The following is a 72,089-nucleotide window of genomic DNA, read 5'->3' on the forward strand; positions in this document are numbered from 1 at the left end:
TTTACTACATGAGGGAACTGCCTGGAACAACAGACAGTACTGTATGTGATGTGTAGCTGAGCCACTGAGCAGTAAGAGACTTAAGGGAGACAAATGACATGCTTTCATAAAAAAGACTTTTCAACAAATAATCGTTAAAATAGCTAAACCAAACACTAACTAATTCAGTGTCAAGGTTAAGTACCTACACTGATTAGATCAGATTCAGTCACATGACCATCTCCCTCCTTTAAATGGCAGTGAATTGGTTGGTCACCTATTCAATATGTTGGTTCAGAGCAAGGTTACTTGACAACTTTTTTGTTACAGTAAATATGCAGTATTCTCATTTTTAAAATTATTTTTCAAAAAACTCTGTCCAGGGCCTACCCTAAGCAAGTGCATGTTGGGATAGGCTCATGTACCCAGCAATGCTGTACAGATTGAGCAGTTTGAAAAATAGCTGGGTGGATGTTTGTTTTACAGCTATAGCTTTGCTCTATAATCTATGAGCACCTTAATATATGATGGTGCCTGACCACTGAGGTCTTTGTACACAGGACTGTGTACACAAACAAGGTAAGTAATTTCAACATAAAAACAGGAATTAAATGCAGCATTTTAACGGGCATTTGCACTTTGAGCCGTTCGGAGGAGTGGCCAGGGTGTTAATGCATTGCTGACATGTGTACCAACCATTGTGAGCTACTGAGCATCCCAAGCCTCTCAAAAATACAGTTAAGCAGAGAAATATTAACAACAGCAACAACAACAACAATAGTAACACTGTTAATAATAATATCTTATTTCCTGTTTTATTTTGAAATTACTTACCTAGTTTATCTGTTGTCATTTTACTTCCTGTCCGCTGGAATTTTCCAGCTCCCCCACCCCAAAGTGTTCCACATGCTCCCAGTTAACCTCTCGTCTGTTTATTTAAGTCTCTGTGTTTCCTTCATCCTTTGTCAGTTTGTTCTGTAAAAGCACTGTATGAATGTGTGTGTGAAAGCACTTCGAGTGGTTGATAAGTCGAGTAAGGTGCTACATAAATGCGATCCATTACCATTTACCTGCCAACAGGTATTTATACACTTGACACCAGTTGCATATATAGTGGGATCATCTCTCTAATCCCCGCCAGTACGTTCTGCTTCTCCCAGTGGGAGTTAAGTTGTCCCCTGTTCCTGCTGTAACTAATGCTAATAATTGTAAACGTACTGCTTACCTGTGCCTCAGATCTACGTATACCTGGGTAATGGGTGTTCACCACGTTCAGAGCCGTGTCCACCTACAACTATGTTGAGAGAACCCCCTTGGTTTGCTCTGCTCTCCATACCACTCTGGTTCTGGAAGGACCATGCCCAGCTCAGTTCCTTGTCAAATCGCCAGTACATCTGTGTTGCTCCGTTGCTCAGCCCCTCGTCAACTTCAGCTGCAAAGTTTGAGGTTTTTGAATGTGCATTGTGGGAGTTACTGGCCAAATTGTAACAGTCCTGTTACTTTTGTGTCTTATACAAACTGTGGCTTTCATCGATCTTTATCTAATTTTTGCAAACACTGCTCATGGGAGAGTGACTACAAAGAAACTATCTGCCAGCCAAAGCCAGTGTCATGACTAGCCCCTAAGGGGGCTGTTTTCTGAGCCCTTGTTTTGTCTGGAACCCTTTTGTGGACTCTCGGACTCTTGTTTAGTTTGTTAAGTTTTGTTCATAGTTCCTGTTTTATTTTGAAATCATGACCCTTGTGTATCTTGTCTTGTTCTACTTCCTGTCTTTGTCTTGTTTCCCTCCATTTGTGATTGTCTGCCCCACCCTAATTGGTTTCGCCTGTTGCCCCTTGCCTTGTGTATTTAAGTCTCGTCGTTTCCCTGTGTTCTTTTCAGTTTGTTTTGTCTCTTGTCTCAGCTCTTGTCCAGTGATCTAGTGTGTTATCCCAAGTCATCGTGTCTCGAGTCAGGTTGTGTATTATTGTTACTGTGTTTCTTGTCTGGTTTTGGCTTCTCAGGTTGTTCAGTCCTTTTCCTCACTAGAGTGATTTTGTGTTCACGTTTTGTATTTTTGTGCCTTTTTCCACTTTATGGATGATCTTTGTTTGCTACTTTTTTAGAATAAAAACTATTATTTTTGATTTCGTCTGTGGGGTCGTGCGTTTGGGTCCAAGTCCTTGCTCTAGATGTGACAGCCAGTAACTGGTTCAGACCAGTATCATCTGACCATCACCTGACCTTGCCTCTGTTCATGCATGATATGAGCATGTCACATCTCTGTTTGAATAGCTGAAAGAAAAGCCCTGACAAGCTCCCATACCTCCCCCAGTGACACCTTTGTAGATGAGGTCTAGTGGGTGAGAAGTAGAGCACCGGAGGCCTAGGATCAGCACTGAGTCACCAAGGTATTCCTGTGAGAAGGACACAAACGAGATTCCAACTGAGAACTTGCTCTCTGTAATGTATAGTAAATAACAATTCTGTGCAGTGATCTGAGTAGTGATCAGAGTAGTCTGAGCAGCAGTGCAGTGTGAGCATGCGCACATGAAGTAGCGCTATGTGTTTTTTCAGCAAGATAAGAAATCCTTTATTAGTCCCTCAGTGGGGAAATTGCATTTAGCAACAGCAGGGGTACAGTACAGTAAGTAAAAGTAAAATATAAGTAAGAGACCAATATGGCCAGAACAAGATTAAATAAACACTATTCCAACAGTAGAATAACTAATAAAGATACCAAACTAAGAAAATAGCTGCTGTAAAAAATGAAATATACATACATACATACATAAATAAATATGAGATGGAGATTGTTGAGTTGAGTGACTATAGTACACAATAAATACTGCACACTAATAATTTAGTTATTGCACATTGATATTACACTGATAGTTGCATGGAATTGTAATCAAGTTAGCGTGTTATCAACGCTCATTACAGAGTCTGACAGCAGCAGGAAGGAAAGATCTTCTAAATCTCTCCTTCACACACCGAGGGTGGAGCAGTCTGTCACTGAAGCTGCTCTGCAGAGCTGACAGGACGTCCTGCAGGGGGTGGGACTCATGGTCCAGCATAGGTGACAGTTTTGCTAGGACCCTTCTGTCTCCGACCTCTCGCACTGAGTCCAGTAAAATCAATCAGACAGCTGTAGTGGGATCTCAGAAGAGTAATCCGCCAAACAGCCAGTGTATGTTAACAAATTATGGGGCAGACTGAAAGAGGGAAAGAGAGGAAAGAAAAGATAGTGATAGCGAGAAGACTACAACAAAGAAATAGAGTCCTATCTTTCTCTTCCTCCTTTCACCCAGCCCGGGCATCACGGGAGGGTCCCCCATATGAGCCAGGTTCTGCTCAAGGTGTCTTCCTGTTAAAACGGGTCTGGGTCTCTGTAAAGCTCTTTGAGACAATTTTGATTGTGGAAGGCGCTATATAAATAAAATTCAATTCAATTCAATTGAACTGAACAAAATTTTACCCTTTTCAAAGCAGACTGGATGGCCTTTATGTTCTGGCAGAAAGAGACATTTTTCATACAAAAAAAAAACAGGAAAAGAGATGACAGGGAGAGAGGGAAGAAAAATTGTCTAGTGTGTTAAGGCTCTTTCAGAACTCAATCTGGATTCAACCCTGCCTACTACAGCCACCAGACCATGAAGCAGCTGTTGTATCGTTCGACAGTCATTGACACCATTCCACAACAGTCCATACCACAAAGTTGCCACACTTCTGAAAAAACAAAAAACAAAACAAGTCAACAAAACTAACAAGGAACCACATACCAGAGCCTGCCATAAATATGGTGTGCCTGATTATGGAATGAAGGTACAAACTTCCTTGCTAGCCTGCTCCCAGACATACAGAAAAATGTCAAGCAACACTGTGTTGGCTGGGAAATAGACCATAACAGACACTGGTGAGAAGCAGAGGCAAAGAAAGACAAGAAAAAAACTGACACTGCTGAGAAACTCCAGATTACTCAACAGCAGTACTCATTCGAGGCTCCAGATGCAGCGCAGAGCCAGAGGAGGAGGACAAAGAAGTGGAGGTGGATGGCACAGCTGTGCTGAGGACTTTGTGTTACAACTGCAATAAGCAAGGACACATAGCTCGCAACTGACTCAGCAATACAGCACTCATGGGGACTGATGGTGTGCAGGGTCGAAGACAGATTCAGGAACGGGCCTAAGTGCTTAAGATTGAGATATTGTTTTGTCCTCTTTTGAAAATGTTGAATGAATTGTTTCTTGTGTACAAATATATATTGGCATAACCTTGTGTTACTAAAGTAGTGGCTTGAGTGTTTAATATATATCCATTTTCTGTGGTAGATTCTGTGACAGATTGTATGTATCCTAGGCTAGCCATGAAAGCTGTTATTGATCAGGACTTTAATTTATCAAGACTGATGTCTTCTAAAATTACAGTGTTTTCAGACCTGATATTTAGGATATTTGTTCACAGTACAACATTTTTTTAAACACAGACTTGGGGTATGTTGGTGGTTGGTTAATTAGAACGACAATCATTTCCTTTCTTGGAATGAGAGGAAAAGAAAAGCATTCAATGTACATTTGGAATAGCCCAAATGTTATACTTTTTGTGTGCTAAACAATGTATGTTAGGCCTGGGCATGGAGACCTAGTTTCTCCCTGCCACCAATTCTCCTGCTCCTCTGCAAGTCATCAAGTCATCAGTCCACCTCCAAAGCTGCAGTATTTTACAGACTGGCTGTCAGTTCACTGACTGTGGTTTACTTGTTCAATCAACCCTCCTAGTTTGACAAGTGTTATTCCTCATGTTGCTATTCCACTATGCACTTATCATTGCTTGACCTGAGCCCCAGGCCCACCTGCTTCGGTTAACCAGTTTTTCTGCCACGCTCAGTGTCATATCTGTCTCCAGTAACTCCGGAGGAACTCTGCCTGTGTCATGACTAGCCCCTAAGGGGGCTATTTTTGGAACTCTTTGGTGGACTTTTGGACATTTTCAGTTTAGTTTTATTTTGGAAAGTTTAGTTCTTGTGTATCATGCCTCGTTTTACTTACTGTCTTAGTCTGTAGATTATGTTATGTCTGGTGTCTATATTGTCTTGTGGGTTCCTGTTTTATTTTGAATTCACTGCCCTTGTGTATCTGGTCTTGTTTTACTTCCTTTCTTTGTCTTGTTTCCCGCTTTTGTAATTGTTTTCCCCGCCCTAATTGTTTCCACCTGTTTCCCCTTACCTGTTGTGTATATATAGTCTGCGTTTCCCCTTGTCCAGTGTCAGTTTGTTTTTGTCTCATGCTTTCGTCTCATGCTTTCGTCTCATGCTTTCGTCTCATGCCATGTTCCATGCCATGTTCCATGTTTTTGTCTCCTGCCGTGTTCCATGCTGTGTCCCATGCTCTGTGTTATGCCTTTGTCTCTAGTCTCGCTTCTTGTCCAGATCTTGTTTTCCCAAGCCATCATTTCCCAGGTCAGGTTTTGTATTAATTTGTTACTTTGTTTCTTGTTAGGTTTTGTTCATTGCTAAGTCTTTTTCCTCTTAAGAGTGATTTTGTGTTCTCGTTTTGGTAACTTTTGTTTTAGTGCCTTTTTCCCCTTTATGGGTGTTCTTTTGTTTGTTACTTTGTCCAGTTGGTTTGCCTTCCTCCTTCGTGAGTAATTTTCTGTTGATACTTTGTTTGAATAAATAATCAGTGTTTTGGACTACGTCTGAGGGGTCGTGCATTTGGGTCCTAGTCCTTGCCTCCCATAGCTGTGACAGCCTGCCTCACTGGCATACCCACTCAGCTCTGGAACACACAGAAACATACCTATGCCAGCTCTGCTCCAACACCTGCTCCGCCGCTGTTTCCCCTGCCTGCCCCGCTCCGCCATCAAAGACTCTTTTTTTATAATAACCAGACTTTGTTCAAATCCACCCCAGTCTCTGAGTTTGCATTTGAGTCCAATAGAAACCTGCTAAACTGTAACAATATCTGCCAACTCCACCGTGTTGCTGCAAAACGCGGAACAGTGTCAGCTCTGCTGAAAGTAGAGCAACGTGGAGCACAGTGAAAATTATATTTTTCAATATAGGTACTCGCAATTGTAACATTTGCTGACAGCCATGTTTTGTTAAGAGCAGACAGTTTCTCCCTTATCCCTTGTGTCTCTGCTGTTTCCCTTCCCTGTTGTTTCTTGTTTGTCCCCCTGCATGTCTGTTTTTCTGTATGTGAGTCCAGGCCTGGGCATGGTTGACCTAGATTTCTGCTTCCTGCCAGATTTCCTGCTTACCTTTGCCAAACCATCTTATCAACCACACCGTCTGCCAGCAGTATTAAGACACTGGTTCTTCACTCCATTCTTCACAAGATCATTTGCTCACGTCAATTCAGGACGTCAATCAGGACAATTATTATTGTCCTCCACCTTTTAAACCCAACCTCTTTCTTTCTCTCTCTCTGTATGTGTGTGTGTGTATACATACAATTGGGGAAATAATTATTTGATCCCCTGCTCATTTTTGTAAGTTTACAAAGACAGGAACAGTCCACATTTTTTATGGTACATTTATTTTAACAGGGAGGGACAGAATATCAACAAAAAATTCAGAAAAAAAACATAAAATAAAGGTTATGAATTAATTTGTGTTTGATTGAGTGAAATAAGTATTTGATCCCTACCAACCAGCAAATATTCTGACCCCCACAGACCAGTTATGTGCCCATGAGGCACACAAATTAGTCCTGTCCCTTTAGGAAAGTACTCCTAATCTCAACTCGTTAAGTGTATAAAAAACAATGAACAAATGAACCAATGCCAATGAACACCTGAATGATTCAGAGAAGGTCTGATGTGATGTGGTCAGATGAGACCAAAATTGAGCTTTTTGGCGTAAACTCGACTCACTGTGTTTGGAGGCAGAGGAATGCTGAGTACGACCCCAAGAACACCATCCCCACTGTCAAATATGGAGGTGGAAACATTCTGCTGTGGGGCTATTTCTCTGCTAATGGTACAGGAAGACTTCACCGCATTGAGGGGCTGATTAACGAGGCTAAGCACTGTAGAATCTTGGATGAGAACCTCCTGGCCTCAGCAGAACACTAAAGATGGGTCGTGGATGGGTCTTCCAGCATGACAATGACCCAAAACATATGGCCGAGGCAACTAAGGAGTGGCTCAAGAAGAAGCACATTAAGATCCTGGAGTGGCCTAGCAAGTCTCCGGACCTTAATCCCATAGAAAATCTGTGGAGGGAGCTGAAACTTCAAGTTGACAAGTGGCTGCCTCGAAACCTTCAGGATTTGGAGCGTATCTGTTAGAGGAGTGGACCAAAATCAAATTAATTTATAACCATTGTTTTTTCTGGATTTTGTTGATACTCTGTCTCTCTCTTTTAATATAAACCTACCATAAAAATGATGGACTATTCATGTCTTTGTAAGGGGGTAAACTTACAAAATTAGCAGGGGATCAAAAATTTATTTCTCATGGTCTGGGGAAGCATCTCCATGGATGGAAGGACTTCGAAAATGGCAGTCTGACAGGCCAAAGGTATAAGGATGAAATCCTGAGACCAGTTGTGAAACCCTATGCTAATACAATGTGGCCAGATTTCATGCTTATGGATGACAACGCCGGCCCACATCGAGCAAGCTTGCAAGCATGCCAGGTCCCTCCTGGAACCCGTGTGGAGTTGTGAAAAGCTTTGCTGGAGGAATAGCAAGCAGAATATCTGCTGCACTGCAGGCAATAATGTTTAAGAGGCATTTCCAGTCCATTGTGACTTCAAGTGAATTACAGAAGTACTGAACAACCAACAATTTTTGTTTTGTATTCACAAAAGTGTGACAAGCCACAAACATGTCTGAGTGCCATCAAAAGTGATGAGGCATGAAATTCCATAGATGAAAACAGTGATTAGTAGCAAACATACATGTTATACATGAATGAAACACTTGTTCTTGTCTTCTTTGTCTTTTGTGTTCTTTGATGAAATTTTTTGATCCACTTCAAATGTTGACTACTGTAAATAATTTACTTGATAAATTATCAAGTGAATAGAAACAAGTACATATTAACTATTATCCCATAACATTAATAATGAACCAAATGCAAAAGAACTGTTGTGGCAAATTCTCTGATGTCATTTCATTGCTTCACCTGACAAAGCTACAGCCGGTGCTCGAAGGGGGTCACGCCCAGGGAGTAATTCAATGTAGAACCGCCACTGGCTACAGCTTTACATTACAACTAAATAACATTATTTCAGTAGGATTATATTGTTAAATTTTCAGTGAATCTGTTTGAAACTGTATTGATTTTATGGTCAGTTATTGACAGTTTTCATGGTGTTCCTAATACACTGTTGCCCATATAGTTGGAATTATTTTGTGTTCAGGCACATTCCTTTTTATTCCTATTTATACACATCAGTAATGTGTTTGGAAGAGATGTAATGTGATTGATCAATGACGTTCTGAGAAGATATACACTTAATTTAAAAAAAATAATAATTTAAATATTACTGGGAATTGTACTGTATGCACTAAATTGGATTTTCTGTGGACTTTTAAGTTGACCAGTTATCAGTACCAAAAGTCCACTTTTACCAACACAATGCAAATACATTTGGTAATAATATTCAGTGACACAACAACATTGCCAATGAGTTCACATGTTAATGCCAAACATTCCTCTCCTTTTATTCCATGTGTTTGTATTTCACAGTGATGCTGTGATTGCACCAATGTTACTGTAGCACCATCTAGAGGTGACTCTAGATTAAACACTATAATTATGTTTCTTTGCTTCTACATCTCAATCAAAGAATTGTATCCATTAGACTATGGTAGTCTTCACAGAACATGAGAGCTAGCCCAAAATGAGATGATTTAATCAACAACAAATGTATTGTAGATGTCACCACCTGATTCCGCCCATCTAGCTCCTATGACAGCTGCAATCAACAATAACACTGCGATTAAATACCCTACTACATTTTGTTCTATACTTTCATTGAACTGTGACAAATAAAAATGTGTGTCCTACAAGTGTGATGACATAACAATTTAAATGCCATTTTTTCATACCTTTTCTGTACATTAAAACTATGAAAACGTGTCAACTGTGTGAATCCGAATGTTTATGATAAATGGACAAATTAAGTATTCCTTTATGTGAAGAAAACACTCTCTCCTCTTTGATCTAATTAAACTATTCAAACCCCCATTGATTAAAAAAGGGAGAATGAAAAATCCATTATCACGAAACTAATCAGATGGTTTCAAGTGGTCATGCCAAGTGTCTTTTTAGACATACATGGTTCTAATAGAACAACACTACTACAAACATTTGATGGTCTTGTAGAATATAAAGCTCTGTTGTACATTAAAGTACCCAAAAATATAAGAAATATATATATAAAGTTGGACTAACCTAATAGATCTACAAAATTATAATGCAACATTCACATTGTTGCTGCAATAATCCAAACACCCATATAAAAGAGTATGACAGTGACAATTTTCCAATGACTTTTTGTACTTCTAAAATTTCAAGCATGTTTATCTAACATTACTTCCATATTTTTAATTACGTTGTAGTGGAGTATGGCCACAATGTGATACAGCTGCCTTTTTTAAAAGTGAAGAATCTGAACACTTTTCTCCCAACTGAAATGTTTCGAACTTATAGATAACAGCTCAATAGACACATACATCAACAACAAAATCAATCAACAAAAATATGCAATATATTGCATGTGATTTTACACCAAAAATTGTTTTTGTTTGGTCGTTTAAAGTTAGGATAATTGGTGGTATATATGGTGGTACTGGAGGCCAGGGCAATGTCAACTAGAGTAACTATAATCATTAGCTTAAAGTGTTTCTGAGATGCCAAATTCAGGGCCAATTATGATATCTTCATTTTTGTCTCGTCTTGAGATGCAATGACGAGTACAGAAACCAGCGCTTTGTCCCCACAAATTTCACTCTTCACAAATCATTTTTTGCCAGAATGTAGGCAAATTTGTCTTCTTTCATACAATGTAACTATCTAAAACAAACAGACTTACACATTTTGCTCCAAGAGCCTCAGTGACACAAGTATCATCTACCTGCCCCATAAACCACAATGCAAATTAAGAACCAGATTTTCATAAAAAAAACTTGCTCCATTTTCCAAAACTGTTGAATCTGAAAACAAACAATTTACATCACTACATTCGATACAGTCTTTGACTGGCAGGCTTGAGGTCAAGAGGTGTCTCACTCAGTAGAAACTAGGCATTTAAAATCACCTGCATCTGCAAGTGCATCTGGGCTCAAACAGCTGATTCAGAATAGTTGATCAGAGACTTTTCTGATGTCTATGGTGTTTATCAAATACTGACATTTCTGTCAAAGTCCTGCTACACATGGTTTCCACACTACATAAGACACACGGGTTTACTCACAGTTTTCACTGGAATTATGTTTTAGTAAGGAGACATTATATGCTGCACGTCCTTCCTCCCCTCCATTCCCAGCTGTCCTATCTTCCTCCTTTTCCTTTCACCCAGTCCAGCCATCAGCAGGAAGGTCCCCCATATGAGCCAAGTTCTGCTCAAGGTTTCTTCCTGTTAAAAGGGAGTTTTTTCTTGCCACTATTGCCTTAAGTGCTTGCTCTGGGGTCAGGCTCTGGGTCTCTGTAAAGTGCTTTGAGACAATTTTGATTGTGAATATATAAATAAAATTGAATTCAATTCAATTGGGTGGCACGGTGGTGCAGTGGTTAGCACTCACAGCAAGAGAGTTCCAGGTTCTAACCCCAGTCTAGGTCCTTCTGTGTGGAGTTTGCCTGCGTGGGTTCTCTCTGGGTACTCTGGCTTCCTCCCACAATATCAAAAAGGTTAAAGGGTGAGGTTAATTGGCTACTACTCTACTACTCTAAATTGCCTGTAGGTGTGCGTGTGTGGTTGTCTGTCTTTGTGCGTCAGCCCTGCGATTGACTGGCGACCAGTCCAGGGTGTACCCTGCCTCTTGCCCATAGTCAGCTGGGATAGGCTCCAGCTCCCCTGCAACCCTGAATGAGAAAATGAATGAATTGAACATTATAGGCCTTTTAGGACTGTGGTAATCTACTTCAGCCTTTTTAATTCTTGATTTGGCCCCTTAAATTCCCTCTTAAGTATATTTAAATGTATGAAAATCATGACAGTAGCACAATTATTGTGTGTTTGCTTTATTTGCTCTATAACATCTACACTGAATGGACTATTCAAAGCCTTCATTATTTATCGCTGCACCATTTTATTTTATTATATGGATATGTCCATCATTTTATTCATATTTACCAAATATGCAGCCTATGTTATTGGTATTGCTGGGATCTCCTGTAACAGGTTAAATAAAGTTCTGTGGGTTTAAATACAACATAACTACACAACACCAGTTTGTAAAGGTGGTTATTATCACCATGTACTACTCAGCATTCAACAAACTATGCAACACTTTGAAGGTGCTGATGTGACAGTCTCTGCTCTCACTCTCTGAGAGCTACAGGGGGTTAGGCTGGATTACAGTTAAATTACATAAGGCAGCCGCACAGGATTGGTGGTTTGAGTCGAGCATGCGCACAGCGTGGCACCTAAAAAAACATCATAAACCAAAAGCGAGTTTACGCGATTGGAAGTGAATAGTGAGAGTTTTTAAGGACACGGAGAGCTTTCTATGACGAGTTTAGGTGAGTCTGTGTCTCCTTGCTGCTTCGAGCTTTTGGTTCTAAGTGTGTGGTGTGTGATGTGTGCGCGTTAGTTACTGGCTAACGTTTCTGTGCACTAATGGGATTAGGAAGTAGAAACGAGGACGGCTTTGGCATCTGGAGTAGAAAACAGGCAATGCATTAAATAAAGGTTATCGATAGCAGATCGATACTCAGACTAATGCCACACCTACAGGAGGCGATGGTGTTTCTATCGGGAACAAAATGTTCCGGGTCCAAACCTGGAGGTGCTGCTGTCTCGCCACCTCACACCTCCATACCTCCAACACAGAGCGCTGTCTTTAAGCTGTCATGTAACAAATAGCACAAGCCTTTATTTCTGAAACATTTCTCAGTATGGCAACTGACGAAGTGGGCATCTTACTGACGTGGTTCTGAACGCCATCTCAGTCTGAGTGATCCCTGACTCCGAACTGTTCCCATGCCTTAAGCAAAGGGGACAGACTTGAAACACTGCAGGTCTGAAACCTGTTGGAAACTAGTTTAGTTACTCGCGTTCGCTGCTATTGCTTCAGCACTTGGAGCGTAGCTGCTGGAGGACACACACCCTCTCTCTCTCTCTCTCTCTCTCTCTCTCTCTCACACACACACACACACACCCACAAACATCAAACACACACACACTGAAAACCCACTATTCCCAACCAACTCCCGTAACTTTGTGCTCCCTTTTACTTCGGTTTCAGATAGTCCGGTTGTGTGTGTGTGTTTCTGCGTTAATGAAGTGAGAAGTGCACACTCAGCGTTTTGTGCGCTCTCCTGTCGCAGGTGCGTGTCCAGTTTGACAAACTATTTTTTCACTGTTATTTCAAAGTCTTCACTCGCATGGGATTCTCAGCTTTGAGTGTTTATCATGTACATAGTAACTGAAAGCTAATTAGACACAGAGTGCAGCCCCCGCCATGTTTCTACGTAGCTCTTGTTATCAGAACATTATGTACCACACTGCGGCCTTGTTCCATTCAAGAGTCCCTGTCTGTGGGAAAAAACATGTCAAGAGACAGAAAACTTTCAAAATGTTCACCTTTATTTTCTCATAGCATTTTGTTTAAAAGTTCTGTTTAAATTGTTAGTGGATAGTGTCAGTCAGGATGTTAAAGACCAACAGGTTAAAGGTCAAAACTGGTCTGTTGTGGAGTCCTCTCTGTAAACACAGTGTACATGCCTGATTCACAAGCCCAGGTCTCACTGTTGTGGGTGGGCAATATAATGTCAGGAATCAAACTAAAAGTTGTAAGAATTTAGACTGGCATACACCTGGGCAAGATATACACAAAATCACACATAATCATAATCCTTAATCTCTTTCCTACTCAAAAGCACATGCCCTGTAAGAAGCATCTGTGATATCTCTGAAGTTAATGTCTCCATTTTTTCAAGCATCCCCTAACCCAACTCCGTCTTAAAGGGAGGACTTGTCTCTGAGATATGACAATGTTAAGTGAAGAGTTGTGTATTGTATATGCATTGACACTGAAAATAGCATAGCAAGCGAGTGGGAATGTCACTGTCTTTATGAGACAGAATGAGTGTCTAACCTCAAAAGAGCTGAAGATTTTAGAGACATTTGTGTGAGTGAATACCACAAATTCTCTTAACTCACTCATATGTGCCACGTATGTGCCAAATGCAAACCAGTCTGTTTGTTTGAGCAGCATTTGCATGAGGCCCAGTGTTTTGTAAATCTATTTTTACACCTGTTAGGAGACGCTTTTAAATTGTATTTTCTGTGGACTTTTAATTTGACCAGTTATCAGTACCAAAAGTCCACTTTTACCAACACAATGCAATTACATTTGGTAATGATATTCAGTGACACAACAACATTGCCAATGAGTTCGCATGTTAATGCCAAACATTCCTCTCCTTTTATTCCATGTGATTGTATTTCTCTGATGCAGTGATTGCATCAACGTTGCTGTAGCACCATCTAGCGATGACTCTAGATTAAACACTATAATTATGTTTCGTTGCTTCTACATTTCAATCAAAGAGTTGTTTAGAATTAGTCTTCACAGAACAGAGAGCTAGCCCAAAATGAGATGATCTAATCAACAACAAAACATTTCATGTTTTGATGGAGCTAACCTAACACTTTTACCCACCTCCAGTTTTAAACCTGATTTATGCTTTCTGCACCTGGTAGGGTAGCTAGGGTCCATGTGATTAAAATGTTATCTTCTGCCAATGTTAGTGAGGCCGTGCTGAAGCATTCATAATTGCGTGTCACGTGACAAGAGGCTGACAGCCAAAAATTGAAATACTTCAAAATTCTGTCCATCTCAGAATCAGTGGCTCACTAGCCACTGCAAGGATGAATTTGTTGCCAAGTTCAAGCCCCTTTCTTCTGTTGCTAACTGGTATAACAACTAAATACAAAAGGGATGGTGTGCAGTGGAAAACCATGCTTTACAACAAAGAAATTGCGCGCATCAAGTGCTTCACATAAAAAAAGAATTAACATAAAAACCTGTTTAATTTAAAAATGTCAATGTGAAATAATTTGGAAAATCACAGTTGAAGTGCACTGCAACCATCTGCAGCTATTGGCGGCTCTGACAAAGCCCTACAATGGGATTTTGAATGAACTGGTAACGCTGTATGTCGCAGAAAAAATTGGGAAACGTTTAACTGTATCAAAAACTGGATAACCCTATTATAAGCAGACCCATGTTTGTTTTATATCTGGCCCTGTACATTAACAGCAAAACCTCTTGTTAAGGGTTAGGGTATCCCTAAAACAAAATAGGAAATAAAGCCCAAATAAGAAGTTTTCTTCGTAGGGCTTTGTTCAGCGAAACCTGATAAAGAATACTCTATAGCTCCTTTGTAATGTCAGTGTTAATATTGGATTTTATTTAGATGTTGCTGCCTGTGTTGGTGGCTATGCAGCTGTTTTGCCACCTTTTTCTTCTAGCAATCACAGAAATGTTGCACAAGCTTGTTTCTTAACGTTTCATTCCAGACATTCAAAGTGTTAGGACAGTGCCCGATATAGAGCTGAAGCATGTGGTTTATAGATGCATTTGTGGTATTTACTACTCCCTGCCCTAAGGGAGCACTGGGCCTGCTTTCACCAGAGCCATGCATGCATCTACACACACCCACAGCCAGTTGCCAGGTTTGTTTTTTTTTCTCTCTCTCACAAAAAATAGACCAGACTTTCTATTTGGATGGTGATGCTCAGTGTTTGTGTGTAAAGTCGATTTTATTTAAATAGCACCGATTCATAACAAGGCACTTTTCATATATATCAGGTCCAGGCTGTATGTATATTATTTACACAGTCCCAAGATTTTCTCCATGAACAGTGGAGAAGTCCCTTTAACATGAAGAAACCTTGTACAGAATGGCTCATGGTGGATGGCCATGTGTGCCGGGGGGGTGCAAGAGGAAGGAGAACACAGCACAATGCAGGTTCCATATAATAATAATAACAAGACAAATAATCAGACAATAACATGACTAATAATAAGACGTATAAAGCTCCAGTGACATATGTACCCCCAGAAAGCAACAGCAGGAAGAAGAGAGAAGAGAGAGATGAGAATGAAAAAAAATACAGGAAAGCAAAGATGCCAAGTTAGTAACAAGCATTAATGGGCTATGAATGAGTACAACCCAAACTGGTAGATGGTTCCACAGAAGAGGAGCCTGATAGCTGAAGGCTCTGCCTCCCATTCTACTTTTGGAGACTATACCACAGTTGTGTCATCTGCAAACTTGATGAAGAGGTTGGAGCTGTGTGATGGTGTGCAGTCGTGGGTCAGCAGGGTGAAGAGGAGGGGGCTCAGCACGCATCCTTGGGGGGCCCCCGTGTTCAGTGTGATGGTGCTGGAAATGTTGCTGCCGACCCGTACTGCCTGTGGTCTTCCTGTCAGGAAGTCCAGCAGCCAGTTGCACATCGAGGTGTTGATCCCCAGTTGGTCCAGTTTGTGAATAAGTTGCTGAGGGATGATTGTGTTGAATGCTGAACTGAAGTCTATAAACAGCATTCTGACATATGAATTTTTAGTGTCCAGGTGTGTGAGGGCTGAGTGGAGGGCTGTTGAGATTGCATCATCGGTCGAGGGTTTGCACCGATATGCAAACTGAAAAGGGTCCAGGGTGGGGGGGGAGAGAAGACTTGATGTGATGCATGACTAACCGTTCAAAGCACTTCATTAGGATGGGGGTGAGTGCAACAGGACGGTAGTCATTGAAGCAGGAGGGAGATGGCTTCTTCAGCACGGGAATGATGGTGGAGGCTTTGAGGCACGTAGGGACAACAGCCTGGCTCAGTGATGTGAACTCACAGATGTCTGTGAAGACATCTGTGATGTCTGTGAAGACATCTGTGAGTTCCGCAGCACAGTCTCTCAATACTCGACCAGGGATGTTGTCAGGATCCGGGGCTTTGCGTGCATTGACCGTACTGAGGGATCTCCTCATGCTGACCGGGGATAGAGTCAACACCTGGTTGCCAGGAGAGGGTGGTGCCTTCTGTGCAGGGATGCTGTTGTGTGCCTCAAAGCGAGCGAAGAATTCGTTCAGCTCATTCGGCAGAGAGGTGGAGCTGTCGGCTGTCTGCAGTGTGGGCTTGTAGCCCGTGATGGACTGTACCCCCTGCCACAGACTCCGGGTGTCTCTGCTGTCCCTGAAGTGCTGCGCGATCTTCCTGGAATACTGTCTCTTTGCTTCTCTGATGTCACGTTAGTTTCAATAGAATAATGAGCATTCAATGTTTTTTTTCTTCCATAACTTTATTTCAGTACTACTAATTGTGAATTTGAATATTAATATGAATGTTAATGTGGAATATGGAATATGATCCCTCTGTCACCTTTCATTAGAGCCCTCATTGATGACTGTATGTTGAAGCATTCAGCAGTTATACACTTTTTTATCGCCTGGACATACCCACTGAAAAACCTGTGCAAAACAGTCATTTTTTGTAAAATTACAATGAAGTTTTAACATGGAATGGTTAGGACTTCAGTCTACAGAAATATGTTATCATCTAATCCATACCTACAAGCCCAGGTTATTAAAAAGATGCATTTTTACAAAAAAATGGCCGGAATGTTAAGGGGTTAATATTTGATGTTTTTGTAACGGACATGCTTTGTTGTTTAACTTGATTGGCCTCCATACAGACCATCTGAATTGGCTCATGACATCCAACTTTGTAGTTGTGACTAAAAAAATTGTAAAAGTGCTTACACTTTCAGATCAAACTGTTCCACATAAAGCTCCATTTCATTCACTGAGAGCATCTAACAGGCTTTTTCAAGTTCCATTCTTCAGACAATGTAAAAGCGTGTCCTAAGTCTTCCCTGGGGCCTCCTCCCGGTGGGACATGCCCAGAACACCTCCCCAGGGAGGCATCCAGGGGGCATCCTAAATAGATGCCTGAGCCACCTCAGCTGGCTCCTCTCGATGTGGAGGAGCAGCGACTGTATTCCAAGCTCCTCCTGGATGACCAAGCTCCTCACCCTATCTCTAAGGGAGCGCCCGGCCACTCCTCTACTTGAGGCAGGAAATCTCCTCCAACCTGGAGAGGGCAAGCCACCCCTTTCTGGTTGAGAACCATGGCCTCAGACTTGGAGGTGCTGATTCTCATCCCAGCCACTTCACACTCAATCCTCAATCCCACTGTCACGCTTTCCATTAAGGAAACAAAGGCTGGGGGCTCGGGGGTCCACCCCCAAGCTGTAGTCAAACTGACAAGTGGACAAGTCAGTCACAAGACTTAAATACTCTAGAGTGACAAGCAACAGGTGATACCAATTAGGATGGGGCTGACAATCAAAAAAGGAGGGGAACTAGACAAGAAAGACAGGAAGTAAACAAGGATACACAAGGAACCAAGGTTTCAAAATAAAACAGGAAATACAAAAGTAAACTCAAGAGAGCAAAAGACACACAACTACACATAATAGATTATATATACAGAATAAATGTGACTTCAACTCTCATAAATGTGAACTTAAAAGGAAATATAGAAAAAAGTCAAATGAACCAAAGAGAATTTAAAACTCACCAAAGGGTTGATTTATGCCACAGAGTTCAAACAGAGTCCAGAACAGATCAAGAAAAGTTCCACAAAATTCAAACTGTCCAAAAGGAATTTAAAAAAGTCAAACCCCCTGGCTGATCATAACAGAGCCATCAGCTCAGCTCTGCAGCCACAGCACTGAACTGTTGAACAGATAGAAAACATTTACCACTTGATTTTTAAATTGATTAAAGCTTTACATTTAAAATCATTAATTGTTTGACATTCATTTGACATTGACATCATTTTACCAGCAGCCTGTCAAGTACAGCATATTTCAGTTACACCTTCTCCCAATCACTATCTTACAGATGTGAATGGAGTACTGCCTACTGCAAGTAACAGGAAGATGTCTGTGTTTTCTTCTTGTCAATACATCCTTTGTGTAGATGAATGCATTGCACAAACAAGTATCGCATAGTGTATCACAGCCTGATATATCTTCTTCCTTTGAGCAGTAGAGCTCCACTGTTTACAAAAACTATTATAAACACATCAGTGAGACACACTGTTGCACTGGGTGGCACATTCCTTTACACAGAATATAGTGTATTTTGACTTAATCACACACATTGTCCTGCTGCCCCAAATATTTAGTAGAGCACCAGATGTGGATTAGTCCGCCACTGAAAATGCACGGTTCCCTCGCCCCAACCATTTTAGGACATCACTGAACCTTTTTGAAAATCAAACTATATATTTGCTGTTGCTGATTAGTTTTTTCATTGGATTTATTGGCAATAAGAAAAATATTTTTTTTAAAAAAGAACACCAGCCTTCTTCCCTCTAGTGCTGCCAAGGAAATGGGCACTTAAAGTGTGACTTCAATGTGTCCTACTTTATTTTTTACTCATCATTGTTCGTCTTTCATAACAATGTTCGAGATCATATGTGTTTTGCCTGCTTTATTTAAATGTTTTATTCTGTGTGTGGTTTAATCTGCTGCCTTCTATTTCACTAGATCCATTCGTCTTTGTGTTCTTGATCTTTCAACATGACTCCACAGTCACAGCTGTCTTAGTGAGGTGATGGATGACAGTAATGGCTAAGTGAGAGTCTAGACATTGCTCCTTCTCACTGCTGTCTGTTGTTTGTTGTGTAGGGATGAGGTTTCCTGTTGATCTCCTGGCTGATGTTAGCCACGCTGAGCTGGAGAAGTCAGCCCACAACTACATGAACAACCTCCTCTACAGAAGCCCTGATTCTCCTGAGCACCTCACTGTCTCTGAGTCCACCCAGGTAAAACACAATACAGGCTGGACATCTGTGATGACCAGGGCTGTCTTAGCTCACTTCTGACAGGACCAGTGTGCTGTCTTTGCATCCTTCAGGGGCCTTAAGTCAGCAAGAGAAATGTTTAGTGTCTTAAAAATAGTGCCTCAAAATCTTTTATTCTATTTGTGGGTATACTTCCATATATCATATATCATAACAGTATCTTTCTATACTTATCAAAATGCTGTCATGGCAAAGACTGTAGAGCAGCATGGAACTACTATTTGTGTCTGTATAGTAGTGGAATAGCTGCTTAACAAGACCAAGCAGTTGCATTACACCAAAAACATCTAAATTGGCAGGTTTGCAGTGGCACAATGGCCAGTTTGTGACTGTGTCCAGGCTTGATGGCTGAATCTGTGAAATTTTATATTCTCCTGAGTTGGACTAGGAAATGTTGTGATTTCAGTGCATGTTAGAGAATTTAGCTGCTAAAACAAATGCAGCTGTATCAATGTAGTAGATAATCTTTGATTTTTCTTCAGCTTTTATGTTGTTATGAGGCCTAGATTTTTATTTAATTTTTTTAAATATATAAAATGTAGTCTCAGAAGTCCCTTCCTTGAACCTGCCACCTTATCGTGGTGGAGGGGTTTGAGCACCTGAATGATCCTAGGAGCTATGTTGTCGGGGCTAATTGCCCTGGTAGGGTCTCCCAAGGCAAACAGGTCCTGGGGGACGGGTCAGACCAAGAGCAGTTTAGAAGCCTCCTATGACTATGTTTAAAACAAGGTCAGTTACGTCGCCCCGTATGGCGCAGCCAGGGCCTCACCCTGGAGCCAGGCCTGGGGTTGAGGCACGCATGCGAGGGCAATGCCCGAAGGAACGACGTGGGGCCGTCCTCCCGTGGACCCACCACCTGCAGGAGGAATCGTAGGGGGCCGATGCAATGTGAATTGGGCGGTGGTCGAAGGCAGGGGCCTCGGCGACCCGATCTCAGGGCACAGAAACTGGCTCTTGGGACATGGAATGTCACCTCACTGGGGGGGAAGGAGCCTGAGCTTGTGCGGGAGGTTGAGAGGTACCAACTAGAAATAGTTGGGCTCACCTCCACGCACAGTCTGGGCTCTGGAACCCAACTCCTTGAGAGAGGCTGGACTCTTTTCTACTCTGGTATTGCCCATGGTGAGAGGCGGCGGGCTGGTCTGGGCTTGCTTATAGCTCCCCAGCTCAGCCGCCATGTGTTGCAGTTTTCCCTGGTGAATGAGAGGGTCACCTCCCTGCGCCTTCGGGTCGGCGAGAGGTCTCTCACTGTTGTCTCGGCCTATGGGCCGAACAGCAGTGTAGAGTACCAGGCCTTCTTGGAGTCCCTGGGAGGGGTACTGGACGGTGCTCCAACCGGAGACTCTGTCATTCTGCAGGGGGACTTCAACGCCCACGTGGGCAGCGACAGTGACACCTGGAGGGGCGTGATTGGATCCCGAATGGTGTTTTGTTGTTGGATTTCTGTGCTAGTCGCAGTTTGTCCATAACAAACACCAGGGTGTGCTCCAACTATAGGGGGATCACACTTCTCAGCCTCCCTAGGAAAGTCTATGCCAGGGTACTGGAGAGGAGGATTCGGCTGATAGTCGAACCTCGGATCCAGGAGGAACAATTCGGTTTTCGTCCTTGTCGTGGAACACTGGACCAGCTCTATACTCTCTATAGGGTGCTCGAGGGTTCACGGGAGTTCACCCAACCAGTCCACATGTGTTTTGTGGATCTGGAGAAAGCGTTCGACCGTGTACCTCGTGGCATTCTGTCAAGGGTGCTCTGGGAGTATTGAATCCAGGGCCTTCTGCTAAAGGCTTTCAAGTCTCTGTACGACTGGAGCAGGAGCTTGGTTCGCATTGCCGGCAGTAAGTCAAACCTGTTTCCAGCGCATGTTGGACTCCGGCAGGGCTGCCCTTTGTCACCGGTTCTGTTCATAATTTTCTTTTTTTCCGTCAAGCCAGGACCTACAGCATGTACTGGGGCAGTTTGCAGCAGAGTGTGAAGCAGCTGGGATCAGCACCTCCAAGTCTGAGGCCATGGTTCTCAACCGGAGAAGGGTGGCTTGCCCTCTCCGGGTTGGATGAGAGTTCCTTCCTCAAGTGGAGGAGTTTAAGTATCTTGGGGTCTTGTTCACGAGTGGGGGAAGGACGGAGCGTGAGATTGACAGGCGGATCGGTGCAGCTTCTGCAGTAATGCAGTCGATGTACCAGTCCATCATGGTGAAGAAGGAGCTGAGCCAAAAGGCGAGGCTCTCAATTTAGCGGTCGATCTACGTTCCTACTATCACCTATGGACATGAGCTTTTTCAATTCAATTGTATTTATATAGCGCCTTCCACAATCAAAATTGTCTCAAAGCGCTTTACAGAGACCCAGAGCCTGACCCCAGAGCAAGCACTTAAGGCGACAGTGGCAAGGAAAACTCCCTTTTAACAGGAAGAAACCTTGAGCAGAACCTGGCTCAGATGGGGGACCCTCCTGCCGATGGCCGGGCTGGGTGAAAGGAGGAAAAGGAGGAAGATAGGACAGCTAGGAATGGAGGAGAGGGGGAGAATAATAATAATTCCTGATAATATTGCCTACGGGAAGCATGTATAAGGTGAACAGTATCGGTCCAAGCACAGAACCCTGTGGAACTCCATGCCTTACTCTGGTATATATGGAGGGATCATCATTAACATGAACAAACTGTTATCTATCTGATAGATATGATTTAAACCAGCCTAGTGCTGTTCCTTTAATCCCAATAACATGTTCCAATCTTTCCAATAGGATATTATGATCAATGGTGTCAAATGCAGCACTGAGATCTAGCAGGACAAGTATAGAGACGAGCCCATTATCTGATGCTATAAGAAGGTCGTTGGTAACTTTCACCAGTGCTGTCTCTGTGCTATGATGAACTCTAAATCCTGACTGAAAAACTTCAAACAAACCATTCCTATGTAGATGATCACACAACTGAGTTGCAACAGCCTTTTCAAGAATTTTAGAATTAAAGGGGAGATTGGATATAGGTCTATAGTTTGCCAAAATGTCAGAGTCCAGAGAAGGCTTTTTAAGTAAAGGTTTGATAACTGCAACCTTAAAAGCCTGTGGAACATATCCTGTAACCAACGAGAGATTTATCTGATCTAATATGTGAGTGCCAATCAAAGGCAACACATCTTTAAGAAGTCTGGTCGGGATAGGATCCAAAAGACATGTTGATGATTTAGATTTAGAAACTATTGAAGTCAATTCAGCTAGATCTATGGGAGAGAAACAGTCTAACGACAAATCAGGACTGGCAGAAATTTCTAAAGATGGTGTTCTAGACATACCTACATCATTAACAGTTGTAGGCAGGATAAGATGGATTCTGTCTCTAATGTCTACTATTTTGTTGCTAAAGAAGCTCATAAAGTCATTACTAGTGAGAGCTAGAGGGATGGATGGTACAACAGAGCTATGGCTCTTTGTCAGCCTGGCTACAGTGCTGAAAAGAAACCTAGGGTTGTTCTTGTTTTCCTCTATTAATGATGAGTAATAGGCAGTTCTTGCCTTACGAAGGGCTTTTTTATACATTATAAAGCTGTCTTTCCAGGCTAGGCGGAATTCCTCTAAATTAGTGGATAACCATTTCCTTTCCAGCTTTCGTGATATCTGCTTTAAAGTACGTATTTGTGAATTGTACCATGGAGCTAGCTTCCTCTGATTACTGACCTTCTTTTTCAAAGGGGCAACAGAGTCAAGGGTTGAACGCAATGAAGCAGCAGTATTATCAACTAGATAGTCTATATCTGCTGGAGTAACGTTTAGGCCATTGCCCTCTGTAAAACTGGCACATGGCAGCGAAGATAATAAAGATGGAATAGCTTCCTTATATTTGATAACAGCATTATCAGACAGATATCTATAGTAGTTAATTTTTTTTCCCAGATGCTGTGCAGTTCATTATTGTAAATTCAAATGTTACTAAAGAATGATCAGATAAAACAGGGTTCTGAGGGAATACTGTCAAATATTCAGCTTCTATGCCATAGGTCTTTGGGTCATGACCGAAAGGATAAGATCTCGAATACAAGTGGCCGAAATGAGTTTCCTCCACAGGGTGGCTGGGCGCTCCCTTAGAGATATGGTGAGGAGCTCGGTCATCTGGGAGGAGCTTGGAGTACAGTCGCTGCTCTTCCACATCAAGAGGGGCCAGTTGAGGTGGCTCGGGCACCTATTTAGGATGCCCCCTGGATGCCTCCCTAGGGAGGTGTTCCGGGCATGTCTCACCGGGAGAAGGCCCCGGGGAAGACCTAGGACACGCTGGAGGGACTATGTCTCTCGGCTGGCCTGGGAATGCCTCGGGGTTCCCCCGGAAGAGCTGGAAAAAGTGTCCAGGGAGAGGGAAGTCTGGGCATCCATGCTTAGACTGCTGCCCCCGCGACCCGGCTCCAAATAAGTGGATGAAGATGATAATGATGAGTCTCAGAAGTTAGTAGTCTCAGAAGTTAAATGACATTATTAGACCTACAGAATATATTTTATAAACAGTATAAACAGATATTGAGATTTTTTTGTAATGAATATTTTACATTGTTTAATATATATTGAGATTTAATATTTGAGCATGAAGTCAAGGAAACTTTTTAAAAGTGGTTAACACTGTTCGGTAGCGTTTAGGAAGAATGGTCATCAGCATGGATATTCAATACTGCAACATGACTAGTGCTCGGACATCATGTTTGACCTCTTAACAGGATTTGTGCTCATTCATTAGACATCATGAATTTCAGTAAATGCACCATTACTTTGAAAACATGCATCAGCATGCTTCCTAATTTGCTTCCTGATTTGTGACAGGCTGAGTAATTGTGACAGTGTGTCTTTAATCCAAGAGACTTGGAACTTTTTTTTTTTTTACTTTACAGTGATTTCTGATAATGCAGATGTGTGTTCAACAATCTGAAATGACTGAGATTCATCAAAGACGGCAGAATGATTGTGTAAGAGTGCACACTTTCATGAATACTGAGGTTTATAAGTCTTAATAATGCAGGACTATGAATATCTCAGGGTTAGGGTTAGCACAAGTCATGCAAAATCTGTTTCTAATTCTATCCAAATGTGTAGAAGGCAGACACAAGGATAATACCTGTTCATGCTTTTGGTTTTGTCAAGGGATTCTGTTTACACAGGGGGAACACAGTAGAAGCAGCAGTTGTGTAACATGATGCTGATTCCTGTTATACTGCCTGGAGATGAAAATAACAGGAACACCTTACTACTCACTACAATACAAAACATTAAAACGCTACCTCAAGCGTATGGCCTCCTCCTCCTCGCTGAAAGAGTGTAAGCAAAAACAGATCATTCTATTCAATGGTAATTTATGTGCCATCTGTCTGTCCTCAGGTCACCATAGACATTTCCAGTGTGGGCTTCATCCCTCTGTATGGATCCAGTGATAAAGAGAAGATCCTGGCCCTCTTCTCTCCCAGTGACCCATTCACTTCAGTGGCTCTGTACCTGCTGGACCAGTGGTGGGCAGTGGACGATATTCTGAAGACAGCAGATCCTGCTCGAGATGGAGTTGTGGAGGTATGAAGAGATGTTTTGTCAGCAGTCACTATTCATTCATTCATTCTGAGATGTCTGTTGCTGTCAGTCTTGGACTGACTGCAGAGGTTGTTGTAGACCCAAGACTGTAGCAGAGATTGGCTTTTACAGTGCGGAGGCTGAAGCTGAATCCAGGTGGAGTCCAGAAAAGCTATCTAAGGTCTAGACACTGTAAACTCTGGAGTAGTACCATGATGTCACATCAAATGTAAAAGGCACCTGTTCCACCCTTATCCAGAAATGGATAATTGTTGACAATAAACAGCACAACAGCCTGTTAAAGAAGTAGTCCTTTTATTTCAAGTAGCTTAGTGTCGAGTGAACCTCCTTATGCTTCTAACTTGATTAGCTGCAGAGCTTAAAGGACAGGTTTGATTTTTTAAAGTCTGTCTTAACACAATGGTCACATGTCATATGTATGCCATGTGTAATGTAATTGTAATTATTGGCTTCTGTAAATGTTCACCCTGTCCATACTGGTCTTATTATTGTGACTAAACTGGAAAGTTCTCTGTCTGTGGTCCTGGTTCCACAGACCTGCTGCTGTTTATTGTCTACAATTATCCATTTCTAACACATTACTATGCTTAATGTTCCACTCTGCTTCAAATACATTTTGGATTAATATTCTATACCAACAGTAATGTAAATATATACCAATCATGACAGCTTTTTGCTTCTGTGCTATCATAACTGTAATCTGCTGAGCACACAGTATCCACTAACTGTTCTGTAATCTGAATGCTGGCCCTCTAACATTGTTCACTGCCAACCCAGTTTGTATCATGTTTTATAAGCTGCATGTCCTTCTCCTCCTCTCTTTCATTCCCAGCTGTCCTATCTTCTTCCTTTTCCTCCTTTCATCAGCAGGAGGGTCTCCCATATGAGCCAGGTTCTGCTCAAGGTTTCTTCCTGTTAAAAGGGAGTTTTTTCTTGTCACTGTCACCTTAAGTGCTTGCTCTAAGGTCAGGCTCTGGGTCTCTGTAAAGCGCTTTGAGACTATTTTGACTGTGGAAGGAGCTATATAAATAAAATTCAATTAAATTGAAGAGGTGAAGCACAAAATGAATAGTTCTTGTTCTCTCGTTCTTCTCAAAAACACAAAGTCTTCTGAGGAATATCTTTGCTCCCACTGACAGTATTTCTTCGCTCAGCTGCTGGGTGTACTTGGGTGTACTGTGTGTCACATGTGGGTTTATTCTGGGGCAAAACACTGTAGTAAACCTACATTTGACTGCCAGGATCAAGACACACACACATAATATACCTGCTCAACTTAAAATGCATTTTTGCAAAGAGTTTTGTTTTTATTTCTCCGGCAGGAGAAATGATTTCTCTCATCAGAGATATGGCATATGAGGACTGACATAGGCTTGTAGAAATCGAAATACATATCGGAATACATATCTGATCACGACCTGTAATGTCTCCTTTTGATTACAAGGGGTAATTCTGGGGGAGTCTCTGTTCACTGATTACAAATGGCATCTTGTTTTAGCCTGGTAAAACAGAAACACTGTTTGAAAAAAGAAAAGTTTGCACACTTATAAGTTTTGTTTCTAATTCAACTAATTTAAATATATATGTGGTAGGGTTCTTTTATATTAAGAATAACATGCTTTTCTTTGTGTGTGTCCCTCAGGTGGAGACAGTAGGAGAGAGAATAGTTTTATACATCCTTAATCGTGTCATCTATAGAGCTAAGGAGATGAGCTCGGAAGAGCTTCCATTCCTCTGCCATGGAGAAAACGATTCTGCAAAAATCCTCTGGAATGATGGAGAAGCTGTTGGCTTCTATTCAGTCAAGCCCTCAGGTAATTTATCTTATGTTAAGTGCACAAGTGTCAGTAGGGGCTGGTTTCTTGGTCTGTTTTAATCTATCTTGCAGCTTTCTTGAGAACATCATCCAAACAACTTCACACTGCTCTTTCTTAGGTCCTCAGCAGTACACCTGCCATGACATAGTTATGTCATCTAGGTCTACTCTGGAATCTTGCATTCAGATGATTAGGTTTGCGTGTGGAAAGCACAATGTGTGACAGTGCATCGTGTCACACAAATAGCACCATTCATAAACATTCAGAGTAGGCAACTCTGTGTCTCTTGTTACTGCTGGACAGCGGAGAAAGTGCCATTGCAGTTGAGTTCTGCCTCTCTTAAAACCCGGGCCTGTGCATTCTGGAAATGGTTTGGGTGGTGCACTGCCCTCATAGTGTAGTTCCGACTTTGTGATGCACTGTTGTTGTAATTGATGATGTTGGGTACGTGAACGTTTCCCTTTTTATGTTTCTTGAGAAAACCTTCACAGTCGACACTGTACTTTCTTGGGTCCTCAACAGCACATACGTGAAGTTTGAAGTCAATCGGATGTGTGGGGAAACAGATGGACGGATGGGCAGACAGGCAGACATTTGTCCATATACAGTTAGATTTATTTCCAAAGTTTCTCTAAATGATCCTAATGCTAAACCTGCTTACCACTCAGATGTTTCAACTACTATGTAGTGTTTGAGACTAATCAACCCATAAAGCATTTGTAAATACGTTTGAATCCATTCAAGACTTGCTTTAATCCATGGTAAATTAATTTCTCCTGACGGTGTCCTTAAAAGCATGCTTGTCTTTCTTTCTCTTGTAGGCAGCTTATATAAATCTTTTTCTAGCAGAAGCTATCAGCTCCCTGTGATGGACTCCATATTTGTTAGAAAATGTCAGCGTGGTAAAGGCTTTGGTCTTCAGATGCTGGAGGACTTTGTGCTCACTTTCAAAGAGGACTGTCTGGGGTTGAGGTACCCCCTCACAAAATCCATGTATAAAGGTACACAAGTCCACCCTGCAGGTTGTACACCTGACTGATATGCACAGTATGAATTTGCTTTTTTACAGTCAGCAGTGTTTGCTTCGTATAAACAATACATTACTGGAAGTTACTTGAACCCCTCTTTGTTCCTAGTGTGTGAGAAGTACCTGTGTCAGAACCCAGGAGACACAGACCTGCTGTGGGAGGTGGAGAGCATAGGTGGGCCCAACCAGAGGACCAATATCGCCCGCAAGATCCAGGCCATGGATCTGAGTGGTATGAAAGGACAAAAATTGCACTACAGAGCTAGTCCCATAAAACTGGCATTTCAACAGATTTGACGCAATATAGATTGTATGTTCAGTCATCTTAAAATTCTCAGCTGTTCTGTCTAATTGTGTTAACTCAGACAATGTAAACTGCACTGCAAAATGAAGTGATTACATTTCTGTTAGTGTAGTTACCTAAGCATTCAAATACTGCATGTCTAATTCTGTTTCTCAGCAGCATCCAAGAGTCTCTCATTCACAGAAGAATCACTTGTGATTACTGAAGTGACTGAAAAGGATGTGGAGAGAGAGGCAATTACCACACAAATACAAAAAGCTGAATCTATGGAATGCACAGTTGAAATCGTGGTACATTATTTATCCAATATGAAACATTTATTTGAGAAACAATTTCTTTTTTGTTTTTTTTTACAAGTAAAAATAATCCCTGTGATTTAATTTTTTAGGAGGAAGTGACAGTACTGAGAGCTACCAAGGGTGAGCATTTCATCGTTTTACGTCTACATTGTAAACTTTCCCTTAGATTGTACATTAAAATATGCTTCATTTAATGTAATAATCGATATTAACAATTAACAACAATTGTAAGTTTCAGAAGCTGAGGAAGTGCCTGTTGCAGTTCGGGGAAGGAGTAGTAGCTCAAAACGAAGCACCATCGCAGAAAAGACCACAGAATACAAATCAGAAAAAGTTATCAGGTTTGTATGAATTAAAGGATGTCACTTTTGAAAACATCATAAATACTCTTTCCATGTTAGGTGCTCTGAATATGATTCAAAGCCACATTTAAAATATTTTGCTTTATCCTGTGTGCCATGATGTGAAATTTATTAATGAGAACTGCAGCCATTTCACTATTTCAACAGTGATCGCAATGACTAGCAGTGGCTGTGGTGAAGCCGTTTAGGCTTATACGGTTTCATCAACCCAACAATGAATGTTATTTTTGATATTCAGTTGTACTAATTGTATCGTTAGCAGCATGCAATTTCTACTCTTTACTTACCAGTTGCTTCAAGCAGTGGCGTTGCGTGAGTCGACATTGGCACGACGGCACAGAGCATTCACGTTGTTTCACCACCTTCTGCATCTCTCTAACGTCATGCTTCTTCATCTGCACTCCTCTAGTTAAAGGCAGGTCCAACCAGTGTTCTGGCTCACTACCACCCCCACAAATTAAGAATGTACTGCAAACTTAAACCATGCTCAGTTAAAAAAAAAAAAAAGCATTGCTAGAATGAGGAATTTCAGTTTAAAGTCCTGGAGCAATTTAAAATTGTTTGCATATAAAAATAATACATTCAACCACAATGATAAATCAGAAAGTTTAGATTAAACAACCAAACAGTTGTCTATGAAGGCCACGTCGTTTGCTGGACACCACCTAGACAGCCAGCGACGGAATGATGACATGTGGCTAAACATGTCATCACTGGTCAAATTGGGCAGGGGTCCAGAGAAAACTACGCAGTCCAGCATAGTTACACACTGATTCCACATTAATTTTATTCATCTCCTATTGCCGTAATTGGGTGTCATTACTGCTGACGTGAATAATAGTCATACCAAAGCTAAGTACGGCGAGGCAGTATGGCCCCCCGCTCCCAAGCTTGTTTCTCACCAACGCCAGATCTATTACGAACAAGATCGACGAAATAGAGCTGCTTGCCACCACGAACTCCTACGTACGCAACTGCTGTGTCTGTCGTTGTGACAGAGACGTGGCTGTGCCTGCGGATCCCAGACACTGCGGTACAGCTAGCAGACCGCTCCGTTCACCGTGCCGACAGAGATGCTAAGTCCGGCAAGAGCAGAGGAGGAGGTCTGTGTGTCTACGTTCACAACAACTGGTGCACAAACAGTAAGATCCTGAACTCTTATTGCTCCCCGGACTTGGAATATATGTCCGTGATGTGCAGGCATTCTACCTGCCCAGAGAGCTATCAGTTGTTATCATTATTGCTGTTTATATTCCACCTGATGCCAATGTTAGCAGTGCTCTCGCACTTCTCCGGGACATTCTAAACATCAAAGAGTTCATCCCGAAGGAGTGTTTATTGTTGCAGGTGACTTCAATCAGGCTTGCTAAAAAACTGTGTTTCCCAAAATTGTACAGTATGTACAATGTGCCACCAGAGGGAACAAAACACCGGACCGTGTTTATTCCAACATAAAGCAAGCATACAGAGCAGTAGCCTTCCCATATCTGGGACTATCAGATCACACATCACTGCTGTTCTTCCATCACCAAGCCCATCAAAACCTGGCCACAGGGAGCTATTGCTGAGCTACAAGACTTTTGCACGCACCAACTGGAACATTTTTGAACATCAACCCCTGGAGGATATATACAGAGACTGTACTTTTTTATATAAAAAGCTGCACAGATAACGTGACTGTAAACAAGAACATCAAGGTCTATCCAAATCAAAAACCATGGATGACCAAGGAAGTACGGAATCTGTTGAAGGCCCGAAACACAACCTTCAAATCTGGGGACAAAGTCTGGTATAACCAGACAAGAGCGGACCTGAGAAAAGGCATAAAGGTTGCAAAGGCAAAGTATAAGAGGAAAGTGGAGGACTATCTGGCAAATAACAACTCACGGCAAGTCTGGCAAGGAGTACAACACCTCACCAACTACAAAGGTGCTACATCTGGATCAGTCAGCACAGACCTCTCACTGGCAGAGGAATTGAACCATTTCTTTGCCCGCTTTGAAGTTGGGAAACCCCATACTGCCATGAGACACTGCCAGACCTACAACCCCCCAGCCCTCACTCTCCAGGAACATCAAGTTCGCCTCACTCTAGAGAAGATCAACCCGAGGAAAGCAGCCGGCCCGGATGGAGTACTTGGGAAGGTACTAAAAACCTGTGCCCACCAACTGACGGGGGTCCTTACCCATATTTTCAACCTCTCCCTGGCACAGGCAACCATTCCTCCCTGCTTCAAATCAGCTGGACTGGACTAACAACACAGACGCACTGTACAGGAAGGGGCAGAGCAGGCTCTACCTCCTGAGGAGATTGCGGTCTTTTGGTGTGCAGGGGGCACTCTTAAAGACCTTCTATGACTCTGTGGTGGCTTCAGCCATCCTGTACGGTGTAGTCTGCTGGAGCAGCAGCATAACTGAGAAGGAGAGGAAGAAGCTGGACAAAGTCATCAGGAAGTCCAGCTCTGTCCTGGGCTGTCCTCTGGACTCAGTGCGAGAGGTCGGAGACAGAAGGGTCCTAGCAAAACTGTCATCTATGCTGGACCATGAGTCCCACCCCCTGCAGGACGTCCTGTCAGCTCTGCAGAGCAGCTTCAGTGACAGACTGCTCCACCCTCGGTGTGTGAAGGAGAGATTTAGAAGCTCTTTCCTTCCTGCTGCTGTCAGGCTCTGTAATGAGCATTGTTGACACACAAACTTAATAACAACTCCAGGCAACTATCAGTGTAATATCAATGTGCAATAATTCAATTATTAGCTCAATATCAATGTGCAACATTTATTTCCATCTTATATTTCTGTCCGTCTCATATTTATGTATGTATATACTGCAGGTATCTTTCTTAGTGTAGTTCTTAGCTATTCTGTTATTGGAATAGTGCTTATTTAATCTTGTTCTGGTCATATTGGCCTCTTACTTATATTTACTTACTGTACTGTACCCCTGCTGTTGTTGAATGCAATTTCCCCAATGAGGGACTAATAAAGGATTTTCTTATCTTATCTACCATAGTTCCGGTTGGCAAAAAATCTGCAATACACAGCTTGAATGATTACAGACCAATTGCACTAACTTCTGTAGTCATGAAATGCTTTGAAAGGCTTGTGGCCCAGCACATTAAAAGCCTTCTCCCACTCTCTTTTGACCACCATCAGTTCACATACAGAGCAAACAGGTCAACAGATGATGCCATCAGCATTGCCCTCCATACTGCCCTGTGCCACCTTGAGCAGCCGGGGAGCTATGTTAGAATGCTCTTTGTTGACTACAGCTCTGCTTTTAACACAATAGTCCCACAGATACTGGTAGACAAATTGCATGCCCTGGACTTCCCTTCCTCCACTTGTGCCTGGATCAAGGACTTTTTAACAGATCGCCCGCAAAAAACAAGACTTGGCTCTTACTGTTCCTCCACACTCAGCACTGGCTCCCCCAGGGCTGCGTGCTTAGCCCTCTCCTGTATACCCTGTACACCCATGACTGCATAGCCACTCACTCCTCAAACACCATCATTAAATTTGTGGATGACACAACAGTTGTTGGGCTTATCTCAGGAGGAGATGAGTCACGTTACAGAGATGATATACAGAGACTGGCTAAATGGTGTGACAGAAAGAACTTGTTGCTCAACACATCAAAAACCAAGGAGATGGTGATAGATTACCAGAGGAAGAGGATCGAACCATCTCTATATAAATGGTACCGAGGTGGAGAGGGTCCGAACCTTCAAGTTTCTGGAGACCTACATCTCCGAGGACCTCTCCGGGTCAGCCAACACCACACCCCTGGTAAAGAAAGCCCAGCAGCATTTGCACTCTGAGACTGCTCCGGAAATGCAAAATGAATCACACAACAATTGAGACAGTGTTGGTGTATGGCATCACTGTGTGGTATTCTGGCTGCTCTGCTGGTGACAAGAAGAAGCTGCAGAGGGTCATCAGGACTGCAGAAAAAATCATAGGCTGTCCACTGCCGTCTCTGAGGAGATCTCCAGCTCTCGCTGTCTCTCCAGAGCTGAGAGACTCCTCAGAGACCCTCACCATCCCACCCACCAGCCTGCTACCCTCAGGAAAACAGATACGAAGCATCAAGGCCAGAACAAATCGCCTGAAGAACAGTTTTTTCCCTTGGGCAATAAGAATCATAAATTCAGCCCACAAAAAATAGAAATCAGAAACTGTCTTGAATTTATTCATGGGTTATATTTATTGTGTTTTCCTGTTTTTATACAATTATGCTCATACAATTACTTGTCTTAGATTATAATTTTATGGTCTTAATTATCTTTATATATATATATATATATATATATATATATATATATATATATATATATATATATATATATATATATAATTTTTATATGTATATTATTTTTATCTTTACATTTATATTTATTAAATTATTATTATGTCTTGGAATGTTTGACTGGAATGAAGTACCGGTATTAAGCACTTAGATAGCACTTTTAATTTATTGTACTCTCTTTGTGCAATGACAATAAATGGATTCTATTCTATTCTATCTATGCTATTCTATTCTATTCTAGGTTTATCCTTAGCCAGCAGTTTTAAATATGATTCAACGTCGCCCGCTCTGGCCCCAGGAATGCATTTAACTACGGTCGCTGGAGTCTCTAACTTCACATTTTGCAAAATGGAGCTGCCAATAACCAGAGGTGTAGGTATGGTAGGGAGTTGAGGAGCAGAACAGCTCTAGGAATGAAGGTTGTCCTTCTCCTCTGAGTCCTGCATCTGGGGCAGCGGAGCCGGCGACCTGAGGGGAGCCATACGAACGCTGGGAACAAGGCATGTGAGGGGTCCTGCAAGATCCTGTGTGCTGTCCTCAGTGTCTGCTGCTCACACACTGTGCTCACTGATCTAAGTGGAAGACCAATTATTTTAGAGCAGACCTTGACTGTGCTCTGCAGATGGTTCCTGTTCTAAAGAGAGATGGAGTGCAACCAGCAGGTTATAGAGAATGTCATGACACTTTCTATGGAGTCATAGAATGTCCTCAGAATGGTGCTGTTGACCCCAAAGGAGTTAAGTTTCCTCAGTAGGTACTGCCGCTGCTGGCATCTTCTGAGGATCTCCTCGGTGTTAGCAGTGAAAGTGAAGGAGTTGTCAAATATTGTTCCCAGATATTTGTACTCCTCTACTATCTCTACTGGCTTCCCATGGATTGTGCTGACAGATCTTGTAGCCAGCTCCCTCTGCTTCCTAGAGAAGGTCACCACCATCTCCTTTGTCTTCTCCACGTTCAGTTCCAGTGCAGAGTTGTCGCACCAGTCCACAAACTGCTGGAGTGCTGGGCCATGGTGGTGAGAGCGGCCTGAGAGCAAGGACAGGAGAACTGTCATCAGCGTACTTAACCAGATGACACTCTGGGTGGGTGGACCTGCAGTCATCGGTCTACAGAATGAAAAGCAGAGGAGAGAGGACACAGCCCTGAGGGGAACTGGTGGAGGTGAAGATGAGGTCTGAGAGGGTGTTATTGACCAGCACTCTCTGTGATCTGTTGGTCAGGAGGTTTATGACCCAACGGATTAGTTGCTCCGGCAGGTGGAAACGGTGGTGTAGTTTCTCTGCAAGGATGTGTGGCTGCAGGGTGTTGAATGCAGAGGAGAAATCTGCAAAGAGCAGTCGAGCGCTGTTTCTTCCAGGTGTTTGTGAACGGTGTCCATTGTGAAGATTTTAGCATCATGGCTTTTCTGATGGCAGCTTTCACCTCTGTGTTCACCTCCTTTTTTTCAGATTCAGTGCCAGTGAAGAAGATTCTTTTCTTTTTGTTGAGGATTTCCTTGAGCTCTTTGGTTATCCAGGGTTTGTTGTTGGGGAAGATGGTGATGGTTTGGATGGAATGATATTGTCCACACAGAAAGAAATGTATGACGACACGGCATCCACTTGCTCGCTTATGTCATGCCAGAATGTTGTCCCAGGCTGTGGTTTCAAAGCATCCCTGCAGAGTGGTAATGCTGTCATTAGTCCATTGCTTGATGTTTTTGACAGTCCTCTCTATTCTCCTTATGACCGGGATGTAGGCTGGTGCCAACAAGAAGGTGTGGTGGTCTGCGGAGCCCAAAGGAGGAAGAGCAATAGACTTATAGGCATTGGGGATAGATCCATAACATTCATCCAATGTTTTCTTTAGTCGGGTTGTGCAGGTGATATACTGCTGAAATCCTTTCAGGGATTTGTCAACTGTGCAGTGATTGAAGTCACCCAGTATGAATTTAGGAGAGTCTGGTGACATGAGTTCTAGTCTGTTCACAGTGTCCTTTATGTGTTCAGCAGCTGCAGTTGCATTTGCTCTGGGATGAATGTAAACCAGGATGAAGAAGAGCTGGGGGAACTCCCTTGGAAGATAGAAGGGGCGAAGAGAGACAGCCAGAAGCTCAATGTCTGCATTGCCCAGCTCCTCTCTGACGACTACCGTGGAGCACCAGCATGTGTTTACATAGAAACACACACCTCCGCCATGTAGCTTCCCAGTGGAGTCGGATCGGGGGGGCAAAGCCATCGATGTGCAGCGTGTCATCACTGTCATTATTGCTAAGCCAAATTTCCGTGAAAGCCAGCACTGATGCAGTTCTGTATTGGTGCATGTAGTTAGCATTGGCCTGCAGCTCATCCACCTTGTTGCGCAGAGAGCGCACATTCGCCAGGATGATAGATGGGAGTGCACGATATCTGCATTTCTCCCTCTTCAGTCTAGCTCTAATTCCGCCCTTTCTCTTCCCCCTCCTGGTTACCTTCTTTTTCGTGTAGTTTGAGGAAACTCCCGTCGGATTTCCTCAGGGAATGTGTCTTAGTCAGTGGGCCCGTTCCGCAATGGAGGAAGTGCGAGCCGCAGCAGAAAGTCTCTGGAGTAAGTGACTCGTTGTCCAGCTGGGAGATTGGGATGGTTTTGGTTTGCCATTATCTTGTCCACCAATAACCACAAAAATACAAAGGCAGAGTCCATAATAATCCACAGTTGTCCATGTTGCGATCCTTGGTTTACTCAGAGCTCGTTGTAATCCGTGGGTACGGTGAGCAAGGCTCCAGCAGCATAACCAGGCAACGTGTAAACAAGGGCGAAAAACTACTCACTCAATTTGTAGTTAGCAGGTTAAAACAAAGGTATTAGCCAATGTCCACGAAAAAAAGAGAACGATTGGCAATGTTATTAAGCAGTCTGTAGGACTATAAAGCTTATAAGAATCTATATACAAAGTGCAAATATTAGAAAAAAGACTGTGTAAACTGCCTCACGATCTACCGGTCGACTGCACGAGCAGCGGCCGAAAAAAATGGAATGCTGGAATTTAACAAACGATATTGTACATCTTTTAGAATCGAGGATATTGAAGCAGAAACCCCTAAAGAACAACAAGTTTTTGTGCAGGGGAAGACACCATTGCACAATGAATTGGAGCAGACCGAGGTGTGTATATGCAGATATGGGCATGTTTGTCTTAATCACCAGTACAGCAACTTGTTCATGATACAATTTTTGTATTTATTTTTAGGGTATGTTCGGTGTGGCTGCTGAAGAAAAAGGAGAAGATGTAGTTGATTCTGAACCTGAAGATGAAGCAGCTATGATGTTGGACAAACCAGCTGCAGTCCTAGCCTCACAAGACCTAGAAGAAACTGATGTCACAGTTGCACCTATGAATGAGGAACCACAAGAAGAAGATGATGCCACACAGGATATGAAAAACATCTCCCCTGACTCACAGGTAATAGTTGAGAATGTGGCATCTGTAATTGTGGAAGCAGAGGAAGAGTGTCAGAAGGAAGACACTGCAATATTGGTGGTTTCTAAGGAAGAATTAAAGGCACACATGGAAGCAGGAATTCTGATTAAAGAGGGAGGTGAAACTGAAACTGAGGTTTCTCATGAAAAGTTGGAAGAAAGAGTTACACAACATGAGTTGTCACCACATGTAACATCTGAGGATGGTGAAGCTGAATCTAAGCAGCACAGCAATCTACAGAAGGAGCTTTTGGGGGAAACTATAGCCCACGATGGAGGGGGAGTTTTGAGAGGAAGAACTATTAGGAGCACCTCCACACTCAAAATCAAATACACCAGACACATCCATGAAGTATGTGAAGAAGAATTAGAAAAAGAGTATGTGGCAGAGGAGAATGAACTAGAGCAAGAAGAAATTACTTCCATAAAAGAGGATGTAGTTAATGAGGAGGACTTACCAGAGGAAAAAAAGCAACAGCATGAAGATGAGCAATTGACAAATGAAGGGGAGACAGAGAAACAAGTGGAGCCTAGGGTGAAAGACAGCACAGTGAAGAGCAGTTCAACAGAGGTTCCTGAGAAAGCAGTGACTGAACATACAAAGGAAAACGAGGATGAAAAAGTAACAGCTGAGCTGGGAGCAGGAGTTTCTGCTGAAGAGATAGCAGATGAACAAGCAGCAGACAAACAGATGGAGGAACACAACCAGGTGGAACAAAAGGAGACTGTTAACAAACCAGAAAATGAGATATCAAATCACGAATTGACAGTTGTGACAGAAGGTACAGTTCCAAAGGCAGGGGGATCAGCAGAGGATGTTATACCTTCAACTGCTGCTTCAGAAATAGTAATACTTCCAGAGGAGGCTATCGTACCAGTAGCTGATGAGCCCGAGCAAAAGGACATTGTCTCTGACATCCCCAAGCTCCAGAAAGCTACTGTCATTTTAGTGGACCTAAAAACATCTTGCCATTACTTTAGCATGAAAGAGGCAGAAGAAAAAACTATTGATGGAGAGTGTGCTGCTCCAGAAAAGGAACAGATAGAGCTGGTAGAAGCAGAAGGGAAGGGATTTTCTAGCTGTGTTGCAAGGGAACAAACATCAGACCCAGAAATGTTGATGTTGGAAGAGGAAGATGAAGGGAAACAGGAAGACATTACAGAAAAATCTGCTGATGCAATTGCAAAGGCAGATACTGTCAAGATAAAAGAGCTTGAAGAACATAATTCTGAAAAAGAAAAGGAAAAGTCTGTCAGTGTGGATGAGAAAAAAAATGCAGTAGAGGAAGCACCGATCATTGAAGCAAGAGTTCTTAGAAGTGCAAGAAAGACCACTGAAGCAAGCTGCAAATCCAGAGGGAGAAGCAACCAGCAGCAAAAGGAAGACAACATAGGTGAGGGTTTGACTAAAAAAGAGTTGGATGAAGCAGAAACAGGCTCTTTGGGGATTGAAGAAGAGATGGAAACAGTGGCAAAGGATGCACTAGGAGATGATGCTGAAGAGAATCTTCCACCAGCTGAGGTAGATAAGGCAATGAGCTCAGAAGAGGGAGAAGCAGCAGTTGTTGAAACCAGAGCTCTGAGAAATGAAACAAAGACAGTCACAGATCCACTAACACACAAAACAAAAAGAAGCAGAAAGCAAGTTGATGACCAAGAGGCAGAAAACAGTGAAGAAGAAGAACTAACAGTGACAACAAGAGCAATGAGACAGGGGAGGATATCTCCCTCTGCCTCACAAAAAGGGAAATCCAGAAGAACTCATGAACAAATCAGTGAAGAAGAGCAGTCTAAAAGTGCTGAGGAAACAGCAGAAGAAAAAACAGAAGTCAAGGGAGCAGCTGAAGAAAGAACAAATGAAGAGACAGAGGAAAAAATTGAGGAGAGAGGAAGAAAGGTTAAGGAGGAAGCGACTTCTAAAAGAGAGGAAAGTTTAGAGCCAGAAATAGATGTTCAGGAATGGAAAGGTGTGGCAGAGGAAAGACAGACTATAATGGAAGAGCAATCAGAAGTCATGTCCAACACATCTGCAGAAAGAGGGATAGAGGCCTCAGGTGAAGAATACAGTGAAAGGAAGCCAGTCTTTGAGGTTGAGGAAGTGGAACTACCACCAGTTGCAGTAACTATATCTTTGAGAAGTGGTGGAAAGACATCCAAAGCTCCACCAAAAACCAGAGCCAAAACAAGAAAAAATCAGGAAGATGAAGAGGAGAAGGGATGGGCATCTGCAGAAAAGAGAGCTGAAAGACATGAGCCCCCTGGAGAAACAAGAATTCTGAGAAGGGGAAGGAAGTCTGTAAGTAGAAGCTGCAAAAAACTCCCAAAAACAATGGAGGAACCAAAGGAATCAATTGAGCAAGCACAGGTAGAGGAAGAAGAAGGAGCAGCAGGGCTGGGATCACCTGAAGAACTACCAACAGAGGGGGATGAGGGGAAAATCCCAGAGGAGGATAGAAGAGAGGTAGAGAAGGAGGAACATGGAAAAGGAGTGTCAGAAGAAGGAACAATGACAATGACTGAAGAGGAGGAGAACACAGCCATAGTTGCAGCTGATGCAGATGATTTAGTACAAGAAGGAAAGACTGACCCACCATTAGTCAAACCTCACACAGACTCAGGTATACTTACAAGTAGTAACGAGGAGGTAACATATTCAGCTGAGGATCAACAGAGTGAGGAAAAGGCATACCAACTTTCTGATCTCCAAAGAGTGACTGTGGTTTTAGTGGACCTGAAAAAAGCACATCATGAAGTCCAGGAAGAAAGAGCAGCTGTTCCTGTAGAAAGGACTTCTGCTGAGGCAGAAAAGGAGCAAAAGGGAGAAACAAAGGAAGAAGAAACAGTGACAGAGGAGCATGCTCCTGGTTCCCCTCTGGACATAGAACAAGCGGAACAGGTGAAGGTGGTAGTGGAAGAGGAAAGGTTGGAGGACAAAGTGGAAGATGTAGTCACAATACAGAAAGAGACAGGGAACTTGAGTGCTGAGGAGACAGAGGCTAAAAACGATGATGATGAGGAAAAGGCACCTAAAGTCACACAGACCAGAAAATGGAGAAATAGAAATCAAGCAGTCAAACCCACACCAAGACGCAAATCAGCAAAAAGCAGACAGAAAAGGCGCCAAGAAGAAAAGGAGGCAGCCTCAGAAATTAGAGAAGAGGAGCCAGTAGTTCACGTCAGGGGAAAGACGTCTGTCCCTCTAACTAAAAAATGTACAACAAGAACCCAAAAGCAACTCCAAGAAGAAGAGGGAGGAGAAGAATCTACAGGAGTTGAGGAGAGAGAGGCAGAGGAAGAAGAGGAACATACAGAGGAAAAACAGGAGATGATTGATCAGGAGAGGGGAGAGACACTTGAAGAAAAGGATGCATCTCAACGAGTAGAAAATATAGAAACAGAAATGAGTTTAGAGAAAGTGGGTACTGTGGCAGAGGAAGCTGTCACACAACAAGATGCACCAGAGGATGGACAGGCTGACAGTACTGCGACAGTTGCAGATGAGAACACAGAGGCGCCAGCTGGACAAAGCTCTGATGAGAGAAAGACCTCAGATGAAGCTGTCACAATAAAGGATACAGTGGAAATGGTGAAACAGTGGCAACAGTCAGTGTTCATAACTGAGGTGGTGGAAACCACACAAAAGGCACTGCTGACAGCAAAGGACGACAAGGTAAAGGCTATTTCTGAGGAGGAAGAAGCTTCGCCTATTGAAACAAGGATTCTGAGAAGTGGCAAAAAGGCAGTGAGAGACCAACCAAAGGGCAAAAGCACACAAAGACAAGATTATGGGCAAGAAGTGGAGGCAGCTGAAGAGAAAAGCACCGAAGATGAACCATCTGTAGAGACGAGAATTGTGAGGAAGAGAAGGAGGTCTGCTCCTCCCACACCTAGACATAAATCCAAAAGAGCCACACAGTGTCAAGAGGAAGAGGCAGAAGAAGGAACTACTCCAGCTGAAGAAACTGAAGGAGGGGAAACTAAAGCTGGTAAGAAAGAAAATAACAGTGATGAGAAAATAGATAAAGAAGATGATGAGGCTCAGACAGGAAAAAGTACAGAGCCAGAATCTGAGATGGAAAAAGTAGAAACTGTGGCAGAGGAATCATTCCCAGAGCAAGAGACAGTGGAAGGAGAACAGTACACAGTTTCACAGACGTGTGCAGGTGGACAGACCTCTGTTGGGGGAAGTGCTGAAGAGACACCTAATTCAAATAAGGGAACAGCTACTGATGAGGAGGAAGTACCAGTTGTTGAACCAAGGGTTCCTAGAAGTGGTGAGAAGGCAGTGAGAATGACACCAAGATCCAAAACCACAAAAAGCCAACAGGAAGAAAACGAAGAAGATGTTACAGTAGTGGAAAAGAATGCTGATACAGATGAGCCAACAGAAACAAGAGTTGTGAGGAAGGGAAGGAGGTCTCCTCCTTCAACACCTAGACATAACTCCAAAAGAACCCGCACACAGTGTCAGCCAGAGGAAGAGGCAGAAGAAGGAACTACTCCAGCTGAAGAGACTGAAGGGGAGGAAGAGGAGGCAGGGCAGGAATCAGTTGAAGAGAAAGGAAAGAAGGCTGAGGAAGAAGTGAAGAGTATGGAAACAACGGAGAAGAAGAAAATTTTGGAAGAGAATGAAATTGAGAATGAGGCTGAAGGAGAATCTGTCATGGGAGATGCAGATCAGATGAACGATGCCATGACAAAGGAAGAGACCAGTACTGACACAGTCCACATTTCATCAGCTAAAGTGGAAGGGACGAACTCTGCTGAGGAAGAGGACAGTGCACTCATAGAAAAATCTGCTGCTGCTATAGCTGTGGGATCTGACACTGCCATTGCTGATGCTGAGGCACTAGTTGAAGATGCATATTCTATGGTACAGGAAGACGCCTCAGCCATAACATCACGAAGCTCCAGAAGACAGAAAGGCCAAGGAATAGAGGAGGGTCAGCAGCAGAAAGAGGAAAACCCTGAGGATGGGGAAACACAAGACAAAGTGCACCCATTGACTACTGATACAGCTGAAAACAGAGAGCTAAGTGCCCATGAACGCACAGAACCTGAGGAAACATCACCTATTCCACTGGAGGCAGGGCCTCCAACTGAAGATACTGCAGAGAGCCAGGCTAAAGAACAAGGTGACAGCAACAGAGTGCCAAAGCCAGCTGCTGAAGAAGCAGCACCAGAAGAAATGGAATCACCAGAGGAGTCTTACTCTGGTGAAAGTAAGAATACAACTGTGGACCCTCCAGTAGTAGAAGGCAGAAGTCTCAGAAGAAGGATGAAAACTGCAAAGAAAGAAGAGGACAAAGCAGAAGAAACCCAACTTCCAAAGCGAAGATCCATACGAAAAAGACCAAGAGTGGATTATGCAGAAAATGATGAGGATGAAGGGGGTGAGACTAAAGCTCCCACTAACAGAGAGGACAAGGGTGAAGTGGAATCAGATGAGCACAAAGACAGCAAGAAAGCTGAATGTTGTACTGATGAACAGATAGAGAAAGACATGGGAGCTTTTGAGAGTACAAGTCAAAAGGGGGACGTCCTCAATTTATTGGATATAGGTGAAGAGGTAGAAACAGCAGCTATAAGTCAAAAACATGAGGAAGATGAGCAGAATATTTCAGAGGAAGAGGTGGAACTTATTGAGATTGGAGAAAGAGTTTTAAGAGGGAGGTTAATTCCTTCAGTAATAATCACACCCCAGTCTAAACCCAGACGTTGCAGTGCTAAAGGCCAAAAAGCAGAGGAGTCTTTTTCTGATGAAGGGAAGAGCCCTGAGTGTGCTCAGAAGAGAAGTCTCTGCAAGAGAAAAAGTACTGAGGTAACACCAACTCGCAAATCTAAGCATCACAGCAGAGTTTAGGATGTTCTGAATACTATGATTGACATTGACACCAAAATACAGGAAGTGGTGAGCAGTCACAAAACTGGGAGAATGCAATAGAAAAAAATATCATATGCAATATTTCAATGCAAGCTGGCCTTCTTTATTGTGAAGGCTCATAATGTAGACCGACAGTATGTTTTTGTAAGTAAGTGATGCTATGCAACTTTAGAAAGAAGAAATCGCACATTTTTAATGTTAATAATAAAATGTTTTTAAAAAAGCATTATAGCACACCCTACACACAAGGTCTTTGCTGCTATACCTTACTTTGGTATGAACAGTGGCTAATGGTGACTAACGCTGACTAGTACAAAGTTTAGATACTGTCCATATTGCTGTGTAACTGACATTATTGAGTCAGCTCATTGACTTAATGACTTTTCTGTGTTTGTGCTACATTACATTTTAGCATTTACCATTATCTTGCAAACTGTTAGGCGTGTGCAGGTGTACCCTGCCTCCTGCCCAAGGTGAGCTGGTATAGGCCCCAACTCCCAATGACCTTGAAAAGAATAAGTGACTACAGATAAAGATGAGTGGCATTATTCTGTCACTCTTTATCTGTTGTGACCTACTTGTGGCCACAGTGGTGGCTCAGCCAAAGTTACATAGTCTTGCTTTAAAGCCAGCATGCCGACAATTTAAAGTAGAGACCATGTTGATGTTCTGACCCATGAGTACTCTGTAGTCATTACTACATAATTACATGATTTGGACCACAACCATCTTCGAACTTAACCTTCATTTTGATCTCATCTACATACCTGTGAAGTTTTTTTGAGTGTACCTTTCACAGTTGTGATGCTAGTGTGGTGACAATATCAGTCCAGAGACATAAACATCTGCCAAGGCACTCAAATTTGCCTTTTTGGTAGTTGCCGCAACAGTGAATCTCTCCACAACCACATTTTGCCATGATGATACTCCCACACCCAGACTCACAAGGTGAAAACAAAACCAGCTAAGCTGTCTTGACTGATGAGAAATCAGCTGTAAGCTTTGGCCCCCCATGGACCTGATCCAGGGACTCTGTATGTGGCACCAGGATTGGTGAAAACTTATACCATCATAATCATTTGAAAGACATCATAATCACATACAAATTATACACAATAAGTGTGTCTCCAACCATTTTCAATTTGCGCATAAAGAACTTCAGTGGAAACACTGGAGTTTCAAAAAAATCTTGAAATATGGTATGGAAATTTTCACACTTGGCTAAAGTGGAAAAGCTGGTAAAAGCAAAAGGTGACAACATGCAATGGAAACAGACTTAGTAAATTGATAATGACGTATATGAAGCATGTGACACAAACATCCACTGATGAGACGAAAAATAGCAGCAGAAATGCTACATTTCCATCACGTTTCCTACATTTTTATTTTCACTGTTTGAGGTTTGACAGGTGATCTTTTAATTGCATCATCTTGTTGTGCCTTCTTCTGCAGTGGTTTAATGACACCTGACTGGACAATTAGCTCCACCAGATGTTTATCTTCACTCCAAAGAGTCTCAGAACAGCAGTGGATTGAAACGTGAAATCATTCCCATTTTCTTTTGATGAATTTCTCAAAAACTTGGTTAAAATTTGCACTACATTCAGATAGAAATTCACTTATTGTGTCTTTAAAGGGTCTTCCACATACTTGTCGCAGGTGTGTTGTAGAAACTAAATACTTCATCACCATCACTGTCTGTTGTTAATCCTCAGAACAATACAGCCATGTTTCAGACTGCCAACAGCACAATAAGAACTGTCAGAAAATCCAGCCTGTTTCAGTGACATCCATTGACATTCTATGAGAGAATGGAGCCCTTTGGCTGGTGAAGCAGAGACACTGGCAAAAAACACAGGGTCATCCAGCAAAAAAGTTGAATCTGACACAGCTTTCGCTGCAACATACAAGTTTGGCAATACATTACTTTGGTCAACCAAATACTGTATATGTAAGCACACATTCCTGATTCCTTATAATTCTCAGTCATCGAGATACAGGATAAAATTACTGTGAGTTGTAAAATCCTGCCCCATAGTACTATCTGATCATTCTTGCCTATCCTAATCTTAAATAGAACTGGATGTAAGGTTACAGATGTACAGATTTTAAGATATGACTTATATTTTTTACCTGTTCAAGTTCTTTTGACTGTTTCTTAAAAAGCCATACTTTCAATTCTTTCAAGTGGCAAATTAATATTTTTACACAGTAAACATTTTCTTATATTAAAATGTGAATGTCTAGTTGAAGATCTGAAGATTATGTTTTTGTATTTTATACACATACATAACATGTTCTTGCTTTGCAGTTCTCAGCAGAACTCAGGTCTTGATATTAACAGTTTCTCTTTTCATTTTAATTTCTAGTATTTTATTTTAACCAACTCGTATGTTACACTTGTTACACTATGTGAGCATTATACCCGTGTAGGGACGACAGTTTTGTCAAGCCATCATGTACCCAGTGTCATCAGTCTTGTTTTAATAATGTGATATTATTTAGTCAACATTATACTTTGGTTTATCAGTGTCAATTCAAGTGTTGTTCTTGTTATTTGTATCTTCTGGAACTTGGAAGCCAACAATTAATCAAATTGGTCAAATAATTTAGCTACGTGATGTAAAACTGCAGTCTTTCATAAATGTATTCTGTGTTTGCTAGCAGACACGATTTAGGTCAGAAGGTAAAAGTAGTCATTTAATGTCATTAACAACATTTATTTTCTTTTAATTATGTTTTCTGTGTACTAACCTTTCTCTGCAAAGTTATTTTTCCAACATATGAAATTCCTATTTTTGTGGCAAATAAAGATTTCTGAAGATAGTATTTCAGTTGCTGTTTACGTGCTTCTTGGGGGTGGGAGACCAATTTGAATAAGAATAATTCCCCTTTCAGCATCAGCCTAATTTATTTATTTAAGCTTTAGAACACACATAGGAAACTGGACCCTGGGTCTACCTATTGTGGTAGATTTTGTAAAGTGTAAAGTAGGAGTTTCAGCTGCAGTAGTTTCATTTTAGTGCAGGGACTGAACACTTAGAAGAGTAACTGTTGTTGAAAGCTAGTGTTTCATGATCTGTTCACAAATGTATGTTATTAATTAGGAATGGGGCAGGCTTGCCTTATGACTATCACTGTGGCTGCATTTAGAACTTAAGAACTTGCTAAGATCTAAGAACAACAGCCAATAATAAAAAATCTGGGACGCCTGTTATCGAATACCATACCAGCAGCATTACAGGTCTAAGCAGCTGTTGGCTGGGCTTGAATTTTTTCAGTCATCAACTAAACAGATGTTGAGTTAACTTTAGAGTGTAGTGGAAAAACACTTTCTTCCTGATGAGAAGTGAAATAAAATTCTTTAGACAGTAATTGTCTTTTGATGTTTTATTACAAAATAAGGTTTACAGAGAAATCAATTTCTGCAGAAAGGACAGAGCTCAAGCAGCAACGAGTGCTACAGAGATCTGATGCCTGTTATTGTTTTTGATGCCTGTTTCTCACATACCAGGATGGTAGGGATGGTAGGGAGGGAAAATAATCTGAGGATCAAGTGATAAAAATAATGAGCAACTGTGATAAAGTGTAAGTTGCTCAGAGACATCGGACAGCAACAGAGATAAAGAATAGGTAACAATTTGAGGTACAAGACAGTCTTTGTCCGAGACATAAGCAGGTGTCTTCACAAAGCACGATGAACAGCATGCTCAGTACATTAGGTCACTACAGGTCAAGTTGTATGTACTTCACACAGAATTTGAATATACGAGTTTATGAGAATTAACAAGTGTATGACAAGAGAATATATGGCTATATGATAAAGAGACAGACATGTACAGACTGAACTGAGAGTTTCTCTAGAGGAGGAGACTCTCTCTGCTACACTCTACACAGAGACACTGAGGAACCAAACCACCAGAACCCAAACCCAGGATACAGAGGTTCAGTGAATGTGGTGTTTAAGGTGTAGAGGTGGATCAGTGAGTCAGAGGAGACTCTGTAGAAAGACAGCGAGCCAGCAGGACAGTTCACATACACTGCTACTCTGTGAGAGACAGAGGAAGATGATGAAGAGGAGGAGGAGGAGGATCAGGAAGACTGATCAGGATATTACTGATGCTCCTTTCACATGTGTCACCTTCCTGTTGTTGTCAGTTTGATCTTTCTGTTTACTGTGTTTGTGTCGATGGTGAGTTTACAGAAATCTGATGGAGAGAAGAAGACACAACACAGCTGCAGTTATTGATCTATCTCCCGATCATTGATTGACACTTTGAAGATGGTTCAATGTGAGCTGCTTTGTTTTCAGGAATCAAATGAAAACCACACTTACACTTCCTCAGAACTGGTCTCAACCATTGGACTCCACCAGGCTCTACCCTGAAAGGAGCACATCCTGTTTCAGCATGCAAACATGGACATTACATGGCTCTCATACACAGATGGTTTGATTATTCTGTTCATTCAGCAAAGAGACAAAGGACCTAGAGTTCTTATCTTGAAATTAGATGGAGCAGGGAGGTGAGAGGCAGGGAAGAGGAAAGATTTCATCATTTGTCTTCTCCATTTGATATCACTTTTGGTGTCAGACACAACAAAAGATCTCAGAATGACAAGATCAGGATCTCAGAGAGATTCAACTGATTATTGATCATGGATATTTTAGAAGACAGAGACATGATCAGAGACCTGATTTCATTTCCTCCTTGCTTTGAGACACTGGCAGATGAATGTCTCTGAGCAGTGTAGATGGTCTTATTGCTGCTGGGACGTTTTTATTAGTGTGTCAGCGCTGAACAGGTATCTAAAGTCTTTGCAGTTGTTGTGAACGCACTCTGAGTGCTCAAAGTGGCTCTGTTGGTTCAGGAGCAGTTCAACCAGCTGCAGCTCAAATGTTTTCACGCTGACTTTGTGCTGATGCAGCATGAAATCCAATCTGAGAAAGTCCTGCTCAGTCTCACAAAGAGAAAATGATGAATACTTGTCTGAGTCTAGAAAGTTCTGCTGAACTTCAGTAAAATTTACTTTGCACAATCCTACACAAGTTAGCTGTTTATCCACCGATGTAAATCAGATATGAGCAAATCATCAGCTAAACAGGTTGATGGATCCTGACCTGAGAGTCTCCAGGGTACAGTGTGGACTCTTCAGTCCAGCAGACAGAAGCTTCACCCCTAAATCCTGCAGGTCATTGTTACTCAGGTCCAGGTGTCTCAGACTAGAGGACTGGGAGCTGAGAACTGAACTTCACAGCTTCTCTCTGAGCAGTTACAGCTGCTCAGTCTGAAGAGGAAACAATCAGAAAAAGTCAAATAACATTTGTGTTGAAAGGACAATCAAAGGAACAAAGCTTCCAGTTTGCTCTGCAGCTCAAAGCAAACTAACAAAACTGCATTTGAAAACTGGGCCAAACATCAAACACAGATTTGTTCAGTGAAGCAGAAATATCACCTCTTTATCCACCTGCTAACCAATGAGGAGTTTCTACATTGATGATCATCTTTCATTGGCTCTGATTCAAATTGTTTCTGTTTTATTCTCAACAAGTTGAGATATGACAGTTAAATATGACACAATCAGTAATAAACAGACATGTACAGTCAAAGCCGTAAGTATTTGGACAGTTAGACATGTTTTTTTCTTTGGGCTCTCAGCACATTCACTTTAAAATATAATAATGGATACTACAGTCAATGACTGTAAAGGATTTTACAATAAATATTAAACCTGAAAAGTTTGTTTCACTTCATGTTTATTTGTCCAGTTACTTTTTAAACCACTAAAAGGGCTGAATCTCCCACACAGTTCTTTCTTTACTGATGTCAACCTGCTCAAATTAAAGCTGAGATTGGCTCTTTAATGTAGGATCCATTATTTTAATTCAGCTTCAATGTGCTGAAGCTCAGAGTCTGAAGAACAATAACTATCCAAATACTTCAGGTCTTGACTGTAACTGTGTTAATGTTAGTACCTGATTTGATTTAGTTTGAATCCTCTGATAAAATTGTTTATTAGTTGTAAGTACAGAGCAGCTGTGTCTCAGCAGGTAGAGAGGTTTGCCCATTAATCACAGCTCTCCTCCTGTCAACATCAAATGTCCTTAGGATAAAAGCCTCAGCCTCAAACCAGCCCTCATAACAAGTGCGCATGCGTCACTACGTGTGCAGCCTGTTACGGTAGCTCCCATTTTTCTTTCACTTCTTTCAAAAATTTTCTTATCTTTTCGGTACTTTACGATATTTTTCTTTAACACTTTAGATTACTCTTTTTTACTACAGAAAATCATGTGGTTGGTGAGATTTTTGGGGCTTTTGTTTGTTGTAGCGCAACTTTTTTTCGGCATAGCGACTCAAGAACTCCACACGGCCCGCATTGTTTACAGCAGAGATCAGCTGATCAACCTCAAGCCGGCTTTTTCATTGACTAGGCGAGAGGATATCCCTGCTGAAATTTGGCGAAAGACACACCGGGGATGCAGAGGAAACAAAAAGTTACGGAGGAAGAGGGAGGCTCTGAAACATCAAAGGAGAAGTTTTAAGCCTTGTCTCCCCTCGATCATCATGGGGAACGTGAGATCCCTTGCGAATAAGATGGACGAGCTGATGGCGCTGGCCCAGAGTCAGAGGGAGTATTGTGAGTGTAGTTTGATGTGCTTCACTGAGACATGGCTGCACCAGGATGTTCCCGATGACAATGCTACCATCAGGGGCTTCCACACGGTCCATGCCGACAGAGACTGCGTCAGGAGCGGTAAGGACAAAGGAGGAGGGCTTGCCGTTCTGGTGAATAATCGGTGGTGTAACCCTGCTCACATCACCGTGAAGGAGCGCATCTGTGGCCCGGATGTTGAACTGTGTGCTGTCGGACTTCGTCCATATTATCTGCCCAGGAAGTTTTCTCATGTTATCATGGTGGCAGTTTATGTTCCCCCCTCTGCAAACCCAAGCACAGCGTGTGACGTCATTCACTCTGCAATAGCCCGGTTACAGACTCAGCACCCGAGTGCATTCATTGCTATCTCGGGTGACTTCAACCATGTTAATCTGGACTCCACACTTCCCACTTTCACACAGTTTGTGAACTGTCCTACCAGGGAAGGAAGAACAATAGACCTGCTGTATGCAAATGTAAAAGGTGCTTACAGCTCTTCCCCCCTCCCCCCACTGGGAAGGTCAGATCACAACCTGGTTCACCTCACCCCCTGCTATGTGCCCCTTGTCAAGAGTCTGCCTGCAACTTCAAAGACAGTGAGGAGATGGACAGACGATGCTAAGGAGACACTTCAGGGCTGTTTTGAGGTGACAGACTGGCAGGCACTCTGTGAGCCCCATGGCAACGACATTGATGGGCCAGAGCCGTGTCTATTTTCTGAGACGGCTAAGGTCCTTTAACATCTGCCGGACGATGCTGCGGATGTTCTATGAGTCTGTGGTGGCCAGTGCCATCCTGTACGCTGTTGTCTGCTGGGGCAGCAGCCTGAGGGTAAAGGACACTAACAGACTCAATAAGATCATCAGGAAGGCCAGCCATGTTGTAGGAGAGGAACTGGACTCACTGAACACAGTGCTGGAGAGGAGAATGTTGTCCAAAGTTAGGACAATATTGGACTCTCCTTCATACCCTCTCCACCATGTGCTGATCAGTCACAGAAACTCGTTCAGCAACAGACTCATTGCACCACGCTGCACAACAGAGCGACACAGGAAATCATTCCTGCCTGTCGCAATCAAACTATATAACTCTGGACTGTAAGAATCACGGACTCATGTATACTGTGTATACGTTATTTTTAAACTATCAACCACAAACCTCAAGTGCATATTGCAAATATTAAAATATTAAGATGTCTTATCTTTTCTATTTTTATATTAGTTGTATATATTGTTCTGTTTGATATTGGAGTTATTGCAATATTTTTACTTGATTTTCATTATACTATACTCTTATTTTGTTTTTCATTTATTTTTGTTTTCATTTTCACTTATTTATTCTAGAAATTTTTTTCTCTGTGCAATTTTCCTCTTTTTCTTCTTTTTCAACTGGGAGTTAAAGTAACAGCAAGAATTTCCCTACGGGGATTAATAAAGTTATTCTGATTCTGATTCTGATGGCCAGACCAGCACCTTGTATGGTAGCTGGCTGCCATCAGTGTGTGTGAATTGGTGAATGAGAGGCAGCATGTAAAGTGCTGTGGGTAAAAGTTCTATATAAACACAGCCATTTACCAGTTTTTAGGTTTAGTCTGTGAAACCTGAGTCATGATTTTTGAGTGAGGAAGCTCAAGCTGTTTCCATCATTGTTGTGTTCAGTTACCATGGTTGCAGCTGTTTACTTGTTGACTCACACACTGACCATGTGACTTTGCTCTGCAGTTAAAAAACAGACTGACTCTCCTCAGTAAATCCACTTCTCATTAAAAACTCTGAACCGCTCACCTAGCATTGGCATTAACATTAACATTAACATTAGCACAGCTACCTGTCCTCTCTACTGCAGAGCAGCTGATCATTCAGAAGCTGACTGACTAAAATCCTCTTCAGTGTCTGGGTTTATCTTGAGAGCAGAAGCTAAACCGTGGGATAACGTAGTGTTATTTAATTAGTGAACATCTAGAGTAAAATCTAGATGTTTGACTGTCCATATTAATCCTCAACTTAGACTGTTTTTGTCATTAGATTGTTTTTCTCCCATAGACCTTGTGGAGTTGACTTAAATAGTTACCTAATCTAAACCATCAACATGTCTTTTGGATCCTATCCCAACCAGACTTCTCAAAGATATTTTGCCCTTGATTGGCACTTCCATATTAGATCAGATAGATCTCTCTTTTGTAACAGGATATGTTCCACAGGCTTTTAAGGTTGCAGTTATCAAACCTCCACTTAAAAAGCCTTTGTCATAGTCCGTAAATTATGTTATGTTTTTGTCTTCTGTCTGTTGTCTTGTGGTTTCCACTTTTATTTTGAAATCTTATCTCCTCTTGCTTGCCCTTCCTTCATGTTTCCTGCCTGTCTGATTGTTTTCCCCGCCCTGATTGTTTCCACCTGTTTCCCATTACCCTGTGTCTATATATTGTCTGTCTCCCTTTGTTCAGTGCCAGTTTGTCTGGTCTCTTGTCAAGAGAACCAGTGTTATATCTCAAGTCTTAGCTTATCTAGTCTTGTATTATTTTGCACTTTGTTCCTTTGTTCTTTTACTGCACCTTTGCTGCCTTGCCTGTTATTGATCTTTTGGTTTTGTTTGATAGTTTTCCTCTTTAAGAGTGATTTTTTGATTCTTGGTTCTTCTTTTATATTTTTTTTCCTTGCATTTTTTTTCCCCATTTAGGTGATTATTATTTGATACCTTGTTAATAAAACTTTATTTGTGATCCTGTTTCCTGGAGTCGTGCTTTTGGGTTCAGTCTTCTGCTCTGTCGTGACAGCCTTCTCTTGACCCTGGCACTTTAGCAAACTATAGACCTATATCCAATCTCCCCTTTACTTCTAAAAATCTTGAAAAGGCTGTTGCAAATCAGTTCTGTGGCCATCTGCATCGGAACAGTTTGAAGTTTTTCAGTCAGGATTTAGAGTACATTATAGCACAGAAACAGCACTGGTGAAAGTTACCAACAACCATCTCATAGCATCGGACAATGAAGTCTATACTTGTCCTACTAGATCTTAGTGCTGCACTTGACACTATTGATCATAGGAACAGCACTAGGTTGGTTTAAATCACATCTATCACATAGATTCCAGTTTGTTCATGTTAATGATGATTCCTCCATTTATACCAGAGTTAGTCATGGAGTTCCACAGTGATCTGTGCTTGAACCGATATTGTTCACCTTATACATGCTTCCCCTAGGCAATATTATCAGGAAGCATGGAATGAATGTCCATTGCTATGCAGATGATACCCAGCTAAATTTTTCTATGAAGCCAGATGAAACAGATCAGTTAGCCATACTTCAGGCATGTCTTAAAGACGTAAAGGGCTGGATGACCTGCAACTTTCTTCTTCTGAATTCAGACAAAACTGAGGTTATTGTGTTTGGTCGTTAACACCTCAGAAACAGTTTATCTAATCATATAGTTACTCTGGATGGCATTAATTTAGCCCCCAGTTCAACTGTGAGGAACCTTGGAGTTATTTTTTGATGAGGATTTGTCCTTTTTAACTCGCATATAAAACAAGTCTCTAGGACTGCCTTCTTTTACCTGCACAATGTAATTAAGATTAGGAACATTCTGTCTCAGAGTGACGCTGAAAGACTAGTCCATGCATTTGTTACTTCTAGGCTGGACTACTGTAATTCCCTATCCCAATCCCTATTATCAGGATGTCCAGTTATCTCTCTAAAAACCCTCCAGCTGATCCAAAATGCAGCAGCGAGAGTACTGACTGGAATTAGCAAGAGAGATCAATACTCCTGTATTAGCTTCTCTTCATTGGCTCCCTGTAAAATCCAGAATAGATTTTAAAATCCTTCTCCTTGCATGTAAGGCCCTCAATGGCCAGGCTCCTTCATATCTCAAAGAGCTGATAGTACCAATAGATTGCTTTGTTCCCAGAATGTAGGTTTGCTTATGGTTCCCAGAATCTCTAAAAGTAGAATGGGAGGCCGGTGGAACCAACTGCCCGTTTGGGTTCAGGGAGCAGACACCCTCTCTAATTTTAAAATTAGGCTTAAAACCTATTTGTTTGACAAAGCTTATAATTAGTTGTAGTTACAGTATTGGTTATTTTGACTAAACCTATAGTTAGTCACAATTTTTTCTATAGACACTGTTATAGTTAAGGATATAGCCCATAGTAGGGCTGGCTCAGGCAACTGAACCATCCCTTAGTTATGCCGCTATAGGCCTAGGCTACTGGGGGACTTCCCATGATCCTCTGCACACCTCTTCTCTTCTCTCTTTCTTACCTCAGACCCACTCTCACATTTGTTAGCCTTTATTACATGTCATTAACTGTGTCCTCTCTCTCCCACAGTCCTGTGCTTGTCTCTGTGTGTGGTCCTGGCTCCACCAACCTGCTGCTGCTTATTGTCTACAATTATCCATTTCTAACTCTGCTGCAGATATATTTTGGATTAATATTCTATGTCAACTGTAATGTAAATAATTACCAATCATGACAGCTTTTTGCTTCTGTGCTCTGTTTCCTATCATAACTGTAATCTGCTGAGCACACAGTATCCACGAACTGTTCTGTAATCTGAATGCTGGCCCTCTAACATTGTTCACTGCCAACCCAGTTTGTATAATGTTTTATATGCTGCATGTCCTTCTCCTCCATTCCCAGCTGTCCTATTTTCCTCTTTTCCCTCCTTTCACCCAGCCCAGCCATCAGGAGGAGGGTCCCCCATATGAGCCAGGTTCTGCTCAAGGTTTCTTCCTGTTAAAAGAGTTTTTTTCTTGTCACTGTTGCCTTAAGTGCTTGCTCTGGGGTCAGGCTCTGGGTCTCTGTAAAGTGCTTTGAGACAATTTTGATTGTGGAAGAAGCTATATAAATAAAATTGAGTTGAATTGAATTGAATTCAGACAGAATGAGCAACCTCCGGCCCAAAGAGGTGTTTTCCGGCCCTTCGTTGTGTTTTGTCATGTGTTGTGCCGTGTCGAGTGGTGCCGTAATGTGTTGCGTTCTGTCATGTTGTGCTGTGATGTGTTGTATTGTGCTGCGCTGTAATGTGTTTTGTCATGTGTTGTGCTGTGTCGAGTTGTGCCGTAATGTGTTGTGTTCTGTTGTGTTGTGCTGCGCTGCAATGTGTTGGGTTTTGTTGTGTTGTGATGTGATGTGCTGAGCTATACTCTGTTATTCTGTGATGTTTTTGGCAGCATATCACAACCTGATGTGTCGTGTAGGGCTACACTGTGCTGTTCTTTGTTGCATTGTGTTGGTTTTTTGCTCCACAGCATTGTGTTATCATGTGTTGTGATGTGTTGTGCCACATTGTGCCGTACCGTGCTGTGTTGTGTTGTGATGTGATGAGTTGTGTTATCTTGTGCTGTGCTGCATTGTGTTGTAATGTGTTGTCTTGGCCTGTTGTGCTGTGCTGCCCTACGTTGTGTTTTGTCATGTATTGTGCCATGTTAAGTTGTGCCGTAATGTGTTGTGTTCTGTCATGTTGTGCTGTGCTGTGCTGTGTGTTGTGCTGTTCTGTGTTATGTGATGTACCATGATGTGCTGCAACGCAACACCTCAGACACAACACATCAGACACGGCATGTAACAACACAACAACACACATCAACACATCGCATCAGGGCAATAGGACACATTAGGCTGGAATGTGCTGCACAGCACGTCACTACAAGACAACAAAACACATTAAAACACATCACAACATATCACATCAAAACACATTAAGGCCCCTGACAACAAAACACATCACAGCACAACACACAACACAACACAACACAATCGGTTCAGGCAAACAATAGGTTCAGGCTTGATATTAACATTACATTAATACAGCTTTTTACTGTGGGCAAAGATATAAAGTAAATTTACTGCACACTATTCACTTGTCTCCTATCTGAATCTGAATCACTGTCTCTCATATAAATGTGAAAAAAAACAAAATATTTTTTTAGCTGGTTCATTTCTTCCTGAATTAGTGCTTCAAATCAATTTTCCAGAACGTTTTAGCCTTTTAAATGCTGTTTGCTGTATATCTAGAACTTTGTGTATTTTCTCTGAAATCGCTTCTCAAATTCATTTTTCTCGTCCAAACAATAATTTAAAAAAAAAGGCACAAGATTTGCACAGCATCATTTCAATAAACCATATTGGTAACACTTTAGAATAACAAACCGTTATAAGACATTTATAAGCTATTAGTAGATATTAGTAGATAGTTAACTAATCATGAACTAAACACTTATATACATTTGTAAATGATTATTAAAACACTTATTAAGTTATAAGACATTTATAAACTATTAGTACATATTGAACTAATCATGAATAAACTATATACATTTGTAAATGATTATAAAACCATTTATAACTAAAGTTGTACAACATTTATATATGATTTAGACATTATTAAAAATGCTGTGCCAACATTGTTTGTACATGATTTATTCATCATCAACTAATTTTCAATATGATCAACCTTATTAGTAAATTATTGGTGAAATAGTGTAGATGTGTTAAAAAACCCACTGTACCACCATTTGTTTATTCATGTTTAACAGATGATTTGTTAGGCATTCATTAAAAAATCTATAAATGATTTGCAGATGTTATTATGTCCCCTAATCTAAAGTGAAGACTATTCATTATTTACACGTCTGTTAATTTGCCACCATTTGTTTATTCACGTTTAACAGATGGTTTGTTAGGTATTCATAAAAAAATCTATGAATACAAATTGTGGACCTTTTACTCACCTCTTATGAACAATCTGGCTTTAATAAATACAGATACGAAGCAATTACTAACTTGACCTTTCATGTTGAAATAAATGATTTGTTAGACATTCATAAAACATCTATAAATCAGTTGCAGATGTTCTTATGTCCCTTAATCTAAAGTGAACCATATTCATCATTAACAAATATCTAATAATGTTTGCTAAAGATCTGTAGACTTTTTCATCACATGTAATACATGTTGTAGACAACTTTGGAATCCATCCTTCCTTGTGACATCAAACAGTAACAGAATTAGGAGTACAGTGTATAAGAGTATAAAACCTTTTATTAAAACAAGCACAGCAACCAATGTGCTACGAAACAACATATAGCAATAACAATGAAGTGCTTTTCAACAGCCCTCACATTCAAAGATTAAAAATTGTTTGCTCTGCCAATGTTACACCCTGAAAAGGGGAGATATTAATAAAGACTCTCAAACACGAAGCTTCCTCTCTGGCAGCAGGATCGAGAATATTGTATTGTTTTCAAAATTGTTCACAAAGTTACAAAATCTCTTTAGATGCAACATATTACAATAAAATTATCAGTTTCCTTTACAGTTCTACAATGATTTCAAATTTAACTTTTTTTTCAAATCTTATTTTCTTCCAGATTTCTTTTACAGGTAAGTAAAGAACATATATAATAACATTTCTCTTTCTTTTCAACAGGAAAAAAAACACAAGGTCAATATTTATGAAATGAATCTATAATCAAATAAACATAAGCTGACACCATCAACCTCTACGGTATTGCAAATAAAAATAATGATAAAAAAATAATATTCTATAAAACATCTGCAATAGTGTGTTTTCTGTGCTCCTTATCACAGCTACACATTTGAACAATGAGCATACTATATTCAAAACATACAGATTAAAAAAACTATCCACACACTAACCTTAATGCTCTAGCTCAAGTCAAGCACAATGAAACAGCGCACAATATATACTGTAGCAGTGCTAATCACGTGCCTTCCGATGCTAGCTACCGCAGAAACGGGAATTAGCTGCCTGCTAACTGTACCTCAATTAACAGTCAAACAGTATAAATAACGTCAGTCAAACTTGCTCAAACACTCAAACTGGCTAAGAGAACATCAGCAATATGTGTCAGCAAACATATGTCAAAGTTCAGGAGGATTAATACTCGCTGCGAATGAAGCATCGCAGCGAGAGCTCCCCCTGTCGGACCTCGCAGACATAACTAATCAATAACAGATTTTTAATCTCAAAGGATCAACAAGTCGATCATGGATTAATTCATTAAATGTAGGTATATTTAAACCTTTTTACATGTTTTTGAAATCCACATGAACAGTTTTTAGCATTTTAAACCCTCTTGCAGGATTTTTACATTTTTTACCCATTTGCACTCTTTTTCTACATGACTTTGCTTTTTTTTTATAGAACATTTTTACCTTTATAGCCACGAATTATCATCAATGAATTTTCTGTGTGACTGTCTATTTTAATGACATTTTAAATAACAGTTTAAATGCGTAATGAGCTTCTGTACTCACTGAATGGACAATCAAAAAAAAAAAAAATCTTCAATCTATCACACACTCCCCTGCAAAATTAGATGTCGTCCCGACATCACTGTGCTTATGGAGCAAGAGCTTTTGATCTGGCAGGTTCTAGTTGTCATAACTGTATTTTGAGGGTGATAACAAAGTGACTGTTCTAACATGACAATAAACATACGTATAACACATACCCTTATATTATCCCATCAAATCTAGTGATTTTTCAGTTTTACAGCCTATTTTTGTACTGGACAGTTCACATCTGTTTTATGTCTGGTATCCCTGCACAAGTAAGGGTTGGTAAAACTGGAATGGGCTTGCCCACATTGCAACTGGCTGGACTTGTCTATAGGGCACTGGCTGATAATGGTAAGATATTTCATTTGCTTGTGCTGTACTATAGCATGCTGGAGTCCCATAAGTAAAGTCATAAGTCATAAGTAAAGATCTTAGGAGCTCGCCTTTCTCTCCTTGGTAAGTCACGTCCTTGCTCTTCGGCTCCACCTGAATCTGGATGTGGGGATACGGGAATCTCATCCAGTGAATCCTCAACTGATTGATCATCCTCATTTTGATTATCCTCTTCTTGCAGCACATCTCCAAGCTGTGTCTCAGGCTCATTTGTGTTTTGTGTTGAGAGCCTTTCTTCAACCATTGGCCCATTAGTGCTCAACACAGGTGTCTCTTGATCACCATCATCTTGTGTGTCAACCTGCTCAATGTTCTGATCTGCAATGGGCATTTGAGGTTGTTCTGGCTGGTAAAAGTACCCACATTCCTCTTCATCCTCTTTGTCTGAGTTTTCAGCAGCTGTCTCTATCATCCCTTTCTTTTGCTTGGATGCTGCTTTTGGCTGAGTTTCCAAGGGTAAGTGGTCACACGGCAGCAACAGGTTACGATGCATGATTCTTGACCGTCCTCTTCCCTGCTCGGGTTTGATTTCATATACTGGGATGTCTTCCCTGACCTGGCGGGTCACAACATGGATGATTTCTTCCCAGTGATTGCGAAGCTTTCCAGTGCCTCCCCTGGGTGTCAGATTTTTGACAAGGATACGATCACCAGGGTACAGTACTGAACTTCTCACTTTTCCATCATAGTGTCTTTTCCCTCTTTCTGCTGACTTCTTTGCATTCTCTTGTACAATTTCATATGCTTCCTGTATTTCTTTTCTCCATTTCTACATGTATGTTCGATGGTCAGCATTCCCTGCGTCAGAGGTGAGGCCAAACAGGAGATCAATAGGTAACCTTGGGGACCTTCCAAATAGCAGGTTAAAAGGGGAGAAACCTGTTATCTTGTGCAGTTATATGCATAGATTAACGTGTTCAAGGATTCTATCCAGTTTGTCTTCTGTTTATCGGTAAGTGTCTTTAGCATTTGTATCAATGTCCGATTAAAGCGTTCGACTTGTCCATTCCCTTGCGGGTGGTACGGTGTTGTTCGTGACCCTAGAACACCACAGTTCTTTTTAAGCTGGGCGAAGAGCTGGTTCTCAAATTCACCACCTTGATTGTGGTGTATCCGAGTTGGCAGTCCAAACTTCAGGGCATAATCGTTGAATATGCGATCAGCAACTGTCTCGGCAGACTTGGAGGTAGTGGCATAAGCCTGCGCGAAACGAGTAAAGTGATCAACAATTACCAATATGTACTCGTACCCGCCTCTACATTTGTCCAAATGGAGAAAATCTATGGACACTAGTTCAAATGGTTGTGTGGTGACGATACTGGTCAAAGGTGCTCGAGTTTCTTTGTATGGTGTCTTTTGTTTCAGGCAGGTACATGTTCTGGTCACATAATGTTCAATTTCTTTTTGCATGTAAGGCCAGAAGAACCTATCTCTGATCAGAGATGTTGTTCGGTCAATGCCCTGATGGCCCATTTCATCGTGTAACTCTTTCAGCACCATTGGTCTGTGCTTCTCTGGCAAGACGAGCTGTGTTTTGCTTGCTGTTTTTCTGTAGAGAATGCCATCTTCGCCTATGTGTAGTCTTTCCCACTCACGCAGTAGACGCTTACTTTGCATACTGAAGGCACTGAGTTCCTGTCCTGATGGCTTATTATTTCTCATTTTACACTGGATTACTGGACCAATGCTTTTGTCATCTTGTTGCGCTTTTTGAATCTCAGCAACTGAGAGTGATTTGCGTGTCTCAGTTCCCACTTCTGTACACTTGGGAGAGGTAAGTAGTGGACAGACCCATGGAGAACTGTTGTCTTGGGTCTCAACAGCTTGGGTTGTTGCTGCCACACAGTCTGATGCCAGCTCTTCAGTGCACTGACTCATCATATTTTCAATATTTACGGGCATTCTGGACAGACTGTCAGCGTCCACATTTTCTCTGCCTGGACGGTAGCAGATGGTGAAGTGAAAATCCACAAGCTCTGCTACCCATCTGCATCCAGTTGCGTTGAGCTTGGCACTTGACAGGACATATGTAAGCCGGTTATTATCATTGAACACTGTGAAAGTAGGCGCGTAGTACAGGTAGTCTCTGAATTTTTCTGTGATTGCCCACTTTAAGGCAAGAAATTCCAGTTTCCCTGAATGGAGATGGTAATTCCGTTCAGCAGCAGTCAGTGTTCGGGAGCCATAGGCTATCACATGGAGCTTATTATCCTGTTGTTGGTAAAGGACAGTGCCAAGGCCTTGATTTGAAGCATCTGTGTGAAGGATAAACGGTTGTGAGAAGTCTGGGAACCCGAGAACTGGTGGCTCAACCAGGCAGTCTATTAACCGCTCCAGGATGCATTGATGTTCCTCAGTCCACACAATTGGCTTGTGTGACAGTACTCCTTTTCGTTTCCCTGTTGCTCGTCTTGTGTTTATCCTGTTTTGTTGTGCATCACTTTCGTCTGTCGTCCCTTTCAGCAGGTTATAAAGTGGCCCCGCAATGCAGGAGAAATTCTTTATGTATTGCCTGTAATAGCTTAACAAGCCCATAACAGCTCGTAGTTCTCCTACATTGCTTGGTCTCTTATCTTTCAAGGCTCGTACAGCAATGGTATCAGCTGGATCGATTTTGCTACCTTCGGCTGAAACGATCCTTCCTAGATAGTGTCGGGGAAATGCTGTCTCTCTCCTCCCCGACTTGATTAATAAGAAGGGATCACTGAACCTCAAATTCTTCAATTTAAAATACACTTTATTCATACAAAGTATATATGGGTAATTCAGATGCAGATATCTGGAGACCTGTGACACACACACTGTACCTTCTGTCACAGATCTAAAGAAACAGTTCAGAACAGCTCATTATATATCGTAAGTAACCTCCCTATTACACACCAAGAATCTGAGCCCCTGGGTTCAATTGCTTTTACAACTGTTTACCAAACTCTTTTACAGTTTATGACACCATTTGCAGGTCAACCTTGCATGACCTAACACAACTGGTCTGACAATCAACAACTTAGCCTTCCTATGACCCCACAATAGTCAACCTCACATTTGAATAGCTCGCACTTGCTGGGTTTGAGTTTGATCCCATATCGCCTTAAAAGCTGGAGTACTCTCCTGATATGGCTTACATGGTCCTCGAATGACTGTACACTAGTGTATCATCCAGGTAGGGCACACAGATGTTGTCTCGCACTTCCTCCAGACACTCCTCCATACAGCGTTGAAAGGCTGCGGGTGCGTTCATTAGCCCGAATGGAATCCTTATCCATTCATAGAGGCCCCATGGAGTCACAAATGCAGTCAAATGCCCACCGTCTTCATCCATAAAGCCCTGATGGTAGACCTTTCCCTGATCTAACAAAGAAAACCACGAGTTGCCACCAAGACTATCAAGAATGTACTGCACCCGAGGGATTGGTTGCCTGTCAGGGTGGGTCTTCTTGTTTAGTTCTCGGTAGTCTATACAAAGACGTAGGCTACCATCCTTCTTCCTTACACAGACAATCGGGGAGGCATAGGATGAGCTGGATTTTTTCACCCATCCTTGCGCAATGAGGTTGTGTAGGTAGTCTTTCATCTCTTTGTATAATGGCTTTGGCACTGACAGATAAGTACGTGCAACAGGATCCATGTCTTTCAATGATATGCTCAACTTCAACTTTCCAAAACATCCAATGTCATCATCTGATCTGGAAAAGGAGGAACATTCGTCACGAAGCATGTTTTGCACCACCACTCTTTCAGGTTCACTCAGATGGCTCAGGTCTATTGGTGGGTCCCACTGGGTGTCATTTAATTGCTCACTCTCTGTGTTCACTTGACTCACTGACACTCGGTGTGGAGTTTTGGGTTTCTCCAAGATGGTGGTGGGATACACAGCTTGGACTTGCTGCAAGGTGCCCACAACAGTCTTTCCTGACAGCTCAATATTGTGATCAGTTGGGTTTTGAACATCAAGGACTATGTAAGGTGAAACACCATGTCTAAGCTTTAACAATGTCTCACAAAACTCAAGGCCTTCGACCCACTGAGGATTAATATCAGGCTCAAAAAGAAGTGTTATATCTTTCTTTGGTGGCAATGTCTGCACCTTACAGTCAATCTGAACAGAGGTGTGTTTGGGCACAATCACTTTCTCTTTTGTTGTTTTCACAATGTAGTCACATGATTGTTCAGTAGTCACCAGGTCAATGAAGGCTGTGACGTTATTTTTCTAGAGGCTGGGGAAAGCCACTCTCAATGTCTCATGTAACTGTTCTCGTCTTGTAGCATCTAGTTGTTCTGGGCTGTGGGATTTTATGATCTGCTCAATGACATTAAAACCTAAGATGGGCTGTGAGAGACGCTGACCTTTGATCATGAGCATGGGGACAACAAGTTCTTTAGGGTCAGTTCCCTCTGCTGCTAATCCAAAAGTGACCTCAATGAAACCCTTGTAAGGCATGCTCTGTCTGTTAGCAGCTGTGACTTGAAGATCACTGGGTGCATCAAGTAATTCTGAGACATCTTTTAGTTTCTCATGTGGCAGATGTTTTCTTTTCCACTTTTCATCAACAATGCAGACTTGGGAGCCAGTATCCCATAATGCTTGAGCTCTGCAGCCTTGTATGTAGCACTCAACAATACATCTTTTCCCTACCAGAGCAACAAGGTGAGATTGGCTGTCCCCCTTCTTGGTGCTGGTTTGATTTGTCTTTGTGTGAGAGCACCGGTTTTCTTTGGGGTTGGTGCAATGCTTACACTGTTTTTTATGTTTTGGCCAGTGTTCAACTTGACAGATTTTAGAACAGTAAATGTCTATTTGACAGGATGCACATCTTCTGAGTCTTTGTTTTTTTTCAGTGACACCACAGTAGGAGCAATGCTGTTGGGACACTTTGCTGTCACTGGGTACTCCCTGTCCCGTGGGGGTAACCCTGTCGTGTTTAAAGAACCCCCTCTGTCTTGTCTAGTTCCTGCAGCCTGCTAGGAAGTGCTCACTGCTACCACATCTGTAGCAATGGGTACAGTATTCATTTCCACCTTGTTGGCAGCCAATACATTTTCTCAGGCGGGCATGACCAGAAGCAAGATAATAGCGCTGTGGCGCAAACCTCTGTTGATATTGGGCTCTATCTCCTCTTCGTCCTGGTCCTGGGGGAGGCCAGCAGTTTTGTGGTGGATAATGGGACTGAGGAGGGAGTATGCATTCCTGCATTACAGGTGAGGCCAGGTATTGTGTCTGTGCTGGGCTAGGCTGTTTAATTGACTCTGATCTCTGCAACTTCAGCACCCAGATTTTTTAACAATGCCATGTCAGAGCGTATTTCTTTCAGTTCATTCAGTAAATCAGGCTGGGCTTTACTGCTGTGTTCTGCATTTTGGTCTTTTTTCTTTTTAGCTGCAGGTGTGTCGGCAGACTGAACAGCATGTACAGTGGTTGGGCGCTGTTGGGTAAGTAGTTTCTTTTTATTTTGTCTCTCTGTTTCATTTGCACAGGCAATATTAAGTTTCTCAAGCAGGAGCTCATCACTTACGTTTGTTTGTTGCAAGTATGGCTGGAGGTCACTTCTAATGCTGTCATTTAGCAGGCCTGTCAGAACAGTATGGAGGAACACCCTCTGTACAAGAACAGGGTCATATCTCAGACCAGATTCGGCTTCCTGCGAGGCAAATAGTATTTTTTGTCTCAAATCGAGGGCACGAATCAGGAAGTTCTGTGGTGTTTCCTTACTACTTTGGACCTCTGAGGTGAGTTGTTTGTACAGTTCTGTTGCACCCTTTTCTTGGAAATGGCACCTCAGGATCCTCCTCAAGGTAGGTAAAGTCAGGTTGGTTTTGCCTTCCAGGTAACTGCGTAGTTGTAGGCCTGCATCAACTATTTCTATTTCAGGAACTCCCTTACTGATGCCCTGCTCAATTTGATGTGTAAGACTTGAGAAACTAAGTTTGTCTTTTTGGCCTGTCTCACCAATCTGGCCTGATATTTTGAATTCTCTGCTCCACTGTAGTGAGAGACAAGGCTGGTGGGTCTGTTGAGTAGTAATATCATCCTGCTTAGCACTATTAGCATCCCCATTAACTGGATTTTTAGCCCTACTGGTTTGCTTTCGTTTCTCTTGTAGTGATAGCGCTAATGCTGCTTGTAGTGTTTCTATTTCTTTTTTAAACCGCTCTGATTCTGGTGACTGAACAACCTCTTCTTGTACTACATTTGCCTGTTTTGGTTCTGGAGCTACTCCTACTGCATTATTTTCGGCAGCCTGTTGCAACTCGACAATTTTATCTTTTAACATCAGTAGCTCTGCTATGCCTCCATCCTCAATATCACTTAACTGTTCTCTCTCTAGATAGCTTATGATATGCAAGATGAGGGAGGAGCGGCTTTTGCCGGATACCTTTTCAAACCTTAAACCAGCAATAGTTAGGAAATCACACACTTCAATCAAGTCATCTTGTGTCAATGTGTACAGAGCACCACAAACTTCTAGCTTCAAGTCTTCTAGCTGTGATGACTCCATCTCAGTCTCTGACCTATGGACAATGGCAGTGTGATGCAGGACCTTCTCTTTGTAGAACAGATTGTGCAGCTCTCCTGGCACGAGTGGTTAACCTCAGATGGCTTGCAAGTCTCTCCACGTAGTTGTTGGGCCACCTCACCTTCTCGTCCACCCAGGCTGTAGATGTAAGAGGCTGGAGGATGACTTGGAATGTCTATTGGGAACCCGTGGACAATGGCAGCGTGATGCAGGACCTTCTCTTTGCAGGACAGATGACGCAGCTCTCCTGGCACCAGTGGTTAGCCTCAGATTGCTTGCAGGTCTTCTCCATGCAGTTGTTGGACCACCATGCGTTCTTGCCCAACCAGGCTGTAGATATGAGGGGCTGAAGGATGATCTGGGACATCTATCGGGGACAGCTGGCCCTTGTCACCTTCAATCCCAGCGGTGCCTCCAAAATTTTACACCCTGAAAAGGGGAGATATTAATAAAGACTCTCAAACACGAAGCTTCCTCTCTGGCAGCAGTATCGAGAATATTGTATTGTTTTCAAAATTGTTCACAAAGTTACAAAATCTCTTTAGATGCAACATATTACAATAAAATTATCAGTTTCCTTTACAGTTCTACAATGATTTCAAATTTAACTTTTTTTTTCAAATCTTATTTTCTTCCAGATTTCTTTTACAAGTAAGTAAAGAACATATATAATAACATTTCTTTCTTTTCAACAGGAAAAAAAACACGAGGTCAATATTTATGAAATGAATCAATAATCAAATAAACATAAGCTGACACCATCAACCTCTACTGTATTGCAAATAAAAATAATGATAAAAAAATAATATTCTATAAAACATCTGCAATAGTGTGTTTTCTATGTGCTCCTTATCACAGCTACACATTTGAACAATGAGCATACTATATTCAAAACACACCAAGATTAAAAAAACTATCCACGCACTAACCTTAATGCTCTAGCTCAAGTCAAGCACAATCAAACAGCGCACATTATATACTGTAGCGGTGCTAATCACGTGCCTTCCGATGCTAGCTACCGCAGAAACGGGAATTAGCTGCCTGCTAACCGTACCTCAATTAACAGTCAAACAGTATAAATAACGTCAGTCAAACTTGCTCAAACTGGCTAAGAGAACATCAGCAATATGTGTCAGCAAACATATGTCAAAGTTCAGGAGGATTAATACTCTTTTTTTTTTACCTGAAAAGGGGAGATATTAATAAAGACTCTCAAACACGAAGCGTCCTCTCTGGCAGCAGGATCGAGATGAAGCATCGTGGCGAGAGCTCCCCCTGTCGGACCTCGCAGACATAACTAATCAATAACAGATTTTTAATCTCAAGGGATCAACAAGTCGATCATGGTTTAATTCATTAAATGTAGGTATATTTAAACCTTTTTACATGTTTTTGAAATCCACATGAACAGTTTTTAGAATTTTAAACCCTCTCGCAGGATTTTTACATTTTTTACCCATTTGCACTCTTTTTCTACATGACTTTGCTTTTTTTTATAGGACATTTTTTACCTTTATAGCCATGAATTATCATCAATGAATTTTCTGTGTGACTGTCTATTTTAATGACATTTTAAATAACAGTTTAGATGCTTAATGAGCTTCTGTACTCACTGAATGGACAATCAAAAAAAAAAAAAAATCTTCAATCTATCACATCAACAGGGCCTCCTTCGCTTTGGTCAACTCCTCTATTTTTTTTCATTGTGCATCATCTTTTTCCTTGGCCTGTGTGCACAATTTCCAACAGCACAACTGTGGGAGACCGTGGCGTTCAGTTACCTGAAACCACAAAGAAAGGACCAGTGGCAGCTAGTTAACCAAAACTGATAGTTACTATAACACTGTATTATAACTTGGGATGGGAATTGGTAAAATGTTATGGATATCAAATCTATTATCAGTTCTGCTTATTGATCTGATTCTTTAATGATTCCCTTATCAATTCCTGATTTATGTGAGAAAAACCTCCATAAATCAGCCAGTTAGAATCAGACAGGAGGATGCCTGCTGACCTGATAGGTCAACAGGTTGCAGTTTCTCAATTCATATAACTGCGTTTACATGGACATCTTTTTTTTCCAATACAATTTTAATCATCTAATTTAAAAACTTGTCCATGAAAACGGGGTTATTGATAGAAAATGTAGTAGCTAGCTCGTTAGAGCGGTTTACTACAAATTCTCAACCTGAACTGATTCCCATCACTAGTTATCACGCCAGCTAAAACAATTACTACTATGCTTAATGGCACAACCATAAGTTATTCAGTGTTTCATGTTACGATAGTTTATCACCTTGCATCAATCTGCATTCACCATGTGGGATTAGCAAAACTATCAAAACCACACTGACATGTCCTGTTGATAAAGTTGGCTAGACTAGCCAATATAGCTAACGGAGCGAACTAGCTAAAAACCGATTAGTGTTTGTGCTTGCTTGATAGTTTAGCAGATTCTGCCAGATAAAATAAGTCAACAAATAAGTTAACCAGCAAACGTGAATTTAGAACTGTGGACTTGTAACGTTACTGTAACAGTTAGCTTAACGTTACCTGCGCTGCTGCTGCCAGCTCTTTCCCCGTCTTCAATAGTCCAAGGTTGCTTGGAACGCTTAGCTCTTGTTGTGACGTACATGTTCCAGCATTAGAATGTCTAACGGACCGCGTTGCCAGATGGGAAATGTTAAAATATTGAGGGAAAGTGTATGTGAGTCATAAGCAACAACAGAAATGAGTAGTCTCTGCTGTCGCTGCCTGTGCTGGCTGAAAGTGGTGCTGCGTTCAGGGACATAATGAACATTTCTAAAGCACTAATGTAATACTATAAAAAAAAAGAAACTATGCATGTTAGAAACTATTTTGTGACAGTGTGATGTTTAGATGTTGTAGATTTGTTCCATCTTTCCTCTGTGCTGTAGATGTGACTTTTTAAATTTCCCACAACACGGGAAGGCATCAATTGATGCACATACAAGCTGTAGCTACTAATACAAAGTGTCACACAATGATCACATTAACGTACATTATGGGACTTAATCACTGATCGTATATAGTACAAAGGGCACAATTATTGTACAAAGTATGGTAATTGTCATACACCTGGCAACGCTGCTAACAGCTCCCAAACACACACAGACATATAAACCTGTCGAACTGCCTTGTGGGAGATTGAAGTTTTCTGGCGGGCCCATCCATTCATTCTTTAATATGCGTTCAAATGTAGGCGGTGAACTTGGAGTTTTAATTTTTCTGAGCTGTTAAAATGCCTGGTTTGGCCAGTATATTGAGAGAGCTGACAGAAGGGAAAAAACTACCAAGAACACCACAAACCGATTAAATGGTCCAATGATTGTGTGGACCGATTTGATTAAGATTTTTTTTTATGAATACCTAACAAATCATCTGTTAAACATGAATAAACAAATGGTGGCACATTAACAGACGTGTAAATAATGAATAGTCTTCACTTTAGATTAGGGGACATAATAACATCTGCAAATCATTTATAGATTTTTTAATGAATGCCTAACAAATCATCTGTTAAACATGAATAAACAAATGGTGGTACAGTGGGTTTTTTAACACATCTACACTATTTCACCAATAATTTACTAATAAGGTTGATCATATTGAAAATTAGTTGATGATGAATAAATCATGTACAAACAATGTTGGCACAGCATTTTTAATAATGTCTAAATCATATATAAATGTTGTACAACTTTAGTTATAAATGGTTTTATAATCATTTACAAATGTATATAAATGGTTTATTCATGATTAGTTCAATGTGTACTAATAGTTTATAAATGTCTTATAACTTAATTAATAAGTGTTTTAATAATCATTTACAAATGTATATAAGTGTTTAGTTCATGATTAGTTAACTATCTACTAATATCTACTAATAGCTTATAAATGTCTTATAAGGGTTCGTTATTCTAAAGTGTTACCACAATATTTAGACAAAATCAACCTAAAACACATTGAGCTGATAAATTTAAGACAAAACTATTGTTTATTTTCCAAGGAAATAAAGGCAGAGTAGCATGATAATAAACAATTGTGCATTAAACACAGATACTTTATATAACGATGCCTGAGATGCCTGAAATAACAACAGTAGCACCAGAGGTTGAGATGAAGGCAAGGAAATTGCAAACAACAAAATAATAAACAGACTGTTGGGTTGCTTTAAGTTCATGACAGAAGAACCTGCCAACATCTATATCATCTGATTTCTACTGTCTCCTCAAATCAGCTGAGTTTGCCTCATATATGATAACAATACGTTACAGTTTATTATGAAATCTAACAGGAATCAAATGTTTCATAAAATGAAATCACACAAGAATAAACAGGCCTGATGATGTAAAACATCATTTCAGCAAACACTGAATCATATTTAGTTAAAATCGAGCTAAAAACACAACCAGCCGACAAATTAAAGTCAATACTGTATATTTTTGGATCATCACAGGATTTATGAGCAAATTAAAATATATTTCTAAAAAGGGTGTGTGCTTTTTGTTTCACTGAGGGATGTCACAGCTGCACAGTGTACCGTTTCACTTCACTTCAACATATCACAACAATTCTTACACAGTGTATTGGATTTATTTCATTCTAAATTTTACTCTGGTTGGAAGATAAAGAAACAAGTGTGGATTTAGTGTGGTCCACCAGCATGCGACCCTCCCTGTGCAGGGGTCAGCCACCACAAATCCTCTCTCCACCTGTGGGCAACACTGTAACCTGGATGACATTGTGTTGTTTAAAAATGTTTGTATGTAAACTGATGACTGATCAAACTCCTACTTTATTACTCAAGCCAAGCCTGTCTTATTCCTTCAGTGTGAAATAAATGATAACTTTGGAAAAGTAGATTTTACTGTAGCTTCCACAAGGCTGAACACTGGCTTGTGTTTAGTGGGTTCCTGGTAGGAGCTGTAGTAACGCAAAGAGGCCACAAGATGACGCTGTGCTTCAGGTAGGTGGTGTCATGTGTGGGCTTTGTCGTCTACTCTCCCACATTTTGTCAGTTTTGCTTTTCTTTTGTAACAGCTGTACTTGTCTGATAAAGCCAAAGTAAAATCATACACCCTGCATCTGAACAAAGAAAAGCTTTAAAAATGTTTACTGAAGTTCTGAAAAAAAAACTTCACTTGTCAACACATCTCAGAGAAGTCAGATTACACACTACTCTCCCCTATAATTTCTCTGTCAGGGTCAGCTTTTTTAATCTATTTATTTTAGTTAAGCTCCTCGGTTACTGAGTTTCATACCATCAGTTACTGCTGTTTTCCAAACAACAGCAAATCTCCTTCCATTTTTATTACTTTTCTGTTCTGGTGACAACTGAATACCAAAAAAAAGCAAAATGCTTCTTTATGGTGCAGAATAGGTACTTTAAAATACCCATACAATGCAATAAGATGTATGCACTCACTTTCAAAAATACAAATGTCCTATTAAAGTAGAAAGCTAACAACCAAAATTGGATAAACAAGTTTATGAATGTTACACATTTGGACACTGAGTAACAAGTAAAAGAGTAAAGAATAAAGCTAATGTGAGATCTGTGGAAACCCTGTCATAAGCTGTTTTTATTTGCTTTTTTTATACTTTAAATTTAACAGTAACAGTACTGGCCCCGATACTTCTTAACCTGACTGCATGAGAACTGGAAGTTCACTGAAAGTGTCTGTCTGATCTGATTTCTGTTTATATACAATGTCTTCATATTCGCAGCTTCACAAAGTATTTAGACCTCTTCATTTGTTGCACACTTTATTGTGTTGTAGATTTTATTTTTTTATGAATAAAACTGTCATTTTTACCCATCAGTCTAAACTCAATGCTCCAAAATACAGGAAAAACAAATACATGTATGTATGCATACATGCATGGAATGTAAAGGGGAATACCATAACATTTAAAAGTTCTTGTGGCATTCAGTATACAAATACTAAATGGGCTGCAGTAGACAAGTAGAAAACCAGACAGATCTTTGAAACATATTTCCTCATTAAAACAAGGTGGTGGCTTGAGATCAGAGATTCAAAGTAAGAGTAGAAAGATCAATGATGAAAAGTTGGGGAAAAAATCACAAAAAGGCACAACTTAAACTTAACAAAAACAATAAGAAAAATAATAATTACAAAAAAAATTTAACAAACAAACATATTGCTTGTCTGTATTATTTCTTTAAATGTGAAATGGGGAGTGAAGGAGGAGCTGACAATGATATGTTTTGTTCCATCACATGAGCCATTCCTATGATTTGGCTGCAGGTGAGAGCATGTTTTTAAGGTTCACTGTGTACACACAGTCCCGTATTTGTACTGTGAGACGTGTGTGTTTGTGTGTGTTGCGCATGCATGTGTTTGGCCTGGGTGTGGCCATGTAGCCGTGTTTGCGGAACACTTGTAGCATTCTTGCATGGACTGACATGAACACCTGCTTCTGCACACTTGTCAATGTCTGAAAAAAGACAAAAAAACACAGTCATCAATGAGTGTCAGCCATAAAACAGGAAACTAAACAGGAAACTACATGTTGCTCAACAGTGCTAAATACATGCACCACTACGTCTGAGGTTTGGTGCCCTTTGTGAGATGAGGAACTGTGCAGTGCTTTGTCTGACAGAAACCTGGCTAACATGCCGGACTCAGCCTTCCAGATGGACGGCCTGCAACTCTTCAGAGTGGACCAAAGCTATCTGTTGGGGAAAACTCACGGGGACTATGTACGTACATTAACAAAGGTTGGCGTACAAACTGTAAGCTGGTGAACAGCCAATGCTCGGAGGCAATAGAACATTCAACCATCAAATGTCGGCCACACTATTTGTTTCGAGTTCATGGCAGTGTTTATTGTTGTTGTTTACATCCCACCGGATGCTAAGGCTAGCGATGCACTAGAGGAGCTACACGACACCATCAGCTCGCTTCAAAACAAACACCCGCATGCCTTTTATGTGGTTGCAGAGGACTTCAACCATGTAAATCTGACAGACACTTTGCCCAGGTTTTAACAACGTGTCACTCTGCCGACACAGGGAAAACACACACTGGACCGTGTGTACACAAACAGACGCAGTGCATACAGAGCTGTCCCCTGCCACCACCTTGGACTCTCCGACCACATCGCTATCCTTGTGATCCCTGCCTACCATCCACAGCTGAAACAGAACAGACCAGAGCAAAAAACCCGTAACACATATGCTCAGAGAATCCAGGAGCACTTTAACACCAACAATGCCCGGAGCATGTGGAAAGGTTTTAAGTGCATCACGGATTACACCAGCAAAGATGCACAATGCCCGAGAGACCCCACCCTCCCTGATGCACTGAATAACTTCTTTGCCCAGTTCGAAGACTCCAAAGCTTCTCCCAGCACCAGACTAACCACACCACCAGATGAGGTGCCCCTCAGTGTCACTGTAGCTGAGGTGAGGAGGTCCTTACTAAGGATCAACCTCCACAAAGCTGCTGGCCCTGACAACATACCGGGACAAGACTGGGCCTCCCAGCTGTCAGAGGTGCTAACAGACATCTATAACATCTCCTTCTCCCAGGCATCCGTCCCAACCTGCTTGAAAACAGCAACTGTCATCTCAATCCCCAGAAGCTCCACAGTGTCAGGCCTGAATGACTATTGGCCCTCACCCATAAATAAAATCTTTGAATCCTTGAATCCTACTGTATATTCCATGAAGTGCAATAAGTAAATTCATTCAGTAAAAAAGAAGTATGTGTTTAAAACTAGCGAGTGCAAACCTATACGGCGGGTGCGGGAGTGCTCCAGACTAAAGCCTGTGTTACATTCACACATGGTGCCCAGGTAGGAGTGGACACAGTGGCCATTTGCACAGCTACATTCATCTGAATGCTCCTCTGAGCTGTCACCTTTTACGGACAAACATGGGGTAGGGGTAAAGAAAAAATGTGGGAACAGAAAAAGAGAAGTAAATAAGGGCGACGTGATTGTATATTGACAGCAAAGATGGTGTATGGTTCTACCTGGGTTGTAGCCAGGAAATTCTGCTCCTCATCAAACTCAGTCTCCAGGTGCATCTCACACAAACGACTGAATATCTCTGAACACAAGGAATAAACAAATTCAAATACTATCAGATTTTAGTTCAAAGGAAAGAAAAGCTGCTAGTCTGCAGTCAAAGCTGAGCGGGCCAGCTGGGTCTCCAGCTCGCTCACCTG

General features: G+C 41.5%; 1 protein-coding gene across 5 annotated transcripts; it reads left to right on the plus strand.

Annotated features, from left to right (window-relative positions):
- The first annotated feature begins 11,578 nt into the window (after positions 1 to 11,578).
- Positions 11,579 to 44,836, plus strand: LOC121184570 (axoneme-associated protein mst101(2)-like). 5 transcript variants are annotated; one of them, XM_041042340.1, is made up of 12 exons: positions 11,579 to 11,656; positions 18,835 to 18,971; positions 24,368 to 24,553; positions 26,214 to 26,385; positions 27,210 to 27,389; positions 27,525 to 27,647; positions 27,876 to 28,009; positions 28,108 to 28,138; positions 28,251 to 28,359; positions 35,718 to 35,808; positions 35,894 to 41,944; positions 43,460 to 44,836. In XM_041042340.1, the coding sequence occupies exons 1-12, from the start codon at positions 11,644 to 11,646 to the stop codon at positions 43,475 to 43,477; spliced, it is 7,245 nt and encodes a 2,414-aa protein (XP_040898274.1). In that variant the 5' UTR covers positions 11,579 to 11,643; the 3' UTR covers positions 43,478 to 44,836. The 5 variants fall into 5 exon arrangements, with proteins under 5 accessions (XP_040898274.1, XP_040898270.1, XP_040898272.1 ...); XM_041042336.1 differs by having other exon boundaries at positions 35,894 to 44,836; XM_041042338.1 differs by having other exon boundaries at positions 28,257 to 28,359; positions 35,894 to 44,836.
- The last annotated feature ends 27,253 nt before the right edge of the window (positions 44,837 to 72,089 follow it).

Source organism: Toxotes jaculatrix, chromosome 7 (assembly GCF_017976425.1).
Source record: "Toxotes jaculatrix isolate fToxJac2 chromosome 7, fToxJac2.pri, whole genome shotgun sequence".
Taxonomy (NCBI): Eukaryota; Metazoa; Chordata; class Actinopteri; family Toxotidae; genus Toxotes; species Toxotes jaculatrix.

Excerpts from the sequence above, each read along its gene's own strand:
- LOC121184570 (XM_041042336.1), top strand. Across the intron at positions 18,972-24,367 it reads CTGTCTCTGAGTCCACCCAG|GTCACCATAGACATTTCCAG; the intron begins GTAAAACACAAT and ends GTCTGTCCTCAG. Across the intron at positions 27,648-27,875 it reads CCAGGCCATGGATCTGAGTG|CAGCATCCAAGAGTCTCTCA; the intron begins GTATGAAAGGAC and ends TCTGTTTCTCAG.